The sequence below is a fragment of the Delphinapterus leucas genome, chromosome 2 (genome assembly GCF_059928025.1).
Source record: "Delphinapterus leucas isolate spDelLeu-1000000601 "Yukka" chromosome 2, BTC_Dleu_Yukka2, whole genome shotgun sequence".
Classification (NCBI taxonomy): Eukaryota; Metazoa; Chordata; class Mammalia; order Artiodactyla; family Monodontidae; genus Delphinapterus; species Delphinapterus leucas.
In genome coordinates this window covers 140,708,270-140,780,358 of record NC_143130.1, presented here as the reverse complement: position 1 = coordinate 140,780,358, position 72,089 = coordinate 140,708,270, and the positions used below count along the sequence as shown (strand labels likewise).

General features: G+C 37.5%; 1 protein-coding gene across 3 annotated transcripts; it reads right to left on the bottom strand.

The window, feature by feature from the left end:
• Window positions 1-27,243: 27,243 nt before the first annotated feature.
• Window positions 27,244-70,306, bottom strand: PPM1A (protein phosphatase, Mg2+/Mn2+ dependent 1A). 3 transcript variants are annotated; one of them, XM_089907780.1, is made up of 7 exons: window positions 70,192-70,300; window positions 69,404-69,467; window positions 37,292-38,145; window positions 34,859-34,976; window positions 30,575-30,683; window positions 29,094-29,151; window positions 27,244-28,144 (listed from the first exon to the last, which is right to left on the bottom strand). In XM_089907780.1, the coding sequence occupies exons 3-7, from the start codon at window positions 38,123-38,125 to the stop codon at window positions 28,115-28,117; spliced, it is 1,149 nt and encodes a 382-aa protein (XP_089763906.1). In that variant the 5' UTR covers window positions 38,126-38,145; window positions 69,404-69,467; window positions 70,192-70,300; the 3' UTR covers window positions 27,244-28,114. The 3 variants fall into 3 exon arrangements, 2 of the variants coding, with proteins under 2 accessions (XP_089763906.1, XP_022426150.1); XM_022570442.3 differs by lacking the exon at window positions 69,404-69,467 and having other exon boundaries at window positions 70,192-70,306; XR_016392183.1 differs by lacking the exons at window positions 27,244-28,144; window positions 69,404-69,467; window positions 70,192-70,300 and adding exons at window positions 36,772-36,916; window positions 63,972-65,343.
• Window positions 70,307-72,089: the final 1,783 nt, after the last annotated feature.

The following is a 72,089-nucleotide window of genomic DNA, read 5'->3' as shown; positions in this document are numbered from 1 at the left end:
ATATGATCTATCCTGGAGCATATTCCATGAGCACTTGAGAAAAATGTATACTCTGTTGTTTTTGGATGGAATGTCATATAAATATCAATTAAGTCCATCTTGTTTAATGTATCATTTAAACCTTTTGTTTCCTTATTTTCATCTTGGATGATCTGTCCATTGGTGAAAGTGGGGTATTAACGTCCCCTACTATGAATTCATTATTGTCGATTTCCCCTTTTTTGGCTGTTAGTATTTGCCTTATGTATTGAGCTGCTTCTATGTTGGGTGCATAAATATTTACAATTGTTATATCTTCTTGGATTGATCCCTTGATCATTATGTAGTGTCCTTCTTTGTCTCTTCTAATAGTCTTTATTTTAAAGTCTATTTTGTCTGATATGAGAATTGCTACTCCAGCTTTCTTTTGGTTTCCATTTGCATGGAATATCTTTTTCCATCCCCTTACTTTCAGTCTGTATGTGTCTCTAGGTCTGAAGTGGGTCTCTTGTAGACAGCATATATATGGGTCTTGTTTTTGTATCCATTCAGCCAATCTGTGTCTTTTGGTGGGAGTATTTAGTCCATTTACTTTTAAGGTAATTGTCGATATGTATGTTCCTATTCCCATTTTCTAAATAGTTTTAGGTTTGTTATTGTAGGTCTTTTCCTTCTCTTTTGTTTCTTGCCTAGAGAAGTTCCTTTAGCATTTGTTGTAAAGCTGGTTTGGTGGTGCTGAACTCTCTCAACTTTTGCTTTTCTGTAAAGGTTTTAATTTCTTCATCAAATCTGAATGAGATCCTTGCTGGGTAGGGTAATCTTGGTTGCAGGTTTTTCTCCTTCATCGCTTTAAATATGTCCTGCCAGTCCCTTCTGGATTGCAGAGTTTCTGCTGAAGGATCAGCTGTTAACCTTATGGGGATTCCCTTGTGTGTTATTTGTTGTTTTTCCCTTGCTGCTTTTAATATGTTTTCTTTGTATTTAATTTTTGACAGTTTGATTAATATGTGTCTTGGTGTACTTCTCCCTGGATTTATCTTGTATGGGACTCTCTGTGCTTCCTGGACTTGATTAACTATTTCCTTTCCCATATTAGGGAAGTTTTCAACTATAATCTCTTCAAATATCTTTTCAGTCCCTTTCTTTTTCTCTTATTCTTCTGGAACCCCTATAATTCGAATGTTGGTGTGTTTAATGTTGTCCCAGAGGTCTCTGAGACTGTCCTTGGTTCTTTTCATTCTTTTTTCTTTATTCTGCTCTGCAGTAGTTATTTCCACTATTTTATCTTCCAGGTCACTTATCCGTTCTTATGTCTCAGTTATTCTGCTATTGAGCCCATCTAGAGTATTTTTCATTTCATTTTTTGTGTTGTTCATCATTGTTTGTTTCATTTTTAGTTCTTCTAGGTCCTTCTTAAATGTTTCTTGCATTTTGTCTATTCTACTTCCAAGATTTTGGATCATCTTTACTATCATTATTCTGAATTCTTTTTCAGGTAGACTGCCTATTTCCTCTTCATTTGTTAGGTTTGGTGGGTTTTTACCTTGCTCCTTCATCTGCTGTGTGTTTTTCTGTCTTCTTATTTTGCTTATCTTACTGTGTTTGGGGTCTCCTTTTTGCAGGCTACATGTTCGTAGTTCCCGTTGTTTTTGGTGTCTGTCCCCAGTGGCTAAGTTTGGTTCAGTGGGTTGTGTAGGCTTCCTGGTGGAGGGGAGTAGTGCCTGTGTTCTGGTGGATGAGGCTGGATCTTGTCTTTCTGGTGGGCAGGTTCACGTCTGGTGATGTGTTTTGGGGTGTCTGTGGACTTATTATGATTTTAGGCAGCCTCTCTGGTAATGGGTGGGGTTGTTTTCCTGTCTTGTTAGTTGTTTTGCATAGGTTGTCCAGCACTGTAGCTTGCTGGTTGTTGAGTGAAGCTGGGTTGATATGGAGATCTCTGGGATATTTTCGCCATTTGATATTATGTGGAGCTGGGTGGGGAGGTCTCTTGTTGACCAGTGTCCTGAAGTTGGCTCTCCCACCTCAGAGGCACAGCACTGACTCCTGGCTGCACCACCAAGAGCCCTTCATCCACACGGCTCAGAATAAAAGGGAGAAAAAGTAGAAAGATAGAAGTAGAAAGGAAGGAAGAAAGCAAGAAAGAAGGAAAGAAGAAAAGAAGGAAAGGAGGGAGGGAGGAAAGAAAGAAGGAGGGAGGGAAGGACGGAATAAAGAAAGAAAGAAAGAAGACAAAGTGAAATAAAATAAAGTAAAATATAATAAAGTTATTAAAATAAAAAAATAATTATTAAGGAAAAAAATTAAAAACAAAACCAAAAAAAAACGGACGGGTAGGACCCTAGGACAAATGGTGGAAGCAAAGCTATACAGACAAAATCTCATACAGAAGCATACACATACACACTCACAAAAAGAGGAAAAGGGGAAAAAATCATAAATCTTGCTCTGAAAGTCTACCTCCTCAATTTGGGATGATTCGTTGTCTATTCATGTATTCCACAGATGCAGGTACATCAAGTTGATTGTGGAGATTTAATCCGCTGTTTCTGAGGCTGCTGGGAGAGATTTCCCTTTCTCTTCTTTGTTCTCACAGCTCCCAGGGTCTCAGCTTTGGATTTGGCCCTGCCTCTGCATGTAGGTCGCCGGAGGGTGTCTGTTTTTCCGCTCAGACAGGACGGGGTTAAAGGAGCAGCTGATTCGGGGGCTCTGGCTCACTCAGGCTGGGGGGAGGGAGGGGGACAGGGCGTGAGGCAAGCCTGCGGCGGCAGAGGCCAGTATGACGTTGCACCAACCTGAGGCGCGCCGTGCGTTCTCCGGGGGAAGTTGTCCCTGGGTCCCGGGACCCTGGCAGTGCCGGGCTGCACAGGCTCCCCTGAAGGGAGGTGTGGATAGTGACCTGTGGTCGCACACAGGCTTTTTGGTGGTGGCAGCAGTAGCCTTAGTGTCTCCTGCCAGTCTCTGGGGTCCGTTCTTTTATCCGCGGCTCGCGCCTGTCTCTGGAGCTCCTTTAAGCAGCGCTCTTAATCCCGTCTCCTCGCGCACCAGGAAACAAAGAGGGAAGAAAAAGTCTCTTGCCTCTTCGGCAGGTCCAGACATTTTCCCGAACTCCCTCCCAGCCAGCCGTGGTGCACTAACCCCTTCAGGCTGTGTTCACGCAGCCAACCCCACTCCTCTCCCTGTGCTCCAACTGAAGCCCGAGCCTCAGCTCCCAGCCCCCGCCCGCCCCGGCGGGTGAGCAGACAAGCCTCTTGGGCTGGTGAGTCCTGGTCAGCACCGATCCTCTGTGCGGGAATCTCTCCACTTTGCCCTCCACACCTCTGTCGCCGTGCTTTCCTCCATGGCTCCAAAGCTCCCCCCGCGCCCCGCCACCCACAGTCTCCACCCGGGAAGGGGCTTCCTAGTGTGTGGAAACCTTTCCTCCTTCGCAGCTCCCTCCCACTGGTGCAGGTCCCGTCCCTATTCTTTTGTCTCTGTTTTTTCATTTTTCTTTTGCCCTACCCAGGTACATGGGGAGTTTCTTGCCTTTTGGGAGGTCTGAGGTCTTCTGCCAGCGTTCAGTAGGTGTTCTGTAGGAGTTGTTGCACGTGTAGATGTATTTCGGATGTATCTGTGGGGAGGAAGGTAATCTCCGCCTCTTACTCTTCCTCCATCTTCCCCTCGTCCTGGGACCCTTATAATGTGAATATTGTTGCGTTTAATGTTGTCCCAGAGGTCTCTGAGAGTGTCCTCAATTCTTTTCATTCTTTTTTCTTTATTCTGCTCTGTGGTAGTTATTTCCACTATTTTATCTTCCACGTCACTTATCCGTTCTTCCACCTCAGTTATTCTGCTATTGATTCCTTCTAGAGAATTTTAAATTTCATTTATTGTATTGTTCATCATTGTTTGTTTGCTCTTTAGTTTTTCTAGGTCCTTGTTAAAACTTTCTTGTATTTTCTCCATTCTATTTCCAAGATTTAAGATCATCTTTACTATCATTATTCTGAATAGTTTTTCAGATAGACTGCCTATTTTCTCTTCATTTGTTCAGTCTGGTGGTTTTTTACTTTGCTCCTTCATGTGCTGCGTATTTCTTTGTCTTCTTGTTTAGCTTAACTTACTGTGTTTGGGGTCTCCCTTTCACAGGCTGTGGGGTCGTAGTTCCTATTGTTTTTGGTCTCTGCCCCCAGTGGGTAAGGTTGGTTCAGTGGGCTGTGTAGGCTTCCTGGTGGAGAGGACTGGTGCCTGTGTTCTAGTGGATGAGGCCAGGTCTTGTCTTTCTGGTGGGCAGGACTGTGTCTGATGTGTTTTGGGGTGTCTGTGAACTTATTATGATTTTAGGCAGGCTCTCTGCTAATGGGTGGGGTTGTGTTCCTGTTTTGCTAGTTGTTTGGCATGGGGTGTCCCGCACTGGAACTTGGTGGTCCTTGAGTGGAGCTGGGTCTTAGCATTGAGAAGGAGATCTCTGGGAGAGCTCTCTCCGATTGAGATTAAATGTGGCCAGGAGGTCTCTGGTGGGCCAATGTCTTGAACTCGGCTCTCCCACCTCAGAGGCTCGGGTCTGACACCTGGCTGGAGCACCAAGACCCTGTCAGCCACATGGCTCGGAAAAAAAAATGAAAGAGAAAAATAAAATAGAATAAAATAAAGCTATTAAAATAAAAAAGTAATTAAAAAAAAAGAGAGCAACGAAACCAATACACAGATCTACCAATGATAACAAGTGCTAAAATCTATACAAAAAAAAAAAAAAAGGACAGAGAGAGCCTTACGACAAATGGTAAAAGCAAACCTATACAGACAAAATCACACAAAGAAGCATGCACATACACACTCACAAAAAGAGAAAACGGAAAGAAAATATATATATAAAAGGAAGAGAGCAACCAAATCAATAAACAAATCTATCAATGATAATAAACTCTTAAATACTAAACTAAGATAAACGTAAAACCAGAAACAAATTAGATGCAGAAAGCAAACCCCAAGTCTCCAGTTGCTCCCAAAGTCCACCACCTCAATTTTGGGATGATTCATTGTCTGTTCAGGTGTTCCACAGCTGCAGGGTACATCAACTTGATTATAGAGACTTAATCTGCTGCCCCTGAGGCTGCTGGGAGAGATTTCCCTTTCTCTTCATTCACACAGCTCCTGGGGTTCAGCTTTGGATTTAGCCCTGCCTCAGCATGTAGGTTGCCCTCTGTTCTTTGCCCAGACAGGAGGGGGTTAAAGGAGAGGATGATTAAGGGGCTCTGGCTCACTCAGGCTGGGGGGAGGGAGTGGTATGGAATGGGGGGCGAGCCTGCGGTGGCAGAGGCCTGCGTGAGGTTGCACTAGCCTGAGGCGCACCGTGTGTTCTCCTGGGGAAGTTGTCCCTGGATCACGGGAACCTGGCCGTGGTGGGCTGCACAGGCTCCCAGGAGGGGAGTGTGGATAGTGACCTGTGCTTGCACACAGGATTCTTGATGGCTGCAGCAGCAGCCTTAGCATTTCATGCCCATCTCTGAGGTCTGCACTGATAGCTGTGGCTTGTGCCCATCTCTGGAGCTCATTTAGGCGGTGCTCTGAATCCCCTCTCCTCACACACCCCAAAACAATGGTCTCTTGCCTCTTAGGCAGGTCCAGACTTTTTCCTGGACTCCTTCCCAGCTATCTGTGGTGCACTAGCCCCCTTCAGTCTGTGTTCACGCAGCCAACCCCAGTCCTCTCTCTGGGATCTGACCTCCGAAGCCTGAGCCTGAGCTCCCAGCCCCCACCCTCCCTGGCGGGTGAGCAGACAAGCCTCTCAGGCTGGTGAGTGCTGGTCGGCACTGATCCTCTGTGCGGGAATCTCTCCGTTTTGCCCTCCGCACCCCTGTTGCTGTGCTCTCCTCCATGGCTCTGAAGCTTCCCCCCCGCCCACCCCCTGTCTCCACCAGTGAAGGGGCTTCCTAGTACGTGAAAACTTTTCCTCCTTCACAACTCCCTCCCAGAAGTGCAGGTCCTGTCCCTATTCTTTTGTCTCTGTTTTTTCTTTTGCCCTACCCAGGTATGTGGGGTGTTTCTTGCCTTTTGGGAAGTCTGAGGTCTTCTGTCAGCATTCAGTAGGTGTTCTGTAGGGGTTGTTCCACATGTAGATGTATTTTTGATGTATTTGTGGGGAGGAAGCTGATCTCCACATCTTACTCCTCCGCCATCTTGAAGTTCCCCCCTCTTTCTTCATTTCTAATTCTTTTGTTTTTCCTTTTGTGATTTGATGATTTTCTTTCGTAGTATGCTTGAGTTTGTTTCTTTTTGGTTTCTGTGAATCCATTGTATGTTTTTCATTTGTGATTACCATGGAGTTCAAGTATGTTGACCTGTAGCTATGTCTACTTGCTTCAAACTGATAGTCAGTGAAGTTCAAACATATTCTAAAAGATCTACGTTTTTTTTTTTTTTTTTTTGCGGTACACGGGCCTCTCACTGTTGTGGCCTCTCCCTTTGCGGAGCACAGGCTCTGGACGTGCAGGCTCAGCGGCCATGGCTCAATCACTGCGCCACCAGGGAAGCCCTAGATCTACGTTTTTATACTTCCCTCCTCCACATGGGATTTTGATGTCCTATTTTACATCTTCATGCTTATCCTTTTACTGTTAATTGTAGTTATAATCACTTTTACACTTTGTTGATTGTTTTTTAATCTATGTATTGGCTGATTTAAGTGATCTTCAATCCTTTTCTATATTTGCTTTTCTTCTGTGATTTTCCCTTTCCTGTAGATTCTTGCTTCTTTTCTACCTAGAGAAGACTCTTCAACATTTCTTTTAGGGTAAGTTTAGTATTGCTGAATTCTTTTAGTTTTGTTTCCCTGAGAAATTCTTTATCTCTCCTTCCATTATTAATGATAATCTTGCTGGGCAGAGTATACTAGGTTTCAGGTTTTTCCCTTTCAGGACTTTGAATATATCATGCCACTCCCTTCTGGCCTACAAAGTTTCTGCAGAAAAATCAGCTGATAGCCTTAATGGGGTTCCCTTGTAACTGATTCTTTGTTTTTCTCTTGCTGCCTTTAGAATCCTCTCTTTATCTTTCACTTTTGCCATTTTAATTAGGTCTTGGTGTGGGTCTGTTTGGGTTTCTCTTGTTTGCGGCCCTCTGTGCTTCCTGTACGCAATACCAATTTCCTTCTTTAGGTTTGGGAAATTTTCAGCCATAATTTCTTCAAATACATTTTCAATGCCCTTCTTTTTATCTCCTTCTGGAACCCCTACTATGCATAGGTTGGCATGCTTTTTATTATCCCATAGATCTCGTATGTTGCTTTCATTTTTTTGTCTTTCTGTCTGCCGTTCTGATTGGGTGATTTCCATTATTCTATCTTCTACATCACTCATTCCTTCTTCTGTGTCATTTAGTCTGCTATTCATTTCTTCTAGATTGGTTTTAATCTCAGCAATTGAATTGCCTGTTTTTGATTGGTTCATCTTTATAGTTTCAACTTTCTTGTTACAGTGATCTGCATTTCTATCAATAATCTTTCTTAATTCAGTTAACATTTTTGTTAGCTCCTTTTTGAGCTTGGGGTGTAATAGACTGGTGAGGTCTGTTTCATTATTCTTTCAGGAGATGTCTCTTGCTCTTGTTTAATTGGAAGTAGTTCCTCTGCCTTTTCGTTTTACTTTATCTCTGTGAATTTAGGAGAAACAGTTACCTACTGTGGTCTTGAAGGAGTGTTTTTATGGGGAGCGACTCTATGTCAACTGTGTGTGTTCAATATTTTTTTGTGTAAGGGCTGGTTTCAGTATAGATGCCGGCCAGGTCTTTTCTCACAGTGTGCTGCCTATTATCCCCTTGATACAGGGTGTGATTGGTGTTGTATCTAGAGCCAGTGCTAGATGTGAAGTAGCACTTGCTCTCTTCTCCCTGGCTTTCACCACCCTGTTGGAGTAGGGTCTGCTGCCCAGCTGTTGGAGTAGAAGCCCTGAGGTTTGGGTTTGATCAGGCTCTGTTGCCCTTGAGTGCCCTGCCATAAAGGAGGTGATTGCTGAAGCAAGTGAGGCCTGTGTGGGCCTCACAGAGGACCTATGTGCCACCTGTGCAGGCATGCAAGGTTTCACTCAGCAGGCCAAAGTCATGTCCCTTTCTCTGTTGTGTTCATCACAGATCTAGTGCAAGGCTCTGGTATGGAGTAGGCTGGGGCTGCGTATGGGGTCGGGGTGTTGTGGCTGCAGGAATTGAGGTAGCTGTGCTGCCGCCTGAGATCTGGGCTGCTTCTGTGGCAAGACTCCTCCCAGGACCTCTCTGCCCAGATCCAGTGCTAAGCTGCAGTGTGGAGTGGGCCAAGCTGCGCATTCTTGCTGGGAAATGAACTGCTGATACTCATGCCCGGATCCCGTCTGCCCAAGATTCAGCACTTAGCCACTGCATTCTTGTGGCGCTGTTTGGTACGTGTGCTGCAGCCCCACTCACCACCCTGTGCACCTGCTGACAATGGGCTCCATGGCTCCACCTAGATCACACCCCAGGCGCTCCAGGCTGTCTCTGCGTAACTAGATCAAGACCTCCCCCAGATTATCTGCCCAAGATTTAGCACTTAGCCTCTGCACATTCTGTGGCACCACCCTGTACATGGGCTGACAATGGTCTTTGAGGCTCTGCTAGGTTTACACTCCAGGCACCTTGGTCTGTCTCTGCATAGCTAGACTGAATCTTTGCTGAGATCATGTGCCAGGCTGTGGTGTGGAGTGAGCAGGGCCAGGGTGTTTGCCCCTTCAGACTGGGAAGTGTGGCAAGGTGGCAGCACCAGCGCAACGCTCTCTCTGCCCTAATTGTTAGAAAGCTAGCATGGGTGCACTCCTCAGGAGTCTAGTCTTCTCCAGCCCTCCTATCTGTCTCACTGGATTTCCTAGGAGGCAAGGGGGGCTTGTCACCTCTGTGCAGGACCCCAGGACTGGGATGCCCAGATTGTGGCTAGACCTCCTCACTCCCCAGGGTGAGGGTCCACCAGTGTGGATCTTCTCTCTTTTACAGATCCCCCTCAGGGGCACAGGTCCCGACATGATGCCATTTTTTTCTGTCTTACCCAGTTATGTGTAGATCTCTCTTGCATCTTTGGTTATATAGGAGCTCTTCTGCCTGTTTCCAGTTAATTTTCCATGAGAGTTGTTCCACATATAGATGTTTTTGATGTGTTTGTGTGGGGAGGTGAGCTCCATGTCCTCCTACTCCACCATCTTGATCCCCCTCCTGCCCTTGGCATTTTGATAGAGAGTGCAGATTGCTGTACATTAATTTTGTATCCTGCAATTTTACCGAATTCAATGATGAGCTCTGGTAGTTTTTTGGGGTTTTTTTGTTTTTGGTGGCATCTTTAGGATCTTCTATATATAGTATCACGTCATCTGCAAATGGTGACAATTTTATTGCTTCCTTTCCATTTTGGATTCCTTTTATTTCTTGTTCTTGTCTAACTGCTGTGGCTAGTTCTAATACTGTGCTGAATAAAAGTGGCAAACGTGGGCATCCTTGTCTTTTTCCTGATCTTAGAGGAAATGCTTTTAGGTTTGCCCCCTGCCCTCAGGACTCAGTAGGGCTAGTGGGTTTGGGGTATCTGAGCTCCACAGGGTTTTGGAGCAAGACTGTGCTCTCTGATAAATACCTGCTTTCACTTTACAGCATAAGAAGATAGGCTAGTACCCTTGGGACTAACTAGTTTTAACACATATCTACCACCCAGAAGGCATCTAGTCTTAGAGAACAGTAGATTGGCCTATTGAAGATCAGTCCCATGACCAGCTGGGAGGTAGCACCTTAATATGGGGTGCTACCACGTAGGATTCTTTTTATGTTCTGAGCCAGTGACAATATGGTGTTCTTTCTTCCAAAGCTAGGTATGAGGGTCTAGAACTGTGCTGTTTAATATAGTAGCCACTAGCACATGTGGCTCTTTAACCAAAATGAATCAAAATAAAAAATTCAGCTCCTCAGTCGCCCCACATGTAGTTAATGGTTACCGTATTGGATAGCAGTACAGAAAGTTCTGTTATGACAGCACTGGTCTATAACCCAAGTAAGAGAAGTAGATCGCCCACAAAAATTTTGCCTTCAGGTCTCATGACTGCTGGTTTAGGACTTTTGTTTTCAAAGGAGGAATGCTTACACCAAGGTACAAAACCATAGTCCCACTAAGCTGGAAACTGATGCTGCCACCTATTTGGAGCTTCTCATTCTAGTGGGCAAATAGACTTTTTAAAGGCTGGGGAAGAGGGATGTTATTGACTGATGTATTAGCTAGTAAAGACTAAATTATGCTCTGACTAGTGACTCCCAACTCTCAGTGGCTTATAACAACAAAGGTTTACTTTTCATTTGTATTATATGTCAATCATGGATCAATAGTTTTGCTTCTGCCCATGTCCTCTTCACTCTGGGACCAAGGATGATAGAATAGCCCCTATATGGGGCAGTGCCAAGCTCATGACAGAGGGAAAAGGGCAGAACCACATGATAAAATCTGCTTCATGGAAGTCCCTTAAGCTCACACTCAACTGATGAAAGAAAACCACACGGCCAGCCTAATGGCAGTGGGATGGGGATGGGGGTGTATAATCTTCCCAATGGAGGGCCCCACAGGAAGTACCCTTTAGAGAGGGCCACAGAGTATTCTGAACAAAATACAACAGTGGGAATGATTCACACAGACCATTAAGAGGAAATAGTGTTGCTGATATAACAAATAGTGGTGTGTACTTATCTAAATGTTTCCGATAATTTATCTTATTCCTACCCCTACTTGCCCACAGAGTACTGTAAGTTGTTGGTTAAATTCACCATTTAATATGTAAGTTACTGAATGGCAAGATGGGACTGTGACAGGACTAAAGAGTAGACATCACAGCGATATCCTGGCCTTGGAACATTGACAACACTTTCTGTTGTCTCCCTCTGAGGAGAGATAATGCATTTTTGATAATTGCATTATGTGACGCAGGAGCATTTTGGGAAGTATATGAATGAAAAGCACGTGGATGTGGATACTGGGAAACCAACAAATTATTTATAGCAGACAGTTGCCGTAAATTGTTGCCCAGCATTCACTCCCTCTTCCTAACTGTGCTCTGATTTCCTTTGGGAAATCTCTTCTACAGCATTATGTATAGTCTTGGTGCATCACTAAATTTTGGTGTCTGCCCCATATGAAGCTATGAGGATAGATCCTTCCTCTAATTACCTTGGTTCCTACCCATTTCCAAGCCTGGTTTTCTAGACTTCTATAAGTCTGTGAGTTTGTAATGGCCTTTCTATATTTTTCACTTTTTGCTTAAGTTATCTAGAGCCAGGATCTGTTGCTTAGAAAGGAAGAGCCCTAAGGGATCCATCCACTGTGTGGTAGGCACTGTGCTAGGTTTTTGTATACATTGTCTCAGTAATTCTCACAGCCATCCACCAGTTTCATGGGGAAAACAATGGTAGCAAGAACTGCAGAATCTATTTGTCTTGACTAATGGCGAATTTTAAATGGGAAGTGTAAGTACCTTTATTAAACTGTACAAATCAGGGTTGATCCTCACTAGCCAGGTGATAGGAGAAGAAGCAGTTTGCAAGCTGTCTGTGCCATTGTCAGGTGAGGCAGGAAAAGAAAAGGAACAGCTCGATCTATCATTGTAAATAAAATTGGTAATCTTTTCAACAAAGATGCTGGGAAAACTATATCCACATGCAAAAGAACGAAGTTGGACACTTACCTTACACCATACATGAAAATTAAGTCAAAAAGTGGACCAAACACCTAAATTTAAGAACTATGTAACCCGTAGAATAAAATATAGGTGAAAATCTTCATGACCTTGAATTAGGCAGTGATTTCTTAGGTATTACACCAAAAGCACAGGCAATAAAAGAAAAAACTGGACTTCACCAAAATTAAAAATTTTGTGCATCAAAGGACTATCAACAGAGTAAGTCAACCCACAGAATGGGAGAAAATATTTGCAAATCATCTATCTGACAAGAAATTAATATTCAAAATTTATAAAGAACTACAACTCATCAAAAAAAAAAACAACAACCCACAAAACAACCAAACAACCCAATTAAAAATTGGGCAAAGAACTTAAATATAAAATTTTCCAGGGACTTCCCTGGTGGCACAGTGGTTAAGAATCCACCTGCCTATGCAGGGGACACAGGTTTGAGCCCTAGTCTGGGAAGATCCCACATGCCACGGAGCAACTAAGCCCGTGAGCCACAACTACTGAGCCTGTGCTCTAGAGCCTGTAAGCCACAACTACTGAGCCCACGTGCCACAACTACTGAAGCCTGCGTGCCTAGAGCCCATGCTCCACAACAAGAGAAGCCACTGCAATGAGAAGCCTGCACACTGCAATGAAGAGTAGCCCCCGCCTGCTGCAACTGGAGAAAGCCCGCAAGCAGCAATGAAGACCCAATGCAGCCAAAAATTAATAAATTTAAAAAATTATCCAAAGAAGATACATAAATAACGAATAAGCATGTGAAAAGATGCTCAAAATCTTTAGTCATCAGGGAAATGCAAATCAAAATCACAATGAGATACCACTGCACACCCCTTAGAACAGCTATTATTCAAACAGAAAGTAAGTGTTGGTGAGGATGTGGAGAAACTGGAACCCTCATGCATTGCTGGTGGGAATGCAAAATGGTGCAGCTGCTGTGGAAAAACAGTCTGGTAGTTCCTCAGTAAGTTGAATAAATAATTACAAAAAGATATGGCAATTCCACTCTTAGATATATACCCAAAAGAATTGAAAACAGGTACTCAAAGTTGTATGCCCATGTTCATAGCACTATTCACAAGAGCCAAAAGATGGGAAAAAAACCAAGTGTCCATCAGGGGATAAACAAACTGTGGTATATACATCACTGGAATTATATTCATCCATAAAAAGGAAGAAAATTCCTATAAATACTATAATATGGATGAAACTTGAAAACATTATGCTAAGTGAAATAAGCCAGACACAAAAGGACAAATAGTGTATCATTTCACTTATATGAAATATCTAGAATAGGCAAATTCCTAGAGATGGAAAAGTATTGGGTTGGCCAAAAGGTTTGTTTGGTTTTTTTATGTAAGATGGCTCCAGTAGCACTTAGTTGTCTTTAACTTCATTCAAAACAATTTTGTTAGCTTGTATGTGACAGCTGTCATATCAGCATGAATTTTAAAAAAGACATCAAAATTGGTGAATTTTTGTGTAGCCATTTTAATATAGAAGATGGAAGAAAAAAAGCAATATTTTCGGCATATTATGCTTTATTATTTCAAGAAAGGTAAAAACGCAACTGAAATGCAAAAAAAAAGATTTGTGCAGTGTATGGAGAAGGTGCTGTGACTGATCGAACGTGTCAAAAGTGGTTTGTGAAGTTTCGTGGTGATTTCTCGCTGGACGATGCTCCACAGTCTGGTAGACCAGTCGAAGTTGATAGCGATCAAATTGAGACGTTAATTGAGAACAATCAACGTTATACCACGCGGGAGATAGCCGACATACTCAAAATATCCAAATCAAGCGCTGAAAATCATTTGCACCAGCTTGGTTATGTTCATCACTTTGATGTTTGGGTTCCACGTAAGTTAAGCGAAAAAAACCTTGACCATATCTCTACTTATACATACTGAAAACGTTCCGTTTTTAAAACAAATTGTGACGGGCGATGAAAAGTGGATACTGTACAATAATGTGGAAGAGAATAGATCGTGGGGCAAGAGAAATGAACCACTAACAACCACACCAAAGACTGGTCTTCATCCAAAGAAGGTGATGTTGTGTGTATGGTGGGATTGGAAGGGAGTCCTCTATTATGAGCTCCTTCCGGAAAACCAAACGATTAATTCCAACAAGTACAGCTCCCAATTATACCAACTGAAAGCAGCACTCGACGAAAAGCGTCCAGAATTAGTCAACAGAAAACTCATAATCTTCTGTCAGAAAACGCAAGACTGAATGTTTTTTTTGATGACCAGGCAAAAACTGTTACAGCTTGGCTGGGAAGTTCTGATTCATCCACCGTATTCACCAGACATTGCACCTTTGGATTTCCATTTATTTAGGTCTTTACAAAATTCTCTTAATGGAAAACATTTCAATTCCCTGGAAGACTGTAAAAGGCACCTGGAAGAGTTCTTTGCTCAGAAAGATAAAAAGTTTTGGGAAGATGTAATTATGAAGTTGTCTGAAAAACGGCAGAAGGTAGTGGAACAAAAGGGTGAATAAAGTTCTTGGTGAAAATGAAAAATGTGTCTTTTATTTTTACTTAAAAAACCGAAGGCACTTTTTGGCCAACCCAATAGAATAGGATGCCAAGGGCCAGGGGAAGGGGAGAATGGAGAGTTATTGCTTAATGGGTACAGTTTCTGTTTGCCATGATGAAAATGCTCTGGAAATAAATAGTGGTGACAGCTAAACAACATTGTGGATGTACTTAATGCCACTAAATATGGTTAAAATGCTAACTTTTGCTGTGTATTTTATAATAAAAAATTTGTTGAAAGATAATCAAGATGATGCAGTCTTCTCTGATAAGTTAATCCACGTGGCTAATATCGACCAAAGATGTTTGAAAAAATACTGGGTTTTTTCAGCTTAGGATTTTTTTTTTACAGGTTATTTTAAATCATGGTAGGAGATAAATCTACTATATTTTAATTATTAATATTCTTTAATTTATACAATAATCCATATACATTAGAATTTCTATTTGATTTGTCTTTTCCCTGCACCACGAGAAAATGACTGGAAAGACTGTCACCAAATCTGAAGGCTTAGGGTAGTCTAACTCAAAATACAAGTCTGTGGCAAACATAAAATACACTTCGGTGCTCCCAGAAGCACCTTGGATAGATGGGTCTCAGTCTCACCTCTAGATAATGATTCCCTAAGTATCTGCTGGTAAACAGGAACATGCAGTAGAGACAGATGGTTTCCATGTTAACTGCCTCCCAAGTCACAGGTGTGGAAGCCAGTGGAGAGGGCTTTGACAGGAGGGTTAGTGTCGGCAGGGGTTTATTTAATATTGGGGAATAACTCTCCCCAGCAACACTGGGCAGGACAGCTGGAGCAGCAGGAAGATGAAGTATCCAGTAAGTGAGCAGAGCCCATGCTGTTAGGTTTTGCTTTTGTTTTTCTTGCTTACTACTTATATTCAGAGAATTTCTACTCCAAAGAATCAGACTAAGAAGGAAAATATATCAATATTTACCTCACGTCTTAGCCACAACTGGAAGCGACTGCAAGCAGAGCACCGTGGGGGAAGGGAAGCCTGAGAGAACAAAGCAGTGTTCACATACAAATGATCATAGTCACCATGAATTGACTTGGGTAAGAGCTTTAGAAGCAGCTCAAAAATATGCACATAATTATACAGCTTAAGGTAGTCACATCAGAAATAAGTTGCTGATAAACTGGAGACTGTTTTGTAATGTTTTTTGAATGATAAAATATACGTTGTCCATTGTAAAAACTTGGAGAATGGTAAGCTACCAGATGCTTGACTGCTTTTAGCGCCAAGTCCACCTTCTCGATGTCAGTGTTACTCTGTTAGGCTTGGCGGGTGGTGGTGGCAAATGGCAGCAGCAGCATAACTAGAGCAAACAGGGTCTCCAACAGCACTTCACGTGGTCCCCGCCTCCCTGCTCCCACGTGCTCGCCTCGAAGTGCACAGTTCAGATTAGACCACGGCTCCTAGCGCATGCTGGGCGGGCAGTAGCCAGGCCAGCTAAGGTTATAAAGAATGCCTTCTCCACAGATCCACAGGTCTGCCAGAACTACTGCCAAGGCTGTCCACAACCCATCTCTCTTCCAGACTCCAGAATACTCCATTTGGGTGGAGGGCATAACAAAATAGATTTTTCTGACTGGACAGTCAGCCAAAATTATTTAAAGACTGGGGTTTGGGGCAGCACTGCACTGGGTGGTATATGAGGGAAGGACAATTCCATGAGTTATTGAAATGCCACTGAGTAAAGCTGATTTGAGATAAGCAATGTTATTTTCATAACATAAACTTAGTGAAAGCTCTTTTCAAGAAGCAAAGGACATAAGCAGCTGGCTTTCTTAGTGATCTACCTTATCTAAAGCTCTCTTGTACCCCGTACCCCTTAGGGGGTGTGAGTGTGGGAAGTTCCCGATAAGACCAACATTCTCACAGGCCTCAGCTGCCCTCCCTACCTGATACTTCTTTTCCTTTGCTCACCTGTTTCCTCTGCTTGGAAAACTCTTCCTACTTAGCTCCGCCTATGGAAATCTAACCTCATCCTCTACACCATGTGTTCCAACTTCATACCGAAAGATGCAGTAGCACTGACCTCTTCCTTAAAAATTATGAGCACTTACAATATGACACTAGTATATGCCATGTGGTCCCAGCCATTCTGCTACCAGCACTCATCTCAAAGTGCACAGTTCAAAAGAGACCACATCTCCTAGAGCGTACATAACACCAATCTCATTTTCTGCAGGCACACACACATGAACAGGCTTATTCATCCATCAAATGCATATTGTGCCCCCATGTTAGTAAGTAGAGTTGCTCACGGATATTCTGGTTTGTTCCTTTTAGGTCCCCTTGGAGTTAGATGTGACTTGTTTTAGTCAATTAAACAATCCAGGTAGAGGGAACAGGTAGAAGCAAGTGTCTGTAAGACCCTAGGGTTTGAATGAGACAGGCATGCACTGGACCAGCCGGGAGACCAGTGTGGAAGCAGAGAGATGTGTGAGAGGTCACACACAGATATGTGAGAGATGTGTGAGAGGGACAAGGTCATTTAGGGGGCTTTGTAGGGTGATCATATAAGGACTTTAACTTTTGCTGAGTGAAATGGGAGCCACTGCAGGGATCTGAACAGAGGACCTGGGGAGGAACCAGGGAGGCATTCGCTGGAGATGTTGCGGGGGTGGGGGTGGGGGTGGTTAACTTTAAGTGTGAACCTTTCAACCTAACCTTCACTGCTGAAGGATTTTTTCGAGCTTCCCAAGTCATTCTATCTTGCTAGCAGATTGAGAACTACTGCTTCAGAAAAGCCAGGGAACTGATAACAGAAGGAAAATCTGCAATCCTTATCTTAAACCTCATTTTAATTGCTTTCCTAATGGAACCTACAAGTGACAGTTGACAACTGAAGTTGGATCATCCCCTTCTTCCCCTAATACACGGCCTTTGGAGGGACTTAATGGAGGGAGAACAAAAAGAGACTTGACTAATCCATCAAACAGTAATGCATTATTGACTACTATAAAACAAAGATGATTTCTAGGGACTAAATTAATTCCATTTTGAATTTCAGAAAAACAGAATTTTCTTAACTTAAAAAAAGATATATATATATATATATATATATATATATATTTTTTTTTTTTTTTTTTTGCGGTACGCGGGCCTCTCACTGTTGTGGCCTCTCCCGTTGCGGAGCACAGGCTCCGGACGCGCAGGCTCAGCGGCCATGGCTCACGGGCCCAGCCGCTCCGCGGCACGTGGGATATTTCCGGACTGGGGCACGTACCCGTGTCCCCTGCATCGGCAGGCGGACTGTCAACCACTGCGCCACCAGGGAAGCCCGAAAAAAGATACTTTTTTACTTTAAAACAACCTCCTCTTCTTGCCCTTAGTATCTATCTCCTTTTCTTCCCCTCCTCCACATTCCCTTCTTCCTCCCGTGCCCAAAAGAAAAATGCCAACTGCCTTAAATGACTTCAGGTTAATGTCTAAGAAAAATCAGATTCTAAGATTAAAAAGTACAATTCTTTTTACGTTAAGTATTCAAATTTTTATACCTGAACAAATGAGTTTTGAACAGAAGTGTTTGACTTTCAGTCCAAGAAACTAAAATATCAAGACAGTTCCAACAGATTTATAGCACCAACTATGTGATCTTCAAAAATTGCTACTGCATTCTTATCTCAAATTACAGAGACTTGCATACTAGGAAGTTTCCTTCTTGAAGCCCTGATCCTCCTGAGATGAAGCTTTTACTGACACTGTGGTCCTGTCAGATGCCAAGTCCATCTGGTGGTGAAGCAGGCAAACCTCTCTGAAGGTCAGGTTGAACAAGTAACAGTAGTGACAGGCACTGTGGAGCTGACCTTGAACAAGGATATTTGTATATGCATATATAATACACTTATAACCATACTGTCATTGAACAGTCCAGTCTATATGTTTTAAAAATCAGGACAGAGCACACGATAAACCTTTATGATATCCAAGGATATAGAATTCAACGCCTTAAGAGTTCTCTAAAAAATAATTACAGAAGTCCTAAAGCAGAACATAGGCTAGGAACTTAGATATTTAAGACAAAACCAAAGGAAAAAACAAGGCAATTATTCTGATTTCAGACAGAAAAGGAAATACTAAGGAAGGACAGCAAGTAAGCTCCCTTTCTGTGATCTAGGCACAGAAGCAGTTTTATTGCCCTTAATAAGACCCCTCTCTATTAAGGATCACTGCAGCAAAGAGTCTGTCAAAGAACATCAAAGAAGACAGTTATAAAAATTGAATTTACATCAGATACATAAATACTTTTATTTGCCTAATGCTAAGTTTAAAAAGTTACTTCCCATGTGCTTCTACTTCATCCAGTCACTAGAAAATTTTAGTTTTTGTTAGGAATGTTTTGGAGACTTTTAGTTTAAAAAACCTTTCAGTTTTGTTAATAGGCAGTTAAAAGATCAATGGCTAAAATAATTGAGAATAACTGTGCTCTCATAATGACATATAGTTAAACTTTGTTTTCTTCATTAAATAGAATCAACTATACATTCAAAATGTTATATTGAGAATTTAAAAGACAATCCTGGAATGGTTTCAGGATGCTAATATAAGGTACATACATAACACCTTAGACTTAGTCACAAACTCTTCTAGCAAACCCTTTGATTTTTAAATACTTGTTACCAAAACAAACACAAATAGCAAAATATAAAAGATCTTTAGGAAGGGCACAGCATGGATACAACCTAAGTCAGAGTTTGATCATCACTCAGAATGAAGTTAGAGCTTTCACCCACCTTTAACAAGGACTGAACTTAAGAGCATGATTCTCATCAACTTCAATGATGTCTCACAGTCACAGACTGAGCTGGATCCATACATCTTAACAGGCTTAATAAAATGTCTGAAAGGAACTCTTCACTCACCTCAATTATGTAATTAAAAATAAAACCATAAACATCATTTTCCCACCTTATTTTTATGCTTTATTATAATTCTGCCTGAACATTTAAATTCAATATTATTCCCTTTCTGGGTCACTGCTGGAATAACATTTCTCATACCAAATGTCTACGCAGCAAGTTGATCTATCCTAGAGCAACTATAGGGGCACTGTGAAAAGTCGGAAAGACAAAGAATAAGTTAGTAATTTAAAATAAAAAGTTGTCTTACGAGCTTTCATTTAATTTCAAGGTAGGAATTACAAATTTGGTATTGTCCATTTACCGAACTTCATATTGGCAATTGTTTTCAAAGCTATAGCTTTTCTTTAAACTTGTCATCCAGTTCTAAGGATCAATCCTAAGGAGACATGATTTAATTGAAATATAAATACTGAGAAGTGCAGGTGGCCTCCGAACAACACAGGTTTATCTGCGCAGTCCACTTATAGGCAGTTTTTCCACTACATATGTACTACAGTACTACCCAATCCGTGGTTGGTTGAGTCTGCTGATGCCAAAACAAGGATTCAGAAGGCTGACTGTAAGGTTATACTTGGATTTTCAACTGTACAGAGGGTCGGCACTACTAACCACCGCACTGTTCAAGGGTCAATTGTACTGACTTGCAATCTGATCATTTAGTAACTTCAGAAACTATTAAATGGAACCAGATAAAAACTGCCATTTTGGTAGATCAAAAATGATCAAATATTGTCAATTTCACTAGGTCAAGTGTCTAGAAAAACATTTGTGTAGCTATAAGGAAAGCCATAGAGAAAATGATTTATCTGGAAGACCCAAGCTGGTACCCAAACTACAGCAGAGAATGACACTCATATAGTGTGTTTAGTTAATGCACTATTCAGGTAACAGTACAACTATTAACATGAAACACAATTTTATCAAAAGCTTTTTAGGTACTCTGAATCACCTTATATTAGGTATGAGAATAAATATGAATATCATGTAGACAACAGGCAGCAGCAGAACAGAAATCTTTTACCAGTGGTTTTGTGCCAAGTTAACCAAGTCCTACAGAGGGCATGCAAGCCAAGTTTTTTGGGGTAGTTTATCTAAGAACAGACTTTTCAACTAGAATCAAAATTTCTGTGATTTGATGGGAATTTCAAGTCTGAGCTACTAAGTGATAACAACAAAAAAAAGGGTACCCCAATATCAGCTTCTCAGCATGTGATCAATTAAGGGAAAAAACTGAAACAATTTTTACTAAACAAAAACAAACCCCACAAAAAACCTACCTTCAACATTCAAAAGAATAACTACAAAAAAAACAAAACCAAAACTTCAGGACACAATTTGACCAGTGAACAGATACTAGTTATGCATAAGCCAAATGAATCCTTTTTTACTTCAACCTTACTTAGTTGTAAGACTTGCTACCTTTGGCTATGATGCCCCTCATTACTGTGTTTTCATTACACATTTTACAGTGAACAAAATAAGCTCTTGCAGTTCACAGAACTTCACTTACATCATCAATTCAATGTACTCTAAAATCCCTCTAACTATGCAAGCCTATAAAATAAGTCACACTTTCAGACACGAATGAACACAGGACAGAGGTCGTACAACCAATTTTCAGAATGAGCAGAGGAAGTAAGCATCCTAAACACGTGTCTAATACGAAGCAGGCACTACACGAGGGATACTAGCTAGGTGGAGAAGTCCTTTTCCAGGCCACTCCCCATACAGTCTCAACTCTTTAAGGGAGTAAGAAATATACATCTATAAGACGACAAACGGTATGTTCTTGCCAAGGGGACAACTTATGGCTTTTTGGTTTCTGGGATGTTTCATGAAAATAATCATCAATCTGAACTTACTGGCTTTCAATCATCTTCCTAAAATCAGGGAGGGACAAGTCTAGTTCAAACTGTGACTATCAGATCTATCTTTTTAAGCAAATTAACCAAGTTCAGTTGAACAAAAATTTTCTTAAGGTCTCCTAATAAATAAATTCAAAATTTCCAGGTTTCTATGCAGAACAAAAACGCTGCCTGCAGTATCAAATAATCATAGATACACACACATTATGCAATTGCCTGTTTATTTAGTGGCACCAGTTTTGCGAGCTAGAATTATTTCTACTTTTCATTTCATACAATCTGCAACCACTCACAGATTGAATGCAATTTCTTCAGTGGACTTGAAAACAAAAAGTACATTCTTAAAGTTAGAACTGAATTCACATACTTTCTTTGGACAAGGAAATGATACATAATACAACATATACATTTATGCAATTTCTTTAAGAGTTTGGATCACATAAACTGCAAACAGTAGGTGAATTACTGTGGAGAATTTTGTTAAACACTGTGTTTAGGAAATACTTCTGTAATTGTATTAGTTTTACATGTATGGATTTTGAAAAATGGATATATAGTGCTTTTAACATGTAGATGATCTCTCCACTCATAACGTTTATACAAATTAATTGAAATAAATCATTTCAAGAGTGAAACCAAGCAGTATTCAGGCATATTACTATAAATAAGATATTTTCCTGCAGATACGCTGTTGGCTTAGTTCAGGGCTAACCAGGTAAGACAACAGTCTTTACATTTCAAAATTCCCACAAATGGGAATTAAATATGCTGTAACCGAACATCCAATTTTGGCAACAAATGCAACAAGCTAATCAATTTTTTCACGGTGGTTATGTTTAAGAGAAATCTCAGTCCTGTACATTGGTGACTGTATGTATGTTAGATCCTACTTTAACATTATGTATCAGTAAACACCTAATTCCTCTCATAATTTGAAGTGAACTAAACATTTAATAAACTCTGACACCAGGAAGCTCAAAATCTTAAAACCTGAGTGAGATCTGACAAGTCAAATGTGCTGTTTGTGAATATTAAATCTATACTATGCAGGTCAGAAATGTTCCATTAACATTTCCATTTTGCCTCTTTTTTTTTGAGATTCAAAAGTGGCAAATTTAGAAATGATGTTATCCTCCAAAACTAGTGCAAATACTAATCATTCTCTTTCCCCCCCAAGATACGAATTTTAAAAAGGACATTTTAATATCAGATTCTACCTAGACACCCATCTACCTACTCTATCTTTAAAAAAAAAACCGATTCCTTAAAATAGACTCAAATTATTTTCACGTCCTTGATGTATTAATATCTTTTATGGGCTTTGATGGAAAAATGTTGATGCTCTGTTATGCTGTAGTATAGGATCTTAACCACGGGCCCATGAACCACTGCGGTACTGTTAACTCTGGGGAGGTATGTACATTATATGCATTTTCCTGGGTGCCAAATTCCTAGGATTATTCAGTCTCAAAGGCTCTGTGACCCTGAAAGGTTAAGAAGTATTGCTGCAATGAATTTGTGCCATTCATTATACCTAATTAAGATAGTACTGTGTTCTGCAGCTACCCAATCTCTTACACAAATCTAACTTCAAATAGTACCATAGAAATGCAAATGTTACTAAATGTCCTTTACTGGATCAGGAGGACAATGTAAAAAGAAAGAAAAATTCTAAATAATTTTTCTAAACATTTAATTCAACGAGAAGCCTATTATAGAAAACTGGGTTTTTGAAACAATGAAAAGAACTGAAGGATTGGGTTTTGTGGTGACGAAACATTGCATTTATTTTTCTCAGTTGTTTCTATGTTGGAGAAGCAGTAATTTTTTATCATTATCTGCCTTGCTGGGAGAATCAAATTATCTGCAGAAGCAAAGGCTGGTTCTTGCTGGTTTATGTGATGCAACAGTTCTTAATAATATACAGCTAGGTCCAAGGAAGACCTTCCTATGGCTTTTTAAATAATTAAGAGTAATCTTCCTCTGTCCTCCTCACTGGCATCTTCCCAACCCTTCATTTCCCACGTTTTCCTATTTTTGGCCCAGGTTTACATAGTATTAATTGGCCTTGGTGAGGTAATGCACTAAGCTTTCTTGCTCAAGAAAATGGAATTGGCCTGTTTTGGTTTGAAAAAAGAGAAGCCACCAAGAGGGTAGTAGAGGAAATGAAGCAACATTTCCTGCAGGATAAGGGAGAAAAAATGTCACTCTGTTGTTACATCAAGTTAAACAACCTTCCCCACCCCAGCCCCCCATCTTATAAAAGTATAAGTTGTTAACTACGATTTCAATTTTAATACATTTGAGTGTTTCTAACTGGCACACTCCTACCCACTGGTAATATAATTAGGAAACCACAAGAGCAGAGGCCACTAAATATATAAAACAGGTAAAAGGGAAAGAATCTGTGTCATAGGAAACAAAAGTGGAACCAAATGCCTTTCATCATCTCTGTGTAGCATTCTATTAGTAATAACTGACACTTAACTGACATTTAACTATTCTGACCAACAAAACAACACAGTATTATACTCATAACGTTTAGAAATATATTCTTAAATCTTTCAAGCATATTCTGAAGTATTGTATATAAAATTTAAAACAAATACAACCCCAAATTCATAGCATGTTATAGAAAGAAGTTAAGTAAAATTAAGCTTCTAAAATTTTAAAGTATAAAGAAGTCTTTCTAACGCCTAAAAGAAAAACTTAATCAGAAGACTAGATCACTTAATTAAAAAACGGTCATCTCATCAGCAGTATTTGTAAGCAAAAGTATATGAAACTCTAGAAGTTTTCTTTGAAGAAAAAACTCAAATGAGAAACATTTATATACTGAAATATTTACATATTTTCTAATACCAAATCCTAACATAATACTGTACAAAAGGCAATCAAAACATTAAAGGTTTAAACCTCTCATTCAAACGTTATGAATTAAAAGTATACACCATGAAATTCAAAATTAAAACAAAATAAACCCCTGTAACCAGTTTCATCAGTTCTTTCAGAAACTGCAAACTGAATTTCCATATGAATTTGTCCAGTAAAGATGGTCAGTAAAATTATTTAAAAAAATTAAAACACAGTAATCACTTAGCTAAAATTGGATATTAACATTGGCATTGTTTTTTTCAAGAAAATACACACTTTTGGTTAAATAAGATAAATTTAGCTGGATACATTTTCTTTTTTTAATTTTTTGTCCACACCACGCAGCATGTGGGATCTTAGTTACCCAACCAGGGACTGAACCTGAGTCCCCTGCATTGGAAGTGCAGAGTTTTAACCACTGGACGGCCAGGGAAGTCCTAGATATATGTTTTTAAATGCGTTAAATTCCACCAGTATTTCCAGGGTTGGAGAATTCTAAGAAATATTCAATACATTACCTTATTTCTCTGATTTGCTGCTGTCAGCTGGAAGAATATAAGCCATTCGTGAAAGGCAATCAATCATACCGAACAGACTTAAGCCTCATCAGTCCAATTTTATTCTTATGCAAAGCAAAATTTTCTTCTGAATGCGATTTTTAACTTTGAGAAGAATAAAACAGAAGAAAGAGTTTTCAAGTGACTAAAGGAACTGCAAATGAGTTCTTTAGGGCAGAAACCTGCCTTGTTCAGGAAAGTATGGGGCAGACAGCAGGTGAGCAGTAACTTTTTTGGATGAGTGATCCAGTTATAATATTAACATACATTAGATTATAACTTCTATTCAAATGTAAACTCCTTGAGAGCAAGGACCTATTCATTTCTTTATAGTTCCAAGGTGCTTACCCTAAAACAGTGTTTTGTAATAACACTTTATATATTTTGTAGAAAAGGTGAGTTACTAGCTGGATTAATATATGGTCAAACGATCACTAAAAGTACTGCTATAATTCAGATTATTTGAATTACATAGTTGATTTATTCTTTACTCCAAATTTCTTAATTTTATGTAGTAAAAAAAAAAAAAAGTGGCTGGGGGCTTCCCTGGTGGCGCAGTGATTGGGAGTCCGCCTGCCAATGCAGGGGACACGGGTTCGTGCCCTGGTCCGGGGGGATCCCACGTGCCGCGGAGCGGCTGGTCCCCTGAGCCATGGCCGCTGAGCCTGCGCGTCCGGAGGAGCCTGTGCTCTGCGGCGGGAGAGGCCACAGCAGTGAGAGGTCCGCAAAAAAAAAAAAAAAAAAGTGGCTGGAGCAGTACACTAATTGCATAGAACTCTAGAAACAAGTTAATGCATCATAATTAAAAATGTTTGAAACAGTTCTAAAGCTGAATAAGAAAAATACCACTTAGATTTTTTAAAGTTAATGCTAATACTGAGAACTGTTTCTGTTATCTGTAAAAGTATATTCCCTAAGAAAGTGGAAATTAAGAGAGCTTACCTTGCTAAAACAATAAGAGATCAGTGAAATTGTTAGGGCAACAAGAATCTGCTATACAAAATGAATTTCCTATTAAAAGCAGCAAAGTGGGTTTATCCTGTTAAAACATTTAAATGAAAGTACATTTGAATAGTATGTTATCATCACACAAGAACTTTTATCCTCCAAAGAAAATAACATACAACATATCAAAAAATTGAGGCATTGCCCTGAGATGCTAATTAGCACACAAAATGGGGTGGGAGGTCAAGAATTTAAGTGGTACAAAAATGAAGTGCACAAGAGAGGTGCAAAAGTGCCTTTTAAAGTGTGGCTGGTTCCCCACCACCACCATTAGCCCCAGGAATCAAGAACACACATAGTTTGCCATTATAATGTATACGTCCTTCCTGTACTTTTATAATTAAAAATTCTATCTAGTATGGCAATGTTGACTCATGTGGAAAAGATTTAGTCTTCTTTGGTCACACTTAATACAGTTTTCTCTCACTTCCAGGCCTAATTTCAGTACTAATAATTTTAACATTTTAACAGAGGAATATTTTAACCTCCTCTTTTTTAAAGACCCTCAAATTAAAAAGTCTCTAAATATGCTACTATGGTTTGAAATATAGCTTTCCATCACATATTTTACTTACAATTTAAGATTTTGCATCTCAAAATCCAGTTCAAGTTTTTGAAATTTCCAGAACTAAAAACTTTAGTCTACTTAAAAAATTAAGGAATTATAATAGGAATTTAGTTTTCAGTACTGGTAATCTATACTAGAAGCACTGGTATTCATTAAATGTACATTTAGATGCTTACAGTCATAACTTAGAACATTATCATACTTCGCACTCTACCACAGATTTAGACATTAAGCATTTATTTGTAAGTTAAGTACGGAATTGGTTCTTTAATTCCAACTGTTATGAATTTCTAAATATAAATAGCACTTGTTTTTCTTCATGCCGGATTAAGATATAAATTAAATACAATTAAGTTACATTTAATCACCTCCCAAATAAGAGGGATAATGAAAAGATTTTGCTGGCATATAACTACTTAAGTCTGAGATATTTCACATTACTCTTCCCAATACTCCCCTAACTTTACATTAGTTTTAAGGCTATATATACAAATACGTATATTTCCAAGTTAGGGAAAAAACAAATATAACAAAATTATACTACCTTTTATACACAGTTTTGATTTTGTATTCAGTGTTGTATTTATATCTTACATTTTAATAGTTTTCTAGTGGGGAATCTGCTTACTGAATGATTAAATTACATGGTGATTAAATACAATATTCAACCTAAAGAGACAAAAATACAGAAGGGCACAGAACAGTAGAGTCTTTTCAATGTGACAGATTTTAAAACTTACTTTCACATGCTTAATCAGAGGAATTTAAGCCTAAATTAAATAAGGTTATTTTTATATCTACAATTCTTTAAGCTTTTTAAAGTTATTTTTAAAGGCCGACAGCTAAATATTATCAACATGCTATATTTCAAATCACTAAATACATCTTAACTATTTGGATTCTAAAGACATGGGCTAATTAAAAATCACAGACACACACACACTCACAAACACACATACACCCCTACGATAGATTGTTAGATTGTCAAGCTTTGACAATTATTTTAACTAAACAGTAGGCAAATTCAGGCTGATAACACATCTAAATGAAAAAATAAGCAGCCTGAAAGAAACCCATTTAAAAATAGATCAAAGAACAACAGAGACTTAAATCTTTTATAGTCTTTCTAATGGAAGGGAAACAGTTCCATTTATGCCTTGAATTACAGTATTTTCCAATTAAAAGAGACTAACATCTTTCCCCATGAGAAAAATTCTCATTTACAATGGTATGGTGCTTTAAAATAAGGGCGGAGTAAAGGAGGAATTACACATACATGATTAAATTTCTTGTTTGTTAAATCAAGCTTTATTGATAAAATGGAATTCAGGATATCTTACTAGGAACAGCAGCAGGCCCAGCCAATCATGATAGCAAAAATGTGGCAGTCTCCTACTATTTGTAGGAAGCTGCTGCTTATCAATTAGTAATTAAATGTAAGGACTTGTAAAAGAGATGCAAAGAATCAAGGCATTTTAGCCCCAAGATTGATATTCTTATGAATATATTGTATTACCTGCAATACTCACGGCAACAAGGAGAGAACCTAGAACAGTTAAATGAAGGGACCAGCTTTATCGACAATGCCAATCCCACTGCCAAAAACATTAAACTAGTTTTCAATTAACTCCCTGGATATTCAGCTTTGTAAGATTTTGGAATAATTCTCCATAATCACGTGCACATTTGAGCGTCTAGCTGACATGGCTGCTGCTCTCCCTGTCCCAACCCCAAGTCCAAACACAGCATGACTTGAAAGGGCTATATATCTGTTGCGTCACACAACAAGCCAAACATTTCTTATAACTTTGATAGTGATTTAAAGCAGTTCATAATTAAATATGAGCATTTTATACAAGGACAATTATACTTTACAAAAAACAAAATCATACAACAAAAATTGCTGGAGTCTGATTTACAACATGAATTATGGTTTGAAATCACGTTTACATAAGTCTCAAATTTACAAAAAAAAAAAAAATCAGTTCTGGGCTAGCTGTGGTACTGCTGAAGTTCTCTGGTGTAATCACTCTCACCCACGTCATACACGCCCTTCTTTAAAGTTGAAGATGGATGTTTAAAAGGTTCAAGGAAGTTGAGCTGTACTCTCCTTTGGAGGTGAAGGTAAACTCCATGGCTAGATGAGCAGTTTCACCACATATCATCAGTTGAAGTAGAGTCCTTTATAAAAGGAAACAAAGCAAAACAAGGAACTAAATTAAAACTTAGAGATGCATTATTTCCTGGGTAATGCAGAAAGATAAGGTTTTGTAAAGCTGACCTTTAGAATATAAATGTTTTCTAAAATATATAATATGTGTACATGTGTTTATGAAATATCAATATTTAATCTGTTCAAAGAATTGTGAACCCTTTGTTTTGTTTTGGAATAAAATATTTGAAATATGATTTTACCATGAGGTTGACCAAATGTATTTCTAAACCAATCGACTACTAAAAAGAATTTTATTTTTCTCTTCAATAAACCCAATTTATTTTTAGAACACTACCTTTACAAATTTTTATTGCATAAAAACCTCAAGTAATAAGAGATTTGAGGAAGTTTCATAATGCAATATATAAAATATTTCAGAGCCAGGCCCAAATGATTTTAAGTTACCACTTTTCTGTAATCACCATACTACAACAGAATTGTAACAGGAAACTTAACTGGAGAATAGGGCATTCTAAATGTCTTTACATAAACAGAATTCTCTAGTATTTAAATGAGATATGCAGGGTTCTTGGCAAAGAATGGGCATTAATGGAGATGGGCATTCTGAAGCTCTGTTACAGCTGCTTACAAAACTCAGAATTAATTCAAGATTCTGAGCAGAGATATTCCCAACTTCAAAAAAACATTTAGTGGCGGAAAACTTCTGAAGTTGATTGCTTGGAGAGGCTTAAAATCCAGAATAATTAAAAGGGACTTTCTTCTTTTTTGAGTTAAATGGCCACTCACCATGATTATATCCTCAAGCACTAGAACTGTGGTGCTGGCAGAGTTCAGAGCAGTCAGGGGTGTGTGTAAGAGAATGGGTGCAATGAACAGCTCTGCAAAAACAGGTAGGAAGGATATGCATTTAGAGTAGAGGGGAAGGGAAAGCAGAGGGAGCTCAATGCCACTTACAGTGTCATCATTTTTGTATGGATTCAGTCTATTGTAAACGGCTTCAATAACATTCCGCCTAAATTTAGAAAAAAAATGCAGAAAGTTAATTCTTCAGAGCACAAAACTGCTTAGTAACTCATAGCCAGGTGTTCGTTAAAATGTCAAAGATACTCATACACTTAAATTATTTTAGTTCTATTTCTTACTGTCAATAAGTGAGCCATACTTTAAGATATTTGGGCCCCACTGTTAAAGTAGTGGTGAATTTATTCTAGAATGTAACACTCTACTAATGCAATTAATAGAAGACAAAACAGTCATGGCTTGGAAAAAAAATCAGTCTATATGGGCTACTTCTGTTTGAACTGGCATTTAGTGGTTATGAGTCAGAAATGACAATGCAGTTCTTAAGATATAATATTAATATATTCTGGTTAAGAGCTGAATGTTGTGAAGTAGAAATAACTTCAATATCTGTTATGGTAAAGTAATTTAGGTATTTTACACTTAAATTTCTGCTTTTCATAATGCCCCTTTAAAAAAGCGCTATTAAAACTGAAATGTCAAATATGACATTTCCCTGGCAAGTCTAGGAATTACTTTTTGTATAATATTTTATTAAAAAATCAGTAGTGGTATTTATAAGTTACAAGCCTCCCTACTTACAAAACTGATTTGAAGCAATTTTATAGACAGTCATTTCACAGATCATATCGGAAGAAACAATTTCCAAAAAATAAAACCTTCAAACAGGAAGTTTTACAATTACATGAAATGATTAAAGAACATGGCTACACTTACAGCTCAAGTGGAGGATCAAGGAAATTAGTCAATATATCTTTGTAGGTCAATTACATGGATATCTGAGGTAAAAATGTTTTAAGCCTTGAATTATAAAATTGCTTAAAGTCTCTACTGTAGTTTATAAAGATGTAAGTTAGTATCTAACACATATTAGCCCACAGTTCTAGGAACTAAAGTGAAAAGAGAAAAAGCAAGAAATGCATCTACCTATCTTGCCTTACACCAAAACCCAACCAACCAGCATCAACAACCAAAAACACTAGGAAAATCAGAGATACAGAAAAATGGCCCAGATGGAAGAAGAGAAAAACGCTCATCCATGGGGTGTTCAGTTATCCAGGGATTAAGAAAATCAAATTATAATAGTAGGAATAATAATGACACTTAGAATTTTGTAGTACTATGTAATTTAGTTTAAAAATTTCTTTCACTGTATTATCTCATTTATGCTATATGAGGCAATTAGTGTAATCCAAGCCTCCACTGAAGACAGCCTTCAGTGTAATTAGTTACAATGATATTCTGATACCTATTCTAAGTAAGCACCATATATCATTAATACTGAAAAACACCGAACCACAGCTTAAACATTTTGAAGTCACTTTAGAAATTAGGTAAATACACATTTGATCAACGGACACCTAACATTTTCATGTACAGAGATAGATGGTAAGAGTACGCAGAATATAACTTACTTGCTTGCCAATTCACCCCCTGGTGGGAGGCTGGGGATGTTCTCACTCGCTAATGTACGCATCACATGGACTAAGTCAGGGACGCCTTCCCCCTGCTTCTTTATGATTTCTGGGAATCAGAAGTACTTTTTTTGTAAGTGTTATCCAAATTTAATAATAATTAAAAAAACTGAAACAAAGATAACTTAGGTTTTTAAAGATGGCATTTACCACATCTGAGATTTTCTAAACTATATAAAAAAATAAAAATCAATTTGACCTTTGAAAATTGATGACAAAGGGACGTACAAAATGATACAAGAGATACAATACTTTCCAGAAACTTCAAAGAATGAAAATAAACAAGATAAAAATGTGAAAAATTTTCATATTGAAATCAATGTATTACCATAATCAGGGATATGTGTGTACAAATGAGGATATTCCTCTTAAGATGCCAACTAATTACATCTGAGGAGATTAACTCCTCTCTTTAGACTGGAAACATGTTTCCTGAACTTTGCCCTAAAAATACAGTACACAGATTTTTAAAAAAAAATAATTTCAAGATTTGAAAAAAGAAAAAAAAAAAAACCTTTAAGTATGGGGGATTTACTGATTATATACTAACCCAAATCATATTTACATATGTTTATATTTGCAAAATGATACTTAAGTAGCATGTGCAGAACAGGTCATGTACTTGAACACCACTCTCAGCTTAACTTTTGTCTAAAATATCTTTAAGCAATAAATAGATATATACCATTTCCTTAGTTGATTGTTTGAACAAAGCCTACAGAATGGAAAAAGGCTAAATTTCAGGACAAAATTTTTAAAAAGAAAAAATTTGATAAACCATACAACTGTATTTAAAATGGTTAATTTCAAAACATTCAGTTATTAAATGGATAGAGTGATATGATCGGCAGTGTTGCCATGCAGATGCATATTGTTATTCATACCACAACATACCAACCATTATGCACAGACAACTTAAAGAGCTCTCAAACTATTCACTTTAAGTACAGGAAGTCTTTACCTGGAGTTTCAGCATATTTATTCTAAACGTAAGATCATGCCAAGGGTATTTGTAAGTTATATGTTCAATTTTTTGTTTTCCATTATTTACACTAAGAAATTTTCTTTGTCATCATTGTAGATCATTCTAGTTCTCAATTTGTAAATACCTTTGAAAATAACAATGCATGTAAAGACCTTTCATCCTTTGATCAAGCTTCAAAATATTAATTCATCATTAAAGCCACATATTAAAAGACAGACATTGCTACCCATACTTCTTTAAATGGCTCAAACTGTCCTTTGAGGATTAAGGCCAAATTTTACCATCTTTTATTTTTTGCTTTTTTTTAAACCAGTCTTTAATCTGAACAAAAAGCAAGGATCTCAGATTTGGTTTGCCAAGTTCCTTTATTGTATAATCTTTAACATCTAGTATATTTATTCTACATGATTCTAATGCTGGAAATTTGCTGTACAAAAATAAAGGAATTTGATGTTGACCTAAACTGCACAATTTCACAATCTAAAGCTGTAATACACTTAACATACAGTCTCTGCTAAGCCAATACAATTATTGGATAGATAACTAGATACAATATAAATGAACACTGATGATAAATTCAATCAATGATGGTTTCAGGTCTAAAAACATTACCTTGAATCATCTATATTTGATGTTTCATACATCTCCTTTGTTAAAATATAAAAATTAGGATATTTTAATTGTGAATAAAATTACAGGAAGACAAATTCTTTAAAAAAATAATATAAGACTTTAAAAACAGTTATATCTCCTATTCCACATGGGACAATACACTTAAACTATCTGACCATTAATACTACACTAGCCTTGATTCTTTGTGCTTTAAAAAATAAAGAAAAAGAAATTTTAAGAAATATTCCTTTAATTGCTCTTGGACTATACATTTTAATTAGAATTGTAAAAAGACTGAATGCTTTTATTAAGGAATATATATGTATAGAATATCTATGTTCCACATACTCATGTATAAACATATTCTGCCCCCGCCCCTCCACCAAGCCTGAGGGATTCTATCAGTTATCTCCAAATTAGCAACTTTAAAGCTTGGGCAGTCAGTAGCAAATAAAAATACATACATGACACAAGTATCCTCTTAAACTGGCTTAGAAGGACCACAACCTTAAGTGGTATGGTTTAAATCATGAGCTGAATCTTTTCACAACCCTAGAGAGTCAAGTATTTAGAATATCATAGGAGGAGAGCTAAAAAGCCTTTGTCCTTTTCTGTGGTGTGGACAGAGAAGCCAAAAGTATTCAAAGCAAATAAAATGAGGTTTAATAGGTCACAGCAATTTAGTGAAGGCATGTATTTAAAGAAAGAAAAAAAGAAAAAGGTATTCAGTGCCTGTTTTGGAAGCTGATTGCAGTATTTATCACTTTTTAAGATATATAACAACTTTTACAATGCAAATAGTTACATTCTTTCTATGTTTTACATTCTTTCTATTCTTTCTATGTTTTTAAATATAGTAGTGGTTTTTAATTACTGTAATATTTAACTAGATGCAGTCTCATCAAATCTACCTCAGTAAATAATACTGTATTTAATTTATGACATAATAATCTCCAGTTGAACAATACAAGTATAACAACACTTCAACATACCAAAAATATTGAGGATTAATGTAAAGTCTGTTCAGGTGGCAATTCTTGCTTGATAATAAGCAATATAAAACTTAATATTGTAACATAAAATTACTTATCTAAAGCAATTATTTAGAATTGCATCAAAAACTTAAGAGTGCACACTAAAGAGAAAAAATAGCAATTCATTTCTAAAATTTGACCCCATTTCACAGTAAATAAAACTAATTATTTCTTTAAATTGATAAGAAAACATGTACACTCAGGTTAAAGTGCCAATAAATTAAATATCAACATACCCCAATACATATTCTTCTTCAGGTTTCATATTTTTCCACTAACCAGCAGTTTGAACCAATGTGCTATGACTTGGTAGCATTCTAAATATTTTATCTCACTGATAACTTATATTGAAATGAACCACTTAAAACAAAAAATTTCCAAGACCCTTGGAAACAGTGAGGAAACAAACTCATTGAATAGTATGTCCAGTGAATGAAATACTAAATACTATATACACATACTAGATATATCACTATCAAGTAGGTGAGAGAAATAAAAACAAAATAGCAGCTCCAGACAGTACTGAAAAATCAAAACCAACCATAATTCTAATATCAGACTAATTATAATTGGTATCAAACAGCAAAAAGGGAGAAAACAAAATTAAAGTGCATATTAATTTTAATAATGCAGGCACAGCAGGATATAATAGTGTATCAATGTTTACATGCTATTAAAGGTCTTTAACGTGCAATGTAATGACATTAGGGGCCAAAAATGCATTTTAACACTATTATTGGCATGTCAAATTTTTCTCCTTAAAGAAACTGCATAATCTACATGCTTATTGCATATATGCAGTAAACTGGAATTCTCTGGGGAGACTTAATAGTTATGGCAAATAGTAGCTGCATCAATGATCATTTAAAAGTTTTTCAAATATTTAAAGGCATTACACTTGAGCTACAAATACCTTTCTAATTGTCTCAAAGTAATTTGCAGAATTATGACAAATATACTTCTGTAATTTCCAACTTATTTCTTGATTTTATTCAGCATTTGTATTTCTGCCAGGTAGAGATATATGCCAGGTATGTCTTCTATTCAGGTTTATGTTGTCTAGGTGAGGCAGTTTATGGCTTAGGCAAGAAGCTTTGGAACAGTTTAAAATAAATTTTTAAAAGCTGTGGCACATGAAAGTTGTTAATAACCAGGCTATGATCTTCAAGTTATTTTTTTAAAGTCCCAAAGACCTTAAATTCATACACACAGCTTTACACAGAAAGATGGTATTCAAATTATCACCATCATAAAAAATCTGTTTATAATTAAATAAACCACAAATTAGACTTTCCTAGCATAAAATTATTCATGCCAATGAATTCATAAAGAATTTGAAAGCACACAACACTTTAGCCTTTTTAAACATAAGTATCCTGAACAGAATGTACTGGGCCATCCGAGTTGCTATTTCTAATATAACTGTGATAGGACAATAACAAATATCTAAACAGCTACTACAGAAATGCCCTTTCCCACTTTTGTACACTAAATGTCAAAGGCATGTAAAGATCTAAAAGCTAAAATGTTAAAGTTTGATTATGTTGAGGTTTTTCTTTAATAAAGCTACTTATTTTTTGTTAAATGATCCACCTTCTACTCTGCTTTCCAGGTACTTGTCCAACTCTGCCTCCTTCTTCACTGCTTCTGGCGATACTTTGGGTGCATTTGGAAAACAGATCAATATCACACTCATGTTGTCTCGACTTCCCTGGGAAGAAAAAAGTTTGAGAAAATATTGTTTTCTTTTTGCTCTTCAAAGCTTTGAGAACCTTTACAGTCATGCCAATTATACTTGTTCTAGTGAAAACATATATTGTTTTTAAGGAGAGAAAAATATACATGCACATGTGGAGCGGCACCCCCCAATACATATATTGTACATATGGTATACAGAATAACCAATACTCCAAAAGACAGGAGAGAAACACTACAGATTAAAAAAATGATTGTTGCAGTAGTAGTTTAAAGCTCTATAAAACAAATATTTCTGAACATTTACTGGTGGCCTACTTAACATGAAGTGATACCTAACACAAATACACATACATACATTCATTCAATTCAACAAGATAGAAAATTCTAGTGATATTCTTTACAACATGATTTGATCTGTAGTTACACATATACTTGAGAAATTTACTTTTTTTTGACAAGTTTACATTTAAAATAAATTATGGGGCTAATTAATTTGCTTCATAATAAGTAGAAATATGGAATTAGAAATAAAACTACATATATAAAGTTTATAAACCAGTTTTTAACTTTCATAATTTAAAAAAAAGGTTCAACTTTTAGGAAGTACATTTGTTTTTAAAGGCACCTAGATATTCAAAATGCTATAATTAAAATACTTGAATCAATTTTGGCCTCCCCAAAAATCAGACTTCCTCTTCCTATTAGTAATTGGAGTTCTAAAATTTTAAGTATTTAATTCCCCTATATGGGAAAATTGAAGTTATACCATTAATCTAAGCAAACAATACAAAGAATTTAATATTTAAAATATTGGGGGAAAATTGTATAAAAATGAGGCAAATGATAAGATACTGAACAATTTTTAAAACAGAGCATAATGCAGAAGAGATAAAGTAGAATCTGAGTCATAATTTACTAATATCTGAATCTGAACAAGTCTCTCAAGAAAACAGCTTTTAATTTAGTTAACAAGTATTTAACTCTCAAGCGCTACAGAATAAACCTAACAAATGAATGCTACTTTTTCCCTTTTTTATACTAAAAGGGACAAAGAACATAAGCATCCTTGTTTGGTTCCCCCCAAATTCAGAAATTAACAACAATAGTGTGTACTACCAAGTTGTTGCTCTATTGATTTTTTTAACATATGTGTTGGATGTTACATAAACCTGATTTTTAATTAAGATTTTAAGTACAGCTGGCAGTTGTGCATATAAAACCAGAAAGAATATTATGCTGACTTTCTATTTCTGAGTTTTAAAAGGACATCAAATATACAGCCTCAGAAGAGTTTTATAAAATCACCATTTGTTAAACAAACAAACACAAAGAATTAGTTAATGAGCATTACTGACAAAATAGAACTGTGGTGTAAAGAACACTGCACCTAAGTCAAGCACTTGGATTCTAGTCTTAGCGCTGCAACTAAAGAAGTAAATTGTGTAACATTTTTAACTTTTCTAGAAAAGGGAGCAGCATGTATCAATCACACACTGCTAAAACTAGGTACTTCATATGTATACATGAGTTCATCAACAGTCTTATGAGTTAGATACTATTTTCTCCATTCAATAGCTGAGAGAGGTGGAACAATTTGTTCAAGACTATAGAGTACAAAAGTAACAGAGGTTAAGATTTGATTCTAGGTCTGACTCTTAAGTCCGCAGAGCCTTCTCTTGCTCATCTATATACATGATCCCATTTGATCATTCCGACAACCCCATGAGACAGGGTAATAATATCTCTCTTTCTCTCTCTTTTTTATACAATTAAAGAAACTGATTTTCCAGACAATTTAAATAGCTTACCTGAAGTCATACACAGTCTCATACCAAGTTCTTCTGACTCCATGTCCAAGGCTATTTCTATTACATCACACCAAATGATCACTAAATCCTCTGTTGGTGCTACAGATTCATTAGACCATAGTGTCAAAGTATTTCCATAAATGTACTGAGATATCACATGGTAAAAATAAAATATTAAAATTCTAAAATGCTTTTCATATATAGACACTGAGGCTTAACCCTCCCCATTCCCTTTTTTAAAACATGATACAGTCTTTTACCTTTGATAAAATTCCACAATAGTAAAAAGCTCAAGTAGTCATGGTTACTAAAAATTCAGATTATAACCCTTGCATTTTTGGTAACCGCGTAATTTATTTCTAAGAAGTATTCCTATGTTATTTTCATAATTGATGAAAAGTATCCTGCAATTGTACCAAAAACTTATTTCTGAGTACTATAGGTTCTAAGATGATTATATGCTAGAGTAGTAATTAAGATGACATAAAATCATTTCATCTAAAAAAAAAAGTCTAGCTACCTTATACAAACAGGTGTCGACTACTTCATTGCAAACTTTCTCAAGGTCATCAGTGACTTCAAGTCTGGATCTTACAAAATCACAGAGCTCTTCATTTCCCATGACATCCCAAATACCATCACATGCAAGAATAATGAACTGATCATCTTCTTCAGATCTTTCAATATCATGGACTTCAGGCTCTGGTGACACAAGCTGCTCTGTAGGACCTTTTCCATGGACACATTTGTAATCGAAGTCTCCAAGGGCCCTTGACACAGCCAGAGAGCCATTCACACGTTGAATCATTACAGAACCACCTGCATTCTGAATTCGTTCTTTTTCCAGAGGATTACTTGGTTTGTGATCTTGTGTGAAGAAGTAAACTTTCCTGTTCCTACAAAGTAAACCTCTTGAGTCTCCACAGTTAATGAAATAAGTATGTTGAGGAGAAATTAAGACACCCACAGCTGTTGACCCACTTCTATCAGCACCATGTTTCTTCTCTGACATAACTCTCATATGTTCATCAATCTCCAGAAAACCTGTTCTGATTCCATTCTTTACATTTTCCACAGAGGGTGCTCCTGTAGACCCTTTAAAATCCTGGTTATTGGTGATGTGATCTAACAAATGCTCACAGCAGTATTTGGCAACCTGAGAACCAGCATGCCCATCATACACAGCAAAGAATGACCATGTTTCAAGTCCACTTGGCAAACCGATCACAGCCGTATGTGCGTCCTCCATTTCAACTCGCCAGCCTTGCATGCTGCTTAGCCCATATCGCAACCCATTACCCTGCCCCTGGGCATTATGTTTTTCCATCTTTGGTTTGTCTAAAAATGCTCCCATTATGTCTTGATCCTCTAGGTCTGAAAAGGAAAAGAAACAGGAAAGTTAATAGCTATCTTATAAACAAACTACATATCCAACAACCTTTTTAAGAGAGAAGGAAATACCAAGAAAGCTTTAAATAAGAATTCACAACTCTTGTGATAAGCAGACACTCACTGCTGACTTGGAACCTGATGATTAACAAGGAAGAATTGGGGGAAAGGCTGTTCAGGCACAGCTCAGAATGTACAACAGGCAGAGAGAAGTAAGCATCATGATAAAAGTAGCTGATCTGACACTCTCCCCAAGGAACAAGTACTTGAAATAGAAAAGAGACTTGGCAGTGGCCATCAGCTTACATGAACCATGTCAAGTGGTTAAGGATGCATTGAATATGTGAATCTCTTAGGAAATCTCAGAACTAAGTTGTATGTATATATTAATCAAGAAAAAACAAATAAATGAATTCACAGGACATACCAAAAGCCTACTAATTCAAACATCTTAGTTGAACATTCAGGATTTTCCAAAGTTTGATTCCAAATATCTAGTTTTATTCCTACTACATCAACTCTCTGAAAAAGTAGAAAACGATCTACTCACAATGATTCAAATTTGCATGCTCCTTCCCTTAAGTCTTTCCTCCTTACTTATAGAAATAAGTATACCCATCTAACGTCTAGCTCAAATTCTACCTTTTCCATTGGTTTTTCAGTCTCTGAAAAGCCAATAAGTTATTAGATACCTGTAAGTGGTTCAGCCTCAATTTTCAAGTTGCAAAGCAATTATACATACATATAACAAAGACTGTCATATGTAGATATAATAAAATTCATCTACTGTAACCTAATCTAGTGGTAGTAACACGTATCATCATATGGTACTCTATAACCATTTGGTATAAACAGAAAAGGAGATCAAAAGGTCTAGGACAGCACTGTGGACAAGCCTGAAAGCTTAGCTAATCTAATCCTTTCTCAATAATCAAAAGCTAAAACCCTTGGTCTGGAATGAGCTTACACAAGGCAGGAAGACAGTTGGCCTTTACTAGAGTAATGGCCTAGAATGTAGAGACTTGGGGTCCAAGTGATCAAATGAGCCACAATTTAATGCAATCTGAAAGAAGGATACAATGAGATTTAATGGAGGTTAAGGTGAGATGGGAAGGGGTGGGGAAAAGTACCCAGGTAAATCAGGATGCACTTAGGAGATTAGGGGATTGATGATGCTAAGCTCTGAGAAGAAGCTGGGAGAGAGAAAGGAAGAAGAAAAACAACTCAGAAAGGAAACAGTTTCCCAGCAACCTCTCCCTCCTTCTCTATCCTACAAGGGCCAAACTAATACACAGCAGAGAAGTCTGGCTGATTGGTATGATAAAATGATCTCCTGCCTACTTGTCTGTGTCCTATTACAATTCCACTAATGGAGGTTAAATAATGAAAACTAGCCATTATTCATTCCTTATGGTGGTATTCATCAAATTACCTTTCTGACACCAAGTTGATACACAATATGGCAAGGGTGAGTGTTTTGATTGGACAAAAGATACAATAGTAATGATACCTTAATAGCAGACAATGTTTAAGATGAATTCTAAATCACTGATAAGTGTTTTACAACTGTTACCTGAAGTCATTCTCAACAACACTCTAAAGTAGGTAATAATATTATCTTCAATTTATAGATGAACTTTAGTGTGACTAAAGAACTTGGCCAACGTCACTCATCAGACAAGTTGAGGGGAGTCAGGTCTCTAATTCAAGCCTGCCTGGCTCTAAAGCACCATTTACTACTACAGCAATGGTCTCAGTCATGGCTGTACAAAAGAATTATCTGTGGACCTTTTGAAAAGTTAAGATTAAAAAAACCAGAATTTCCACAGTAGGGCTGGAATCTAGGCATCTGTGTATCTGTTGTAAAGATTAGATGGAAAGCCTAGATAGATAGGTAGATAGAAGATGATTAAGCCATGGTGAGGTTAAGTCATCTGCTGAAGGTCAACAGCAAGTTGCCTCATCTCTGTACCTCAACTCCTTTAGCTAGGCTAAAGGGGAGGTGGGAGGTGTCACAGTCAGCCCTCCATATCTTCGGGTTTGGATATGGAGGGCCCACCATATTCACCGTACTATGCTATTTTATAGAAGGGACTTGAGCATCCACACATTCTGGTATCCATGGGGGCTCCTGGAACCAATCCCTGCAAATACTGAGGAACAACTGTATACTTAAGACACTTGATACCACCAATCTAGCATTCGTCATCTGTATAATGGGCATATATTAATACGTACTTCTGAATGTTGCTGCAAAGTTTAAATGAGGTAATGGCTGCAAAGTAGCCACATAGAGCAGAGCAAACATGAGGAACTCAGCAAATGGAAACTATTTAATTATGACTACATTCCCACATACACAACACATCTAGATTCTGATATTACCTAACAGGGATCTTACTCTCCCTCTCCCTTTTATAGAAAAGTCCTGTAGTTATTTTCCAGAGACATATCTATCTATCTATCTATCTATCTAGATATAGATAGATAGATATAGATATGAAACTACCAAACAAATAATTCTTTGAAGATAAACAGGGTATGCTTTCTAAAAAAAAACACCCCAACTTTTGAAAAATATATATTAGAAATATAAAAATGTAACAAACCAAGTCAATCATCTGATAAAATTTTAGGTCCAGCTCTACTGCAAATGCAAAAATATAGTCAAGGGCAAATAATTTTGTGTCTGGACTTTTACATACTGAAAATAGGTGATTCAGAAATCTTACCTCCTGGGATTCTGAATAATTTGTAGAAGCCTGGTGAAGCAGCCAACTACAGCTACAAAATACAGCAGATAGTTATGTAAAAATAATAGCTATCAGAAACTATTTACTTATAAATACTATGACATAGTACTTATAAATATGTCATACTTATAAGTACTATGACATACTGTAAGTACCTATAAGTAAATAATTTTTACTTTTAAAAAATACATAGTTAGTTTCCATAAGTGGACTACTAAAGAGTATTTTATTTAGTCAAGTTATTAAATTGGCATGTATCTACAAACAGTAAATCCCAAGGCGATTCAGTTTGCCCATGAAAGTTTAAGTTGGTTTCTGAGAGAAATTCTAGTTCTCACCTAGTGTTAAATCTACTCTGAGCACATGCTGGGTCTCACCACAACACTAGCATTATCAGAGAATCTGAACATTTCAATACAAAGTACTATGACAATCATAAGACTGAACTCATCTTTGATATAATCAGAAAATTTGGTGACCATTTTTGTCTTTTAAAACCCAACAAACTCCCAAATTGAAAAATCCTAAGGCTGAGTCAGGAAGTATTCATTAAAGTTCAGCGACTGCCTTTTATTAAGTAAAACCGATCTCACAATCATAATGAAGAGTCTTGAACCTGGTCATTTGGTTTAATCCACTCAGAATTATCCCAAGTTAAAAAAAAGCTCTATATATTCATTCCACTGTTAAGATCCCTAAGCACCATATTAGCCATGAAACAAGAGTTATTAAACTGACAATTCTGGCAGAGTCCTTTAGTAAAAAATTGAAGACTAAAACACTACAGGGTTCTTTTCTGTTTACCTATGGACACACAGTATAATACAGAATGCCCTGGTGCTCCATTAACAGAGGACAAAATAGACTATGTAAACAATGTTGAGAAAATTATATTCTCTTAGTAATTGATATCAGAATTGTTCTTACAGCAAGCCCTACTTTTTCTGAGAAACACTACTTTGATCAGATATGTAAGTAAGGGGTTAAGGATCAAAAGATATACTCAACATAACAAAAGATCACTGCTAAACAAGCATTTGAAGGAGGGTAGATGCTGCTAACTTTTGTTTGATGAGCACTGAGATAGGTTTGATTATAAAAACTGGGGAGGAAAATCTGGACTAGACCTCCATAAGAAATAAGAAATCTAAAGGTTGGGGGAAATCCAGAGGGAAGAAACTATATAGCAAGAGAGACTTGAGGCTTCTTGGGGGAAAAGGGAAAAAATGGAATACCAGTTAGCAGCACTGGTAGCAGTGTATAACATGGCAACATTGAAGTCATTTGCAGTGAGGAGTGAACTCTCTACTACTACCAAACCTTTGGTATAGCCTACATTGCCCACTAATGCTTATGTATGAATAGACTGTCAAAGATGAGGACAAATGGTCAGCTGACCTCTGGAATGCACGCTTACTGAACAATAGAATACTAAGCAATTTATTGCATAGACGGGGTTCAGAGAAGATGCACAAAGTCCTTGTGGCCACATCTCTCTGCAAAGGATAATCTAGGCTACATAAACTACTTTTAACTTCCCAAGCTATGAAACATGGTAATTCATAAATTATATTTTGTAATCCAAGGCAACCATCTCAAAGTTATCTATGGTAATGATACATAAGCACATGAACAAAATTTAACACAATTTGAGGAGAAAAAAAAGATCAATCTTGGGTAATTTTTCTCCCATTTGGAGTCTGAAATTTCTAATCATTACAAAAATAGTCACACATTTATATGTACAAATTTGATTTTGATAACTTGTATAAATAATCAGAGCCAAAATGTAGAAATGATCTGTCTAAACCTATTTTACAAATGAGACAGTACAGAGAAACAGAATGACTTGCCCAAGGTCAAAAAGCTAGTTCAGCACTAAGCCTGAGAAAAGGACCTAGGTTTCTGGACTAACACTCTAATTCTCCTACACAAGCCATCCTGTATATCTGCAAATGAAGTAATGGAAATCTAAAAATGTAGACTTTTAAAAAGACAACACACAAGGCAGAGAGGCATGGAAGATGGTCACCGAAGAAAGCAGAAACTTCTTTTAGTGTCATTTCTTCCTCTGCCTACTCTACATAATTTGTGTTCTAAACTACCAAAGGTGAATGACCAAAAAAAGAGGAGGGAAGGAAAGGTAAAGAAGAAGAGAAAAGGAAGAAAAGCAAGAAATCCAACTTTTATTTTTTGTGCGAGACTCATAGAAAACAACAGTGAACTAACTGCAATTTCTGGCAATGCCAATTTCAAATACACGAGCTAAATAAAATATAATAATGAGCAGAGAAAACTAAGAGGATGTATTTTTAAAGATTCAGAAATTAAAGGTGGGGATTGGGGGTGGGTGGGTGAGCTCAGTATTCATTAGCTCCAAACTAGAAAACACCCATCAATTTATGAGATGACACTGAATGAATGAAACAACTGCAAGCTGTCAACCAAAGCAAAAACAAAAAAAGCAAACAAACCACTCTGAAAGTAGGTTCATGGAAATGAAAAACAATTACTGAACTAAAATTTTCAAAAGAGACAATGATAGCCAAATAGATACCACAGTTAAAACAATAAACAAAACAAAACAATAAATGAGATCACTTTGAGGAATTCTTTTAGAACTCAGGTCTTTCCTCATCTTGATTCCAAACATACAAACCCACCCATGTTGGTACCCATCCTATCCTCATACCTTTCTGTTATAACAGAGTACTCTCTGTCCTCTCACTTAAGTTAAATCCCTCTGTTAGAGCTTTGGAGCCCATGCTTCAAAGGAATCTTACACAATTTATATGTCTTCCCAGGAATAATAACGTTACTATCCTCTTTCACTCCTTTATATTCAACCTCCCCCTTTCTATTGCAGTCCAACTTTTAAAGACACTCAAATGTCATCCATTAAAAATAAGTCTTTAGGGCTTCCCTGGTGGCGCAGTGGTTGAGAGTCCGCCTGCCGATGCAGGGGACGCGGGTTCCTGCCCCGGTCCGGGAGGATCCCACATGCCGCGGAGCAGCTGGGCCCGTGAGCCATGGCCGCTGAGCCTGCGCGTACGGAGCCTGTGCTCCGCAACGGGAGAGGCCACAGCGGTGACAGGCCCGTGTACGGCAAAAAAAAAAAAAAAAAAAAAAAGTCTTTAGGTGACTCATTCCCCTCTAGCTACCTCCTGCCTCTTTCTTTCCCCTACAGTTCAAAGTCTTTTAAAAAAAGTGTTGATGCTCCGAACTGTTGTCTGGCCATTCCATCAAAACAAGCTCGTCCAAGCTTAACCCAATGGACATTTTGGCCCTTGTCTGACTGACTGCTCAGAGCAGCACTCAACACAATACTCCTTGAAACACTCTTCCCATTGGCTTTTCAAGATGCTACACACTCCTAGCTTTCCTCCTACCCTAGCTTTTCCATCCTTGTCTTATTTGCAGGCCCATCCTCATCTCTCAAGCCATTAAATATTAGCATTCAAGGCTTAGACCTAGGCCCTCTTCTCACTCTATGCTAGCTCCCAAGGTACTCTTTCATATCGTTTTTTCTTCTTCTTTTTTTTTTCTTTCATGGCTTTTGCCAGTGAATGGCACCATCATTCATCAAAGTGAATAGAAACCAAGGACATATCTTTGATACCTCTTTCTACTTTATCTCCCATCAGCCCAACATCAAGTTCCATGGATTCTACTTCTTAAGTATTCTCAAATCTGCCCAGTTTTTTCTCTAACACCATAGTCTTCAAGCTACCATCATCTTTCAATGCATTATTCTATACCAGCCTCCTATTTTGTCTCTTCACATGCATGCTGGCCTCCCTCCAATTCATTCTACAAACTGCAACCTTAGTAAACTTTTCAAAATACAAATATCAGTGATCATTTTGTAATCTACAGAAATATCAAGTCACTATGTTGTGCACCAGCAACTAACATAGTGTTGCAGATCAATTATACTTCAAAGAAAACAAAAAACCCAAAAAACAAACTCACAGAAAAAGAGATCAGATTTGTGGTTACCAGGGGTGGTGTGAAAGGGAATTAAATGGATGAAGGTAGTTAAATGGTACAACCTTAACAGTTACAAGATAAATAAGTACTAGGGATGTAAGGTACAATGTGACTAATTAACACTGCTGTATGCTATATTTATGTTTTTAAGATAGTAAATCCTAAGAGTTCTCATCACAAGAAAAAAAATTTTTTTTGTACCTACATGAGATGACACATGTTCAACTAAATTTACTGTGGTAATCATTTCATGATGTATGTAGGTCAAATCATTATGCTGTATACCTTAAACTTACACAGTGCTGTATGTCAATTATATCTCAATAAAACCAGAAGAAAAAAGATAATATAATACAAATTTCACTGTATCACTTCTATACTAAAAGTCATTCAATGGCTTTCCTCTCTTTGGGGGGATAATGAACTGCTTAATATGGCTCACATGAAAGCCCTGAGTAGTCAGGCGCCCATCAAACTTCTCCAGACTTACTTCATAATGCGCCGCCCCAATAACATTCTCTACTCCAACTGTAAGGGCTTTCTTACAGTACCTAGTACTTGTCATGTCCCCTTCCTCCAAATAACATAAACAAATGCCACTTCCTCTATAAAAAGCTATTCCTTCCTCTCTTACTCTACCCAATTCATACTCATTCTTCAGATTATTAACTCAAGTATCAGGTCTTCTGGAGAGCCTCCTTTGAATACTCGGGATTCCCCTAGCACAGCAGACCTTCAATAAACACTTGCTGAATGAATTAGCTTCAAAGAAAAAGCAGATGCAAGTATTAAAAATTTGGTAACAGAATGAGTACACCCAGGGAATAAATATAAACATAAAAAAATAAGACTTTCTGATGGACAAAACAGAGAAGCTATAATCAAAGAAAGAAATTTTTCCCTCAGTAGAAGTCTTCAAACTTACAAAGCTCACTGAATATCTAGGAGGATTAATTGCTAAAAACCCACCCCTATTCACCCACAACTGAAAAAATTCAAGGAAAAGAAAAAAAAAACCTATAACATAAGCTTCTAGGAAAATCTTGGGTAATCTTCAGAGGAAAGAGTATCAAATTAGTATCAGCCATTGCCAACTATAAAACTGACTACTAAAGTAGAGAATAAACAGAGTTCTAAGAGTTAAGGTTAATTACATAATCATCCAAACAATTATTCATGTGTATAGGGGGAAAGACATTTTAAGATATATAAGGACTCAAAAAAAAAAAGATATATAAGGACTCAAAGCATATACTCATACTTTATGGAAAATTCAAGAAAAAATTCCAAACAAGCAAACATCTATTATGTTTTAAAACTATTAATTTCATCTCTAAGACTTGTCATTAGTTTAACTTTTTAATAACATTACAGAAAGATAACCTTCTTAAAAATACTGATCTAGAAAAACAAAATCCCAATATATAAAGTAAAAGAACTTGGGAAGTGGCCCAATTATCCAAGTTAACACTAGGGAGACACTCTCATGTCTTTAGAATTATTCTCACATCAACAGCAAAGCACATATAAATCAAAAAACAAACAAAAAATCTTTCATAAGACTTAAAAGTTACAGATCTATCCAATATGAGACTTTGGACAAGTCCTTTAGCTTAATATCTAACTTTCCTTGCTGATAAATAATCAACCTTGATTAATTAACAAGGTAATTGTTCTGAGAAATGTGTAAGAAATTAAGTGAGAAGATTAAAATTTTAGGAATACCTATATAAATGGCATTAGTAAATTAATACTTTAGTCTAAAATCATGCTAATGAATTCCCATTTAAAAACTTATTCTCAATACCAAGATGATGATTATTAGATAAATAAGATTATTTTACTACAGAAAAGTCAACTTTTAAAGAAGGAAAAAAGAAAAAAGCAGCTACCAACTAAGACTACAAATTGGTAGCCTGAATTTGACCTTCACATATATTGTTAGTTCCTCTCCCCAAGCAACATGCATTCTCCAGAGTCCCCACTACTCCTTACTGACCATATCTAGACCATTTCATCCACTTTTCCACCATGGCATCTGAGTTTGCATCATTTGGTAAAGAGGACAATACCTGTGATTGTAACAGCATACAGTCCATGAGGATTTACTCTAATCTGATCTTTCACTAATGTGGCCACCTCATCCCAAAGTAGCAGTACCTGTAGTAGACTGAATAATGGCTCCCAAAGACATCAGGCCTTAATCACGTAAACATTACCTCATTTGGAAAAAAGAGGTCTGTGTAGATGTGATTAACTTAAGAAACTTCTGATTGGGGGGGTTGGTGGAGAATATCTGGGGTTATACTGGGGTCTCTAAATGCAATCACAAGTGTCATTATAGAGGCAGAAGAAAAGCTGACACACACAGAGGAGAAGGTGATGTGAAGACAGAGCAGAAAGAGATCTGAAGATGCTGGCCTTGAAGATTACAGTGATGTGGCTACAATCCAAAGAATGCTGACAGCCACCAGAAGCTGGAAAAGGAAGGGAATGCATTTTCCCCCTAAAGCCTCCAGATTGAGCACATTCCTGCAGGCTCAATGAAACTGATTTTGGACTTGTGACCTCCAGAACTATAAGAAAATAAGTGTGTATGAAAAATCAGAAACTAGAATATAAAAAGTATTAACAGAGCTAAGGAATGAAATTTAAGAGATAAAACATTATTGTATTATTTTAAATAACATGAAAAGCAATAATGAGAAGTAAAGAACTTATAGAAAACAAGAAGTAAAAACCAAAATAAGAAAAATCATCCAGTATGCAGATAGTAAGAATAAAGAGGTAAAAGTGAGTAGATTAAAGACACACACACTGTAGATTCAACTGTTTATTAGTACACTGTAAAATGAAAATCAAATAATGGAAGAGAAATTAAACCTCAAAGAAAGAAGAAATTAATCCTAAACTGAGAGAAAATTTGAACTTGATGATTCAAGGCATTCATCAAGTACTAGATAATTTTAGTAGAAACTGACCAATACCACAGCATAATTTGGTGAAGATAATGAATTTCAAGAATATAAGAATTTAGGGGAGGGATAAATTGAAAGCTTGGGATGAACACACACACACACTACTAAATATAGATAACCAACAAGGACCTACTGTGTAGCATAGGGCACTCTACTCAATATTCTGTGATAACCTATATGAGAAAAGAATCTAAAAAAGAATGACTATATGTATATGTATAACTAAATCACTCTGCTGTACACCTGAAACTAACACAACATTATAAATCAACTATACTCCAATAAAATTAAAATATTTTAAAAAATGAAAAAGAAAAAAAATATGAGAATTTAGACAAATAAAACATGCCAAAAAATAAAAACAAAAACAAACCAGGCTGGCCTCAAACTTCTTTGCAATGTCAGATGATAGGCAATAATGAACTAATACCTATAAATGTTGAGGGTAAAGGGGTATATTCCAAGAAATCTAGACCCAGCAATGTTGGCATTTATTATGAAGATAATAGAAAGATATTATCAAATATGCCAGCACTAAAGAGGTATATCATACATGTACCATTTCTGAAAAATCTGTTTAAAGACAGATTAATGCTATCAAGAGATTAATCAAAACAAGAAACTCAATAGTGGAGATGTCCTAGTATATAGGGCTTTGGGGTGGGCAAAATATACTAAGCAAATACAACCAAAAAGAAACCAAGGGTTGCAATTTTAATATCAGACAAAGGCAAGCATAAGGAATAAAGCAATAACGAGGATGGGTATCTTTTTTAAATTGATATGGGTGTTGTCTAAAATTATAATTTAACTTACAAATTTTATGTGCTAAATAACTATTTTTATGCCAGATAATTCATAGCACACCTATCAAAAACACTATATGCTGAAATCAAAACTATGTATTGTGTTCAAACACACTTAAAAACACTAATTAAAACTCAAACATTTATTGGATTGTATATTGAAAAACAAAAGCTTTATAGCTTTTCCTAATGCACTCCCACCGATCTCACCCGGGGGACCAAATAAAAGAAAGAAAAAGAAAGGAAACAAATGATACCATATTATCTGACTTTAATACAACAAACAGTAGATACTGGTAACAATAAAGAAAACTTCAAACATCTGGAAATTGCTTTAAAAGGCATGCTTCTAATCAACTTTTCATTGAGTTTGTATATTTTTACAATTACAAAATATTTAGAAACAATAATAATAAGAAAAATCTCATATCAAATTCTATGAGATGTAACCAAATCTTATTCATGGAAACTCATAGTTTCTTAGTAAAAAAGTGAAGGCCAGTATGCTAAATATTCAATTCAAGAAGTAAAAACAACAACCACACACATACACACAAAACCTAAGGAAAGCCGAAGGAATATGTTATGAAAAATTAAGGTAAATATGATAATTACACGAGAGAAAAATGATTAAAATAGGTAAACCACTAGTTAGCCTAATTGAGAAAAACTACAATTCAAACTTAGAAACCAAACAGGCTAAACTCACCTCACAGGTAGGTGTTTTTTGTTTTGTTTTTTATAAAACATACTGTATAATTCTTTGTCAATAAATATGAAAATATGAAGGAAATTGACAATGCTCTAGGAAAACAAATTACCAATTTTCTTTTTCCCCCCAAGAAGTGACGGAATAAAGACCAGTAACTCTGGAACAAAATGAGAAAGTTATCAAAGAACCATCTTTAGAAAAAGCTCCAGGGCTCACAAGAAACAAAAAGCAAAAAGGCTGAAGAACAATTCGAGGTTAAAGACCGAAAAAATATGACAACCAAGTGGAATGTGTGATTGTGCGCTGGCTTATATGTATTTGTGTGAGCAAAGAGAATATGCATGTGTGCACATAGAGGGAAAAAAGAGTTTATAAAAAAATGTGGCAAAATGTTAACAACTGGTCATTTGGTAAATATGGAAGTTCACTGTATTCTTTTTTTTATATTTTCTGTAAGTCTGAATTGTTTTCAAAATGAGGTTATTAAAAATAAAAGTGCATTAGACAAGACAATTTCACAACCAAGATGTTTTAAGCCTTAAAAGAACATGTAACTCCCAAATTACCTAAACTACCTAAAGAAGAGAGAAAAAAACTTATCACTTTTTATGAACATACACAATCCTGACGTAAAATTTGACAAAGATAGCACTAAAAAAATAAACCTATAGTCCAAACACATTCATTAATACAGATGCAAAAAACCCCAAGTAAAATATAACCATATATTACGGAATAAAGACAAGTAACGCTAGTTACTTACAAGTTACCAAGTAGGGTTCATTTTAGGAATTTAAATACATTCGGCAATCCATTAATATAAGTCACCTCTTTAAAAGTTAAAAGGAGAAAAATCGGGCTTCCCTGGTGGCGCAGTGGTTGGGAGTCTGCCTGCCGATGCAGGGGACACGGGTTCGTGCCCCGGTCCGGGACGATCCCACGTGCCACGGAGCGGCTGGGCCCGTGAGCCATGGCCGCTGAGCCTGCGCGTCCGGAGCCTGTGCTCCGTGAAGGGAGAGGCCACGACGATGAGAGGCCCGCGTACCGCAAAGAGAAAAAAAAAAAAAGGAGAAAAACCATATGATCGTCTCTGCATAGGCTATGATATGATAATACATATTTCAAGCCAGAAGGGAAGCATAGTGATTAGAACAATTCCCAAGAAAGAAACAAGAACAAAGATACCTGCTCGTATCTCTATTATTTAGCAATGTCTAGAAATACTGATCAATGCAGTCACATTAAAAAAAAAAAAAAGCATAAAATTATGAGATCATATTATTACTTGCAGATAACGATTATGTGATGGCAAACTCAAAATCTAAAACACTGTTAGAAGAAAAAGTTCAAGAAGGCTATGTGACTACAGAAAATCATATAAGAAAACTATTAACAATAATAATCATTTAGAAAATAAATTAAAATGTCAGCAAAGGTATATCTGAATAATTAACAAGAAATATTCATGACCTTTAAGAGCCTCAGAATACAAGACATTATTTTTTCTGAGATAGGAAGATTCAATATTGTAAAGACATTTTTCATCCCTTTATTAATAATAAATTCAATATAATCACAACTGGGTCTTTTTGTTCCCAGACCTTGATGAAATGATTCCAAAATTCATATGAAAGATTAAATGCATGAGAACAGCCAAAACATTCTAAAAACCATGAGAATTTGCCATACCTAATATTAAAACAATTTCAAATTATGGTATTTAAGAGGGAATACTACTGCAGGATAAACTGATCAGTGGAATAGAACCAAGACTCCAGAAAGAGCTGCAGGAACAAAAATTCAATAATTGGTGTTAGAACGGCTGGCCTATTCCACTCCTGCCCTCCCATGGAGGAAAGCTGAATCCCTATCCTGGATCTTAAAAAAACACCAGGTGATTAAAGATTTAAGTTTGAAATACTAACAATAAAATCATACAAGTACATCTAGGCAAATATTTCTATAATCTTATGGTAGGAAAGGACTTTCTAAGTATGCCACAATGGCAAAAAGGAAAAGACTGACAGACTCCAAAGGAATAAAAAGTAACTCCAGAGAAATAAAACTTCTGCACTATAAAACAAAGCTCATAAGCCTGAAAGGCAAATATACATGATAAAGTTAATATTCCCAAAATAACAAAAGTCTTATAAGACAACAAAATGAACACTTTAAAGGAGAAGAAACGGACAAAGAACACGAACAGACAATGAAATTCATAAAAGAATGCAAGTGGCCAATAATATATGGAGCAATGACGAATCTCACTAGCCATAAAATAAAGTTATTTTTCACACATTACTTTACCAAAGATCAAAAATTTATAACGTCCACTATTGGCAAAGGAGTAAAAAAAATATACTTCTCGTACATAAGAGAGCAAACTGGTACCTTTCTGAAGGCTATGTATGATATATAATACATTAATTTTAAATGATGATTTCCATTAAAATGGTTTTGTATATTCACACTTTGAAGTGTTCCTCTGTTCCAAATGTATTTTTAAAATACATTACTATAAAACAGAAAATTAAGAAGACCAAGCCACCTGCTAAAGATAAACTCCTGAAATACAAAGCACTTGGTGAAACTGAAACTGTGACTCGCCTGGGCTCAAGTAACAGAGATGCACAGAAGTCCACATCCTGTAGGGATAGTGACAGAACTAAAAATGCCCCCATGCAAGGCTGGGATAGAAACCAGCCTCACTGAGACGAATGCCTGTGGTGGAGGGGCTCTCATGCTTGTAAAAGGAGGAGGGAAAAGCTACTTACTAGCCATTGCCAGGGAATTTAGTTTAAATGAAATTACGTGCTCCTTCAACAGAAGCACACACCTTCTTTAAGTCTTTATTTCTTGGAGAGATAAGCCTGATCCTGATGTTATCAAGAATCAGGGGAACCAAGCCTCCAATATAAGACATGGTTTCAGACTGGGCACCCCAGAGCCAAGGTAAAGGCGCATGCAAAAAAACACTGGATAAGAAGGGTGAAAAAAAAGAAAACAAAAAAATTCTATCTAATATGAAACCAAACTCCAAAACACACCGGGACAACTAAACTAAGATGGACAGCCAACGAACATCAAAAATTGTTGGAATTCCATCTAGAAGAAAAAGTAGCAATCAGAAAATAACTTAAAATGTGTATGTTTAGGATCCTTCCAAAGCTAAAAAGAACAACAGACAAGAAGGGGGTAAAAGGATAATAGCAGGGCTTCCCTGGTGGCGCAGTGGTTGAGAGTCTGCCTGCCAGTGCAGGGGACGCGGGTTCGAGCCCTGGTCCGGAAAGATCCCACATGCCACGGAGCAACTAGGCCTGTGAGCCACAACTACTGAGCCTGCGCGTCTGGAGCCTGTGCCCTGCAACGAGAGGCCACGACAGTGAAAGGCCCGCACACCGCAATGAAGAGTGGCCCCCGCCTGCTGCAACTAGAGAAAGCCCTTGCACAGAAACGAAGACCCAACACAGCCAAAAATAAATAAATAAATTTATAAAACAAACAAAAAAAAAGAATAGCAGAAGTCAAACCAGAATAGGTGGCAATAAGTGAGTGAGAGAACCTGAACATGAGAAAGTATTCACTGAGAAAAGCAACCGAGGCCACATAAAGTAGCTGAACAAAGTCAAAGTGTGAATTAGTAAATTGGAAAATGTACGTAGGAACTGCCTAGAACAAAACAGAGATTAAGGATTACTAAAAAAGCAATATTCGAAGATATAAAGGCTAAGGAATTTCCTAGAACTGAACTTCAGATCAACAATCTATTTCAAAGAGTGCCTACAGATAACACAACATACACATACCTAGGCATACCATGGGAATGTGTTCAGAACATCAAATATGGTAAAACAAACAAATACTAACATTTATATCATACTTGAAATATGCAGGGCTCTAAATGCTTTACATCTATTAATGCAATCATCACAACAACCCCTATAATACAGATACTATTTCATTACCTCTGTTGAGAACTTGCCGAAGGTCACACAGTAAATACTGGTGACAGGATACGGAAAAGGAATCTTTTTAAAAACTACCAGAGGAAAAAATTACATACAAAGGCATAACAATTATTTAGAGACCAGACTTCTCAGAGTTCCAAGTTTGCCAAGTTTCATAATACAATGAAATAATATCTTGAGGATGCTGATAGGAAGCGGGAAAAAAACTATTAATCAAGAATTTTTATTTGCAAAAAAAAAAATGTACTGTGTAATAAAATATACTTTCAGACAAAAACTAAGGACATTTACAAGCCATACTCTGTTGCTAAAAAAATTACTAAAGGATATACTTTAGCAAGAAGAAAGGTGAATCCAAGAGTGAGATACAAGGAACAATAAGTTCAAAGACTGGTAAAATATAGTGGCCGATTAAATTAGGTATTAACTATAAACAAGGAAATGAAATTTATGCTACAAAAAGGGGAAATAAAATTGTAGGCAATTATACATATGATGGAGGAATGTTTGGTGTTTAATCAAATATAAGCTCATAAAAAAAATCAAATATACAAGGAAACAAGTTGCCATGAGTAGGAGTTAACATATAACAAATACTCCCTTGATGGTGTAGGAAAAATGGGGTGTGAGAAGATGGTCATGTCCCAGATCTTGAGTGAGTCCCTGGGACGGGCCGCCAAGTGAGGGTCCTTGACTTTGCACAGGAAAGAATTCAAGAGTGAGCCTGAAAGCAGATTTATTTAGAGAGATACACACTCCATAGACAGAGTGTGGGCTGTCTTGGAGGGCGAAAGAGAGGCAGCCCCAGGGCATGGGGTCCTCTAGGAAAGTGAGAGCTGTGCTGGGAGATACAAATTCCACAGAGAGAATGTGGTCCGTCTCAAAAGGTGAGAGGTGTGGGGGTGGCTAGTATTTATGGGTTGGGTAATTTCATAGGCTAACAGGTGGAAGGAATATCCTAACTATCTTGGACAAGGGGCAGATATTTCTAGGAATTGGGGCACCACCCACTTTTTGGCCTTTTATGGTCAGCCTGGGAACTGTCATGGCACCCGTGGGTGTGTCATTTAGCATGCTAATGTATTACAATGAGTGTATAATGAAGCTCAAGGTCTACTGGAAGTTGAATCTTCCACCATCTTGGGCCAACTAGGTTCTAACCAGTTTTTGTGGTACCCTGTTCTTAATGATTGTGCCCTGCCGCCTTCCTTCCTATCTCATTAGGACTTCAGATATTAGAATTAATGAATATAAGATATAAAATAACTATGTATGAAGTGTTCAATAAGGTTAAAAAAAACAGAAAAATGAGAAATAAGAAATTATTTAAAAATTACCAGGCAAACTGGGAAAGAATTAAATGTCACATTTGGAAATTTTAAAAAATTGTTTTTTTAATTGGGTGGAAATGTAAATTGGTGCAGCCACTATGGAAAACAGTATGGAGGTTCCTCAAAAAACTAAAAATAAAGTTGCCATATGATCCAGCAATTCCACTCCCAGGCATATACCCAGACAAAACTATAATTCGAAATGATACATGCACCCCTATGTTCATAGCAGCACTATGTACAATAGCCAAGACAGGGAAACAACCTAAATGTCCATCAACAGATGAACAGATAAAGAAGATGTGGTATACTGTATACAATGGAATATTACTCAGCCATTAAAAAGAAATAATGCCATTTGCATTATTGCAAACATGGATGTGTTTACAAAAGATGGATGGACCCAGAGTTTATCATACTAAGCGAAAAGTCAGAAAGAGAAAGACAAATACCATATGATATCACTCATACGTGGAATCTAAACTATGACGTGAACATATCTACGAAACAGAAACAGACTCACAGCCATAGAGAACAGCCTTGTGGTTGCCAAGGGGGAGGTGGGGTGGGGGTTGGGAAGGATTGGGAGATTGGGATTAGCAGATGCAAAATATTATATATAGGACGGATAAACAACAAGGTCCTACTGTATAGCACAGGGAACTATATTCAATATCCTTTGATAAACCATAATGGAAAAGAGTATGAAAAAGAATATATATGTACAACTGAGTCACTTTGCTGTATAGCAGAAATTAACACAACATTGTTAATCAACTATACTTCAATAAAATTAAAAAAAGAAATCAAAGTAAAAAATCGTTGATATTAAAAACTCAAAGGATGATTTAAACAGCAGATTATAAATAAATGCAGTAAATTAGCTCATTGAGTTGAGGAAATTTAAAAAATTACATTCACTTCAAAAAACCTACAACCAAAGTATGAGAGAAAGAGGAAGGTGAAAAAGAAAACTAAATTCTCCAACAACAGTAAGCAGCATAAACAGTCCACAGATGTAGGCGCTAAGAAATTTAAGACCTGGACATTGCAGTGCTCCTGGAAGCCCAGGAAATACTAACTAATCTCTGTTCATGTCAACTCCCTGGAACATAGAAGTTGTAGAGCTCTCTAGACCCTATTACCAACATCTATTCCACTGAGAATCAGAAGACACCAGCAAAATAATGGTACCTTACCCTATACAGTGAGGCTTAATTTCATTTGACAAATGCTCCTCTGGTATCTCATATTTTCTAAATATACTTAAATCATAGCAATCTTTAAATTTTCACATCTTTCTTTAGTTAGAGATAGAAGTTTCTTATATGGTCCATTAGTTTGCAGTTCACAGGGCCAAGAACATTCCTCTAGAACATTCCTCCAATCCTCCTCAAGACCAAAAATATTTTCACAGGTTTCTCTGGTTAAATATTCTTGTAATAAAGCTCAATCTTATAGATTAGTCAGTCAAATCAACAAGTACTCTTAAGCTTCTCTTTCCACAATATAAATAATCTAATAAACAGTCATAGATTATATATAGAGGAGTTCTTTTGTAAATAAAGGAATGCTTGTTATTAAAGCAAATTATACACATATTTCGTAAACTTGGTTTCCAATACTTAAAACATTCACTTAAATTAGATAACACATTTTACCTGTTAAATAATAAATCTCAGTTGTTCTAAAGAAAATGTAATCTATCTTCATCAGCTTTTCCTTAAAAATGTATATATAAAACATTGTAGGCATATTTCTGATAAGGAGCTGAATATCGGATTTTAAACATATCATCCAAGTGGTCAAATATAGGTCCTAACAGTTCCCATTAGTGTGCACTCCCCTCCCCTCAAATTTCCAGTTTGCTTATTATAGGACTTTACTGACTTTAAAAGCTATATGTGGGATTCAAGATCTCTGGGGACAATTTTACGGATTATCCCTAAAATCTCACTAACAATTCTAATCCAACCAGAAGGCACCTCTAACAAATCAAGATTTTCTTTGGCAGCAGCAATTTCTCAATTAGTGCCATTCTCTGGCTAATTCTAGAACTCTGAAGCAGCCCAATATGGTAGCACCCAGAATAGGATTCTGCCCCTTCAGTTCAGAAAGCCCAGGGGCACAGTGCCATTTTTATTTTCTCTGGGATTTCTCTAAAGAATAGTCCCAAGGTGATAGGAGTTTCTGAGTCTGCACAGGTTCAAACCTGAGGATCTTCAAATAACCCAAAAGAAACATATGACTATGGCTCAGCTTCAAAATTCCTACAAATTTGTGAAAAGAAAATAAGGGCAATACACCTCATCAGAAAATGGATTCATCATTTGTGCTTCACAGACATATGACTAAAATTCAGAAGTGAAAATTTTCTATATTTCACTTATCTTCTTATCTTCCAATATATTATAACATTTTTGCCTTCTGCTTCTTCCCTCTAGGTCTTACTCTCTTCTAAGCAACCTCCAAGTTTTATTATTCTTCTGCCCACAAATTAAGTCTCCTTAAAAATTTTATACCATTTCTATTCTTGCTCTTTGTCCCTCCCTAGTCTGAGCAATCAATCTCTTCTGTTTTCCCTTTCTTGCTTTTAATTCGTCCTCATTCTTGTGTTTAGGGGAGAGTAAGAAGGCAGAGTTCAGGCAAGGAAAATATTTCAGTGAATTCATGCAAATCTGAGTTTGTTAGGTAGGAGAGAAATGGCTACTACATCAACAAAGCTGAGGGGCTACTGAGCAACCCACAGTGAAAAGCACTACTGGAGGTGAGGACTACATATTCCTTGAAGTTTATACTACTAGTGAAGAACCTGATTCTTGGTTTAAATTTGGATAGTATTTCCAATTACTAAATAATTTTTCCTGGTCACAGAGGAGGAAACAGCCATTATTTAAGCTATAAAAAGAGGCTAAATTATTCATAGCTGGCTATCTCATGAGATATACATGATGTTTATCAGGCTAGAAATCACTGATCAAAAAGTTATTTGGATCCCATTTATATGAAATATCCAAAAGGCAAACCTAGAGACAGAAAGTAGATAAGTGGTTGACAAAGGATAGGGGAGAAGAGAATGCGGAGTGACTCTTAATGAGAACAAGATTTCTTTTGGGTGTGATGAAAATGTTCTAAAATTAAATTGTGGTAATGGTTGCACAATTCTGTTAATACACTGAAAACTACTGAGTGGTAAACTTCATATGGGTGAATTTCATGCTACTGTTATATCTTAATAAAGCCATTTTAAAAGATTACTATGGTTTTATATGGCTTTCTGTATCTATATTTTATTTTGCATAAAAAGCTTTAAAAAGATGACTATATATTATTTGTAGTAACATGAAAAATACTATATTAAAATTTTTTCACAGATTAAAATAAGTTACCTGAAAATTTCTCAGCTGCTCAGTATCTCTTCATCTTACAGCTTCAACTAAATATTTACTTCACTCTTTCAATTAAATATTTACTTAACCTCCTTCAACAAACCAAATTTCACTCACATGAATTCTAATGCAAAATACTGTTACTGAGTTAAATAATACCCTAAATTAAAACGTTAAAAATGAAATTTCAAAAAACAAAGTCAACCAATCAAACCAACGAAAATAAGTCAGATAAAGCTCTTTTACGCTAAATAGTATTTCCATAAAGCCCATGACACAAGTCATTTAGTACGCAAACTATAGTCAGTTTACACAGATATTAGCAGCAGTTTCAATTTCACAAAGTGTGTGTGAGACAGAGCTTGCCACTTTTGATGTTTCCTTCATGTTTCATGATTTTTTAATGTATCACCATCTTCTAGACATGTGCTGTGATCTGAATCACATACTCCATAAGGTAGTCTTCTAAAATTGCCACAAAGGTATGTACCGCACAATTTTTAAAAGTAAAATTTAGAAGTACACAATTGCCTGAAAAATACCTAACCTTAATTTAGTTGGAGGGTTCTAGTGACTATAAAATTAGATACTGACCTATTTTTACTAAACATTATAGTATAAGCAAAACATTAAAAGATTTAGATGGCATAGATTTAGTTTTTAAAGTTTCCTAAGACTCTTCTGGTATTCACAATCTCAATTTGCTTCATCTGTTAACTATTTCAAATTTCTCAGTTTTGGATAACTTATACACATTGAGAAGTCTACATATTGAGAAGTGGATTCAATTCCCAGTTTGCTGGTTTTTTTTTTTTTTGCGGTACGCGGGCCTCTCACTGCTGTGGCCTCTCCCACTGCGGAGCTCCGGACGCGCAGGCTCAGCGGCCATGGCTCACGAGCCAAGCCGCTCCGTGGCATGTGGGATCTTCCCAGACCAGAGCACGAACTGTGTCCCCTGCATCGGCAGGCGGACTCTCAACCACTGCGTCACCAGGGAAGCCCCTGTTTTTTAATTCTTGCATATTTGAGGATTCAGACTCTGACTGACCCAGAAAACAATAACTGACCTCAGCCAATTCATCATTTTTAATTTTGCTTGAAAAAAAACAAAACCCCTCACAGAGAACATTTATAAGTGTTTGCTGATAACCCTGTGTACTTAAGTTGAAATAAGGGAAAAATAAAACTTATTAAATATTTAAGATGGTAAAAGGTTCATTCAAACACAAAATATGTGAAGATTCTAAATATTTTACACATACGAATAAGGTCTCTGCTGGAAAAAAGGACCAAAAAGTATATGCCTTTAAAAGATAGACTTCTGTCCATAAAATCTAACATTCTTCAAAACAGAATAATTCACTGAGTCCATAAACTGCGATATGAGATGCTTTGTGTATATGGAAAAGGGTGCTGGAAAGTAAAAGAAAAAAGGGTTTTTTTGAAAGTGAAAATTCTTTCTCTCTATATATATATCCAACCACCTCCTATACTTGATTAGCCATACCTCAAATGACGTGGCCTAAAATAAATTTCTCAACTCCCTACCACTTCTCTGTCTCGGGAAGTAGATCTACCATTAGTCATGAGCTCACAGAATCCAGTGTTTCTCTTATCATAGCACAGAAGGCCCTGTGAATCTTTAGATTTTAAGATCCATGGGGGAAGGAATCATGTCTCTTCTGTTCATAAGTACCTAGTACATAGTGACACTTGATTAATATATGGGACATCATCATGACTTCTCCCTTGTCAACAGAGTTAGGAATTGTTTTCTACCCAGGAAAAGGTATTCCCATAGAAGTTGAATTGTATCCTACCATTTCCACTTTGTTATTCTATAGAATACATAGTTCTAATTTTTTAAAATCTCTACAGAACACAATTGATTTCTAATATTAAAATATCAGACCCTGCAAAGCTGCAGGTTACCAGTCAAAAACTTGATTTTCAGATTACTGTTCATTAATGACTTTTAAAAGTTTCTCAACATCATTAGATACACATTCATTACTGAAAAATGCCACATGAGATATGCTGAAGGGGAGAAAAGAGAAAAGATGTAGTTTTGACTAGAAGTTAGAGCCTATACATTCTCTTTCCCTGGGCTATTTACTTATTCATCTGCTCATTCATTTAACATTCATGAATGGGTACATTTTTTAAAAAGTCTTTTCTATGTAAGAAGCAAAGTATAAGGTAATTTAAATGCAAAGGAGTAATTACTGGGAGCTAGGAATCTACTTTCAATGTATTTTAGACAAAAATATCTTAAATTTAGTCTGGGAGTTTTACTGTATAAAATGAACAATCCCATTTGCACTTAAGGAGCTCCTGATTCTACTGACTGTAGCAAACCACTACAAGATCACTCTAGATGGTTGACTAGTTGTTAAAGTACTTGCTTGTAGTATCAGGAAGCATTTATAGAGAGAAAATGAAGACAGATATGGAGTAACGTAGGGTTAAACTGTGGGTTGACCACAAAAGCTGCCAATTCTAAGATCAGCCCCTTGACATCCAAACAAGGATGATATTCTACTGCTTTATGAAAAGTGAAAATTTTGTTTACTACCTATTTATATTCTGAAGTATGATGGAATATTGCAAAAATGTTTTTCTAAAGTCTGGTAAGTTTTGCAATTCTGTTTGTAAAACAAAACAAAATATATATATATAGCCACTCCTTGCTTATCCTTATCGTTAACATTTTCATTACTAAATTTTGGTAACAAAGTAAGCAAACTGCATATCTCCTATAGACATAATACGAAATATGACACAATTTTCTACCACTCATACTAAAGACAAGGAGCAGGGCTAAGAAGTCAAGACATTCAAAGTTGGTAATGAATTATGTTCTTATTCTCTGAAGCAGTACAACAGTTCCTGAATAGCATATTTTTAAATAAAATAATTAAGCCACATACAGCAGGACTCAAAACAAAACAGCCAACCAACCAAACAACGTGTTTGTCTACACCCCTTCCTGAGACAGTCATATCACAAATGAATACAAAGCACCAGCCTAAATTTAAACTAGATTATCTGTGACCTATGCTCTCTCATAGTATGCTGTATTTCTGGCTCACATTCGATTTTCTTTGTCATGTGTTTATCAGAAAATGAGCAGGGAGACTACAAAGATTAAACAATCATATATTGAGCACTTATTTAAAATAAATGAAACCTGGTCCCTGCTTTCAAGGAATTTACTTTTAATAAATCTTAATATTGAAATGTTCCATTTATAGTATAATCTCTATTGTGAGACCAATTAGCTTGTATTTAAGACTCTCTTCCTAAACTCACTAAGAATTTCATTTGAATGAAGGACTGATGAAATCATTTATGTCAGTGGGAGGCATAGAAGTGAACATGAATAAAATAAGCCATAAGACAAAATTGTGTACGGTTTATAGTACTAGTTGTATTATAGCTTTAACTTACGTGCTTTTTATATTAAAAAATTTAATGGTTCTTCTTGATGAAAAGTTCTAAAGGGAGCTGACATGACATGTGATACTGTACTTTTCAACTTTATGTATACTTCCACCTCAGATTGCAGCTCAATCACAAGATTCACTCTCTGGGTACAATGGAACTGTAGCCATACCCTTCATATACAAAGATTTTCTAACCCATTACAATCGCCAAAAGAGTTACTTATAGCAGTAGCAATGAAACTGCAGTGACCCACATATATAATTATTTGAAAAGTCCAAGGACATGTGTTTGGCTTCTGTTACTAGCTGTGAAAATTAACCTCTGTCTTAATTTCCCGATCTTTTAAGATACAAGTAATAGTAGTATCTATCTCATACAGATAGATATAAAGATTTAATGAGCTAGTACTTGAAAATTTCTATGATAATGCCTGGCATATAAGTGGTCAATAATGTCAGTTATCGTTGTTACTAGCTAATGTTAAGGCTAGAAAAAGTTAAGAGCCACACAAAGAATCAAATTCATGATTCTGGTCTCATTAGTATAATACTCCAATAAATGGATCTAAGCAGCCACAGACAGCCTATATAAAATTATCCATTCAAAAAATTCAATAAAGGAAATTTTACTATTCATTTTCTAAATACTAGAAATAGCATAACAATTTGATATGGTTTAAAGTTTAGCTTAGAGATTTATATGAAAACAGACTATTCAGATATCAGACATTTGTTTGACTCAAATTAAAAGTTGATAGTAGCCAAAGCGATCTTGAGGGGAAAAAAAGGAGATGGAGGAATCAGACTCCCTGACTTCAGACCATACTACAAAGCTACAGTAATCAAGACAATATGGTACTGGCAAAAAAAACCCAGAAATATAGATCAGTGGAACAGGACAGAAAGCCCAGAAATAAACCCATGCACCTATGGTCAACTAACCTATGAGAAAGGAGGCAAGGGTATACAATGGAGAAAAGACATTCTCTTCAATAAGAGTGCTGGGAAAACTGGATAGCTACATGTAAAAGAATGAAATTAGAACACTCCCTAACACCATACCCAAAAATAAACTCAAAATGGATTAAAGACCTAAATGTAAGACCAGACACTATAAAACTCTGAGGAAACCATAGGAAGAACACTCTTTGACATGAATCACAGCAAGATCTTTTTTGACCCACCTCCTACAGTAATGGAAATAAAAACAGAAATAAACAAATGGGACCTAATGAAACTTAAAATCTTTTGCACAGCAAAGGAAACTATAAACAAGACAAAATTACAGCCCTCAGAATGGGAGAAAATATTTGCAAATGAAGCAACGGACAAAGGATTAATCTCCAAAATATATAAACAGTTCATGCTGCTCAATATTAAAAAAACAAACCCAATAAAAAAATGGGCAGAAGACCTAAATAGACATTTCTCCAAAGAAGACATACAGATGGCCAAGAGGCACATGAAAAGCTGCTCAACATCACTAATTATTAGAGAAATGCAAATCAAAACTACAATGAGGGGGCTTCCCTGGTGGCGCAGTGGTTGAGAGTCCGCCTGCCGATGCAGGGGACGCAGGTTCGTGCCCCAGTCCGGGAAGATCCCACATGCCGCCGAGCGGCTGGGCCCGTGAGCCGTGGCCGGTAGGCCTGCGCGTCTGGAGCCTGTGCTCCACAACAGGAGAGGCCACAACACTGAGAGGCCCATGTACTGCAAAACAAAAACAAAAACAAAAACTACAATGAGGTACACCTCACACCGGTTAGAATGGGCATCAGAAAATCTACAAACAAATGCTGGAGAGGGTTTGGAGAAAAGGGAACCCTCTTGCACTGTTGGTGGGAATGTAAACTGATACAGCCACTATGGAGAACTGTATGGAGGTTCCTTAAAAAACTAAAAATAGAACTACCATATGACCCAGCAATACCACTACTGGGCATATACCCAGAGAAAACCATAATCCAAAAAGACGCATGCACCCCAATGTTCACTGCAGCACTATTTACAATAGCCAGGTCATGGAAGCAACCTAAATGCCCATCAACAAACGAATGGATAAAGAAGATGTGGTACATATATACAATGGAATATTACTCAGCCATAAAAAGGAACGAAATAGGGTCATTTGTAGAGACGTGGATGGACCTAGAGACTGTCATACAGAGTGAAATAAGTCAGAAAGAGAAAAACAAATATCGTATATTAATGCATATATGTGGAATCTAGAAAAATGATATAGATGAACTGGTTTGCAGGGCAGAAATAGAGACACATGTAGAGAACAAACATATGGACACCAAGGGGGGAAAGTGTGAGGGGGGTGGGGGGGTGGGATGAACTGGGAGATTGGGATTGACATATATACAGTAATATGTATAAGATAAATAATAAAAATCTGCTCTATAAAAAAATTTTTTTAAAAAGTTGATAGTTACCTCCGTTTTTTAACCAATACATTGTCTAGTTCCTGTGATTCCGCAATTCCTTTCTGTTAAAAGGATGCCTACTTCATAATATTTGCAAATATAACTCTGGAAAGAGATGCATGATGGTCATGAATGTCCTGTTAACCCTCACAGCCAAAATATAAGAAGTTAAAATGAAATACTTAGGTCCAAAACCAGCCAACATAATTTTCTATACCAACATAACAACTCTGCCACCCTTCTGATTTGTATAATCTTCACACTTAAAATCTAGGTTCAGAGGAGTTCCCTGGCAGTCCAGTGGTTAAGACTCAGTGCTTTCACTGCCATGGCCCAGGTTCAATCCCTCGTGAGGGAACTAACACCCTGCAAGTCAAGTGGTGCGGCCAAAAAAAAAAAAAAAAAAAATTCAGGCTCAGCCAAAATAATATATAAGAAGAGAGTCAGAAATACCTGCCACCAGAAACCTTTTAACTTCTTCCGCCACCTGCTACAGCAATCACTCCCATTCTCAGGTAGATTTTGCCTAATACTTACAAAATATCTGAATGTCCACTATCCACAGGCACTGTGCCAGGCTTTGGGTACAGTAAAGTTATTGCATTTTCTCCTTCTGAATTTTATAATTAAATTGAACACACAATTATACTTAAAACATAAACAGTAAAGTATATGATTAAAGCCATACAAATAATACAATCATAATGCTGTAGAAGTACAGAGAGAACAGAAATGAAACACTCTGGTGATCAGGAAAGGTTTTGTGGGGGAGAAAATAATAGAAATGAGCTTTGATAAAAAAAGAAAACAAAAGCTGGAGAAGGAGGGACAAGAATTCTGAACCATCAATTAGCATGAGCAAAGACCCACTGAGAGAGAGAAAAGTTCAGGGTGTGCTCCAGAGATGGCAAGAGGACCAGTTTGGTTGAAAACAGATCAGTCCTGAGGTCCAATCATGGCAAGTGTCAAAGCCAAACCAAGAATTCTAAGCTTTATTCTAGAGGCAAAAGGGAGTCACTCAACATATTGAGCAGAGAAATAATGTGATGGAGGAGGGAGATGCAGTACAAGATGCTAGCAGAAAACAACAGTTGGAGTGTTAAAACATCGTTTGGGTATGAGGTAGTAAGACCTGAAATGTTCCAGTACAATTTTTCAACCTTATATAACCCAGGACCCACATACAAAGCCTTAATGCCTTTCATGAAGACTCCCTATTTTCTTTATTTGTTTCACAAGAAGAACTGAGTTAATTAGAATAATTTATTTTTCTTACTCTCTTTTGTATCTTTTCTGTAGCAATATCTTCTTGACCATTTCTAATCATGAAATTTTCTTTTTTTGTTTCACAAGAACTGAGTTAATTAGAATAAGTTATTTTTCTTACTCTCTTTTGCATCTTTTCTGTAGCAATATCTTCTTGATCATTTCTAATCATGAACCGTAACTCCTCTTCAAAACACCAACCTGTGTCCTTCCTCATTTACTGATCATTCTTGTCTGAACATTCACCTTTGCTTTATTACTTACTCTTTATCCTCTATTTAACCATCGACTCCCACCTAATCATTAACCTAATGACTTCTCTCCAGCTTCATACAGTCAAATAAATCTACTCATACCCAATTTTCTTTTCCATTACCTCTTAACTTTTAGTCTACTCATATACAAGTTCTATATGCCCACAACCTTTAGCACCTTTCTGAAGTCTCTACTCAATCTGAAGACTTATAGTTTGTCTTCCAGGCTCACTGCTAAAACTATACTGAAAGACAACCCTCTCATACTCACTAAGTTTCTATTCCCCTAAGTATTTCAAGATTTCATATACTCAATAATAGCAGCTACCATTTATTTGGTATTTCTTTACAGTAGAAAATACATCGAGTGCTTTACATGATTATCTCATTTAATATTCAAGATTACCTAATGAGAAAGGCTTTTCCATTTGACAGATAAAGAAAACTGAGGCTTAGAAAAATCAAGTAGCTTGCCCAAGATCACCCCACTAGGAAGTTTTACCATGTTCTCTGGAGCCTACAATGTGGCTCCACTGACTGTACATACTCAGAAACATTTCCCTAAGTCCTTCAATACAGACATCAACCATTTGAGAATTAATATTGATTCCATTTCTCGATCTGAACAATGATAGCCAAACATATAAAACTGTTTATCTCTGTTGACTTCTGAAACTTTGGGAATGAAAAAATGATTTTAAGTTCTTAAATCTTTACTGAATGTTTTAGAAGGGAATCTTGCACTGCAAGACTTAACTACATAAATTTGTAAGGTCCCTTTTAATTCTAGGAATCTGTATCAGAAGTGTAACATTCAGCTTTTCAAATTTTGATTCCTAGGAACAACAATCTAATTGGGAAAAGTCTACTCAAGAGTATTCTGAAAATAATTCTGTATTTACAGCTCTGATTCTGGCACATTACTTAGACTCTCTAAGCCTACATTTCTTCATCTGTACACAGAGATAACATCATATGCTTTAGAAGGCTGTAGTGAAAATTAAAGGCTGATGCTTTATTTTCAATAAATTATGGCTTTTATTATTCACTTTCTTTTGTATCTAGAAGTTTAGTTTCATAGGATTTTAATTCAAATCATATCAGCCACAAAAAAATCTAGTGACTTTCAATCCAGATCCTAAACACGAATACTACATAAACTAAGTCAATGGGATCCAGATAAACATGTTAAGAATTATATTAAAAACTCAAACTCCCTTCTTTATCACATTTACTCAAGCAATGTTTAAAACATCTCTAATTTTATAAACACAGTACCAACAATCTATTAACACACATTAACATCCAGTACCTTTCCCTCAGTTTCTTAGAAAAATTCTAAAGTCTATTACATTTTAGATAAAGGTATACATAAGCTCCCCTCTCTTAATTACTTTCTCTAGCTCCTCCTACCTGCCTCAGCAAAAGAAAAGCTAGGTAAAGAGCTTATCTAGGTAGTACACAGATATCTAGGACATATAAAAGTCAAAATCATCAAGAAATATATTCTGGAGACTCAATAAAATATAAAATTGTTACTTGTGTAATACGGAGCACATCAGACACTGGAAAAAACAAAAGAAGAAAAAATAGAGGTAATCAGCCTTTTGATCTTGATATAATTTAACCCAAGCTACTTTCATATAAGAGTAGTTAATAATCCCAGGTGGAAATTCAGAGAATTTCCTGGGTAATAGTGAAATAATAAATGAAGCAACTCAATTTTAAAAAATTTGTCACCAACGTAATATGAGATGGAAGACAGAACATATTCTGGCATAAAGTTACTACCCAGGGTACAGGAAGGCACAGAGTTTTACCTAGTTGCCTCACAACACCTTTCCCGTCCCCCAAGGTCCATATATTTCACAGGGCCATACCTTGTTTTATCTTGTTTAACTTACAGGACACCACTTGCGCTGATTTTCTTACAGGGCTGCCTCCTTCCTCTGATTTGATTAAGGATGGAAAGTAGTCAGGAGTACCACTCAGAGTCAGATGCCCAGACAAGAGTCAGTCATTCAGGGGATCATTGAAATTATCATCTTATAATTAGTTGTTTCTACATGATCACAACCTCACATCTTAAGAAATTAATCCAGCTCTCATGCATGAGCATTTCAGGGATAACAAGCTCCCTATGGACGTATGTCAGTCTTTAGTATTAAATTTTTAAATAAATAAGCATTTACAGCTAAACCAGAATCAGCTACACATGCTATTAGCTATTATAATAAACAGTCTAGGTGTTATGGGAACAAATTCAAAGACTGTAGGTTTTTACTAACTGCTTAGCAATATTTACCATGTGACAATACGATGTACTATTAATTTCTTTGAAAAAAATTGGGTATTAGAGAACAAATTTTCAAATGAAGGTTTCTTAACAAGTCAAGATAAGCAAGACTCAGCTTGAACTGACAGAAAAACCTTAACAATGTGTTCTTAAAATGCCCTCCACATAAAATTACCAAGGGTCGTGTGCTTGTTCAAACCTGTAGTCTCAACCACTTTGTCTCTTGTGGAATCTCCATCTGCCTTCCTCCCAAGAGTTTTTCTAGACTTCTCAATCCCAACAGAAAAATCAATAAAAGCTACCTACAGGAATATCTTTCCTAAATAACAATCAACAACTTTAAATTCTTTTAAATAAGAGACAACCCAGAAAGAAAATCAGCTTCAGAATGCTGAAACATCTAAGTGCCTGGCACATAAGAGGCATTTAGTCAAAGCATATTAAATAGACAATGTTGAGAATAAAAAAATATAACAACTGGACAGTACATTTGATAATATAATCTACCCCTTTGGCTTTGCTGATTATTTTGGAGCACAGTCATGACCAAACAATTATTGTCTCCTAGTGCAGTGTTCCCTTCAACAGTTTACATTGTAATTATGGGCATCACTTTTGCTCTTCAAACTAAAATATAAACCACTTTTATATTATATGTTAAAATACACACACACACCACATAAAAAGAATTTTTGATGACTCAATCATTCAACCATTTTATTTCTCAAATATATACTGAGGTAGCTAGCCAAACTTTACCAGTCTTAATATACCTCTCCCATAATATAATTACTTCACTGATGTGAAAAATATTTAGTGATATCTAATCAAAAATGTCTTAACTTCCATGCCTAGCTCATTATAGTTTCATGTGGTATTGCTATAACTTGCAGGTTAAAAGTAATCAGCCTTGCATGACTGAATGTTTAAACAGATATATGTGAGTTACACATAGGAACAGAACTAAAACATCAAACAAGGAATGTTATTTTGGGCTTCAAATTATTTATTGGCAAAAGAAACATTAAATCAATAAAGGGAACAGCTATATTTATAAAAGAGGCAGAGGCGTGGGTCACTATTGCCCTAGTCAGTTTCCTAATCTGCAGAGTTACAGAACTACACTCTGGAAAAGGCCCAATACGTAAAAAGATAAAAATATAAAAGTGAAGTTGTTCGAGTTAAAGAGCAGTTGGGGAGCAAGCCCTGCTGGACTCCTGAGAGCTCTGGAACCCCTAAGGCTCAGGAGAGCACTGTTAAAATAAATAAGCCCTCTGACTCTTCAGAGCTCTGTGCACCTAAAAAGTGATTGTGTTTAAAATTCCAGTGTGCAAATTTGAAAAGATTAAACCTTTTTCCTCAGAACAATTTTTTTTTAAATTCCTAACTTCCTTCAGTAATGTCAAAATCATTTACTCCGGGAAAATAATAACTACCTCCCATAGATTTTCACACCTCCCATGGTCTTCCAATCACTTCTTAAAATGCATTCGGCTCATTACTCCAATTAGCAGAAAATTTAGGGTTAGGGGCGGGGAGGCGAACAGATTTCTTGGCTTGGACAACTGAAGTATGACCTTTGTGGATTTTTAAGTACCATGCGGTGCTTGAGAAAAAAGAAATACCTCCGGTGATGAAATTTTCAAAACGTATCTAAAACTGCGGTTGGTAGAGGCACTCCACAGCCAGCTGTCCTTCAAGAAAATATTTAAAATGTACAAGCTGAACAGAACCACATCTCAACCAAACTCTAACATCAACAACTTTTACCCACACAATTTACACGGTTAAAAAAAGAAGAAATCAGTTCGATTTACTTCGGTGGATTCGTTCGATGCCTTAATAATGAATGAACTGGAAGCATCACTGCCGAGTTCTGAAAGAGCCTCACGCTCAGCTCCGCCCCCTATAAAACCTGAAGCTAATTCTCCAGAATTTAGTGTTTCGAGGCCAAGTCCGGTCCAAAGGAGGCCTCCCCCCTTCTTTCTCCCGGCCTCCCTCCAGGGGTTGGAGCCCAGGGTGGCCGGGCGGGTGCGGGTGCTGGACGCCCCCTCCCCGCTTGGGGAAAGTTCCGCCGGCCGCTCTCGGGACAGGCCGGTCCGCGGCCCTCGCCCGCGCCGCAGTCACAAACACCCCGCCCGGCCTCGGCGGCCGGAGGGTCGCGCCCCCTCCCCGCGCCGCCGCCGCCACAAACACCCCGCCCCCGCCTCCCCACCGCCTCCCTCGCGGAGCGTTAACCCCTCGCCGCCCGACGCCCGGCTCCGGGGAGGAGGCCGGGCCAGGGGGTGGAGTTGTCGTGTCTCCTCCCGGGAGCGCCCGGGCAGACGCCCGGCTTGTTTACAGGCCCCAGGCCTGGTCGCCGCCGCGCAGGCCCGCGCCGCCCGCCCGTCCTCGACCCGAGCGTCGCGCTTACCCGGAGCAGCAGAGGGCGGGCAGGTCCCTGGTCCGCCGAGGCGGCGGCGGCGACGGCAGCCGGGGAGGGGGCGGGAAGAGGGTCACCGCGGCGGCGGCCGTCCAGGTCAGACCGGGGAGGGGGCGGAGGAGGGGAGGAGCCGGGCTGCGTCCGGGACCCCGGCTCTCGGCGCCCTCGCGGCTCAGATCATCCGGGCGTTGGAGCGGGAGGCGGAGAGCGGGTCCCAGAGGACGAGGAAGAGCCGAAGATTCATAGCTTTCGCGCCCCACCTGCCTGGAGCCCCCCACCCCCCCTCCCCAGCCACCAGTTCCCGAGCTGCAGCCGCCCGAGCACCCGAAGCTGCGGGCCGGGCCGGCTCAGAGACCACAGCTCCCTCGCTCCCGCGCGCGCTCCCGCCCTTAGCGCCGCCGCCGCCTCGAGCGCGTCCCCGCGCAGGCGCGCTCACGTCGGCGCTGTGCTGCCCCTCCCCCACGCCTCCGCCCGCCCCGCCCCGCCCCGCCCCGCCCCGCCGGCTCAGCCCCAACTACAGCCGCGGCGCGGTGGAGCAGCTGGAGAGACCCGGATGTCGTTGGGCCGGAACTGCAGCGCGGGCCGGCGAGCGGGGGAGGGGCGGACGCAGATGACGTCACTGTCCTACCCGGCTTCTCTCGGCGCAATCGCCTCGCGGCCCCGGCCTCAGGCCCAAGCTGAAGGGAGCATCCGAATCCCGGGTCGGAACGGAGGTGCCCCAGGCACACACCTCCCGTCCCTAAGGGCAACAACCCACACACTCTACTACCACCCACCCACACGCTGGTGCAGCCTATACACGCACGAGGCACATGCTCTGAGTTTCTGGCAGGTTTTCCGTCCGTAGCTCATGGGGTTTCACATCGTATTTATTTGTACTTGTTAGACAGTCACGTGATTCTGCTTCTGAGGACTTCCATCGACCTCCAGTGAGGTTAAAGGAACGAAGGATTTTTAAAAATCCGGAAGATAATCAAAAACGTAACAGCTCCTTCTATTAAAAGTTAGAGATCTGCTAAACCTGATTGAAACTGCACGTGCAGGCGGCCACAATCCAGTTTAGCTGGCTAGACTACGGAAAACCGGACCCACGCCGGACGCACGCTGTTTGCGGACGCCGCAGCGGATAGAATGACAAACCCTAGGCGGCCAATGAATCAGAACTGGGGAACAGTACATCACCAGCCAGGTCTCCTATTGGCTGCGGTGCTTTATCCCTCTCTTGTCAGAGACTTAACCTGTTCATGGATTTGACCTACACCACATTTGCAGGAACAGAAGTTTAATAGAAAAATCCGTGTTTTAAAGAGATGCTCTGGTATATACAAAGAAAAACCAAACACTGTATTATTAGAGGCAGGTACTTTAAAAAGAACTGCTACTTTGTATCTCCTAAAGCCACTTTGTTGTTCCAACTCTTAGGTCAAAAGCAACCTATTTATTCTGTCTCTTGTCATTTAGCAAACATTTAGTTACTTTTAAAGCTGTAAAAGCTGTCTCCAGTTTTTTCGACATGTCTTTTTGGGAAGATTCTGTTCCTTTCACTTTTAGGCCTGGGATCTAACAACAGTATGAAACAATATCACCTAATGATCACTGGCAGGCCACTTCTTCAAGGAACCCCAAAATTACTCTACCCGATATCTTTGGGGTTAGAATTTCTTAGCATAAGATGAAGATGGATCATTTCCAGGTATGGAAAGTAAAAATAAAGTTCATTTATGCATTTGGTCCCAGTATTATCTGAGGACATATTTCCTAATTACTTTTCCCCACATTTGCCAAAAAAAAAAAAAAAAAGGAAATTAGATCAAAGATCTTTAAAACTCTACGTTATTGGAATCCTTAATATTTCAGACAAATAGCAGCATGATTAGCATGCTAATAGA

Excerpts from the sequence above, each read along its gene's own strand:
- PPM1A (XM_022570442.3), bottom strand. The coding sequence starts at position 38,125 with ATGGGAGCATTTTTAGACAAACCAAAGATGGAAAAACATAATGCCCAG. Across the intron at positions 30,684-34,858 it reads CCTGGAAAGCAGAGTAGAAG|AAATCATAAAGAAGCAGGGG; the intron begins GTGGATCATTTA and ends TCTGATTCCCAG. Across the intron at positions 28,145-29,093 it reads CATACAAAAATGATGACACT|GACTCTACTTCAACTGATGA; the intron begins GTAAGTGGCATT and ends CCTTTTATAAAG.